Below are 72,089 nucleotides of genomic sequence, written 5' to 3'. Positions count from 1 at the left end.
CATTTACAATTGCTTCAAAGACTATAAAATATAAAATACCTGGGAATAAATTTAACCAAAGAAGTAAAAGATCTGTACTCAGAAAATTATAAGACACTGAAGAAAGAAATGAAAGAAGATACAAATAGATGGAAACACATACCATGTTCATGGATAGGAAGAATTAATATAGTTAAAATGTCCATACTGCCTAAGGCAATATACATATTCAACGCAATTCCTATCAAACTACCAACGACGTTTTTCACAGAAATAGAACATATAATCCTAAAATTTATATGGGACCATAAAAGACCCTGGATAGCCTCAGCAATCTTGAGAAAGAAGAACAAAGTGGGAGTATAACAATACCTGACATCAAATTATGCTACAAGGCTACAGTAATCAAAACAGCATGGTACTGGCATAAAAACAGACACATATATCAATGGAACAGAATAGAGAGTCCAGAAATAAATCCATGCCTATATGGCCATTTAATCTACGACAATGGAAGCAAGAATGTACAGTGGGGTAAAGACAGTCTATTCAATAAATGGTGCTGGGAAATCTGGACAGACACATACAAAAAACTGAAGCTGGACCACCTCCTTACACCATATACAAAAATAAATTCAAAATGGCTTAAAGACTTAAATGTAAGATCCGAAAACATAAAATTCCTAGAAGAAAATATAGGAAGAAACTTCACAGATATTTCCTGGAGTAAAATTTTTACTGATATTTCCCCTCGCACAAGGGAAATAAAAGAAAAAATAAACATGTGGGATTACATCAAACTAAAAAGTTTTTTCACAGCAAAGGAAACCATCAATAAAACAAAAAAGGATCCTACTGAATGGGAAAAGATATTTGCCAATGATATATCTGATAAGGGGTTAATATCACAAATTTATAAAAAAACTCACTCAACCCAACTCCAAAAAAACAAACGACCCAATTAAAAAATGGGCAGAGGACATGAAGAGACATTTTTCTAAAAAGGACATACAGATGGCAAACAGAATATGAAAAAATGTTCAAACTCACTAATCATTAGAGAAATGCAAATAAAAACCACAATGAGATACCACCTCACCCCAGTCAAAATGGCTATTATCAATAAATCAACAAACAACAAGTGCTGGCGCGGATGTGGAGAAAAGGGAACCCTTGTGCGCTGTTGGTGGGATCGCAGATTGGTGTAGCCATTATGATATGCAAGTATCTCAAAAATCTGAAAATGGAACTACCTATGATCCAGCAATTCTACTCCTAGGTATATATCCGGAGAAATCCAAAACTCTAATTCAAAAAACTTTATGCACTCCTATGTTTATTGCAGCACTATACATAATAGCCAAGACATGGAAACAACCGAAATGCCCATCGGCAGATGACTGGATTAAGAAACTGTGGTACATTTATACAATGGAGTATTACGCAGCCATAAAGAAGAAAGAAATCTTACCATTTGCAACAACATGAATAGACCTAGAGAACATTATGTTAAGTGAAATAAGTCAGACAGAGAAAGACAAATACCATATGATCTCACTTATATGTGGAATCTAAAGAAAAGAATAAGTGAATGAACTAATCAGAAACAGTTTTGGAGACATAGAGGAAAAACTGAGGGTTGCTAGATGGGAGTGGGGTAGGGATAAGGGGGAAGGTGAGGGGATTGGAAAACAGTCAGTAACCACAAGAAGGCCACGGGTTTTGAAAATTAATTTGGGGAATGTAATCAATAATGTTGTAAAGATTTTGTAGGGTATCCGATGGACACTTGTCTCATTAGGGAGACCACCTCAGGGATAATGTAGATGTCTGATCACTGCATTGTACACCTGAAGCTGAATCTGAACAATAACAAATGTCAACTACACGTTTGTATGTATATATATGTGTGTGTGTATGTATGTGTATATGTATGTACTTACAAGAAGCGGAGTACAGCATTAGGAATAGAGACAGTGGAAATGTAATGGCTCTGTGCGATGTCAGAGGGATAGTGGATGGGGGACGGGGGGTTCACACAGTGTGAGGGATATAAATGATAAACGTCTAAGTATTACTTTGTCTTGTGCACCTGAAATTAATAAAAAATTTTTTTAAAAAAAATTATGATTTTTGATGCTTACTGTTACAGTGCACAAAAATTGATAACATTTGGACACTCGGTGCTTCACACAGCATCCCAGTCACCAAAAAATATAGGAGGAAGAACCAATACATTTCTTCTATACATGTATCATTTTACTCCTAATATGCCTGGAAATACAAGAAACAAATAATACTTTTCACTAATATAAGAAGAAATACTTATCTCAACAGTATAAATGTTAAGTAGTCAAGTGGGCTGAGATTCTGCATCAGGCAATATTCTGGTTTATGGACCACCTTCTGAGCTGCGATGTTCTAAAACTTAAGACCAATAATTACCTATCACAACAATGTATGTGAGACTTCCTTCAGAATCAGCACACCTTCCTCATACTTCCTCATGTACCTTTTGGCTTATTTTCTTAAGCACATGCCAGCACATTATACCTCTTTCTTCCTTCATTTTGAATGTTTCTCCTATTCTTTTATAAGTAATTAGATGCTATATCGAGAAGGAATTAATTCACCTGTGTAAAGATGAATATGATGGTTACTTATCTTGACATTATCTTTAGTCATCTATTCAAATAGGTATCTAAAGCTAACGCCAAATATTTTTGAATTGAAAAAAAATTCAAATGATTGAAATTGGTCTTCACTGGGATCTGCTCTTTACAAAATCTCTTGCTTAGTTGGAAGCCAGCCATTTTTCTTGTTCTAAAATATATACCACTGCAAGTAGTCAAATGTCTTTATATCAGAATCTACTATCTAACACTTCTCATGTAAATTCATGTTTTTTTCTTCTTTATCCTTAATGTATATACATATATTTAAGTTGGGAACTTAATTGCTGACTGCTGCAATGAAATTTGGTCTTTTGGGGCTTAATGTTGATATTTCCATCTCACATCAATTTTTTTTTTAAATTAGTCTTCAGTGTCCTGGTACATCTTAACAATTTATCATTTTATAGAACATAAATATGTGAGCCAAAAGCATCATTTAGTAGTAAAATATATTGTTAAATAAATTTCTATTAGTAATTTTATTTCATTATCAGAAAACTCTAGTTATATATATGAAGTGAAGATACAGAAAAATATGTAACAAATATTTGAATATTTACAGGTGCCATAAAATCTCCTACAATTTTTACATGGATTTTCTTATCAAGCATCACAACAATTCATGGGTTAGACCATACTGTCCCAGTTCATAGATGAAGAAACTGGAGAAGGTTAAAGATCTTGCCAGTGGTCAGCCAGGTTGTACTCTGGGTAGAGCCAGAGTTAGTACCCTAACAGTCTGATTCCAAACCCCATATCCTACGTGCTATAATGATGCCTGGTTTGTTACTTGACAATATCAGGTGAACTCCACGTCTTGTGGGTGGGTTCTGCCAGCAGATACAGACACAAATTTTTCTAGAATAGGCGTAAATGGGGCACAGAGATAAGACATAAGAATATGCATAAATAATGCAAGACTGAATACTCTTTGTGCCAAGTGAGTAAGTACTTAGAAAATGCTAACAGAGTTCTCTGAAGAAAGTTATCAGCAGTTTTACTTAAATTCTTCATGTCAGGGATGAACTGAGCTGGACTTTGGACAAGGAGTAACCAAAAACTGGTATGGGTGGCAGGGCACAGGGTGGGAGTATCATGAATCATGAATTTCAAGAGTCAAATAATAAATCATGAGCACTTATAGTTTGTTTCCATGAAAAACATCTGTTGATCAAGCTGGATTGTAAAATCCTTAGCAATGAAGATATCTGCTTTATGTTTTTCAAAGTATCTCCAGAACACAGGAAGTTTTCAGTAAATTACCAGTAATATGTGATTCAACTCATTGGAATGGCAGAGGATTAAAAATATTCCATCTAGAAAATGTTTTCTTTTTTAATTCAGTAGTTTTAATACTCCTTATAATAAAATAAAAAATAAAATTAAAAACAAAAACAAAAACTGTCCTGTTGTCATGCCATATTGCCAGTTATTCCTCTCAGTATGCCATATTCTCCCCTCATTTTGTGGAATACATTTTGTAGAAATGTATACATATTTTTTAAAGTCTGCCTGGGACATATTAAAAAGTCACAGAGATATTGCAATAGTACGGAAATTGCTTTGATGTAAAAAAAATTTTTTTTCAGAACTTTATTAATATCATAATTTGTATTCCCTATAAGAGATTTTGTTGTTAATATGGAAGCAAACAAATAATATTACCTAATCTACAATCTTAATAAGGAAAACAAATTGCAAAAAAGATATCCTTGTAATAATATACAATGTAAATCATATTAAAGTGAACAATGCCAATTATATTCAGTAATAATTTTTGTAATTGATTACTGAATAATTATTTATAACGTTATTATTGCTGAAGACCTGTCTTGACAGAATGTTATCAATTCTAATATAACAGATCGGGTCAGATTTGCTTGGTACCTTAACTATTCTTTACTTACATATTTCGGTTTTTTTTTGTTTGTTTTTTGTTTTCTTCGTTGGCTATAAACGTTGAATACTTGCATAAATTCCAAAGTTACCTGACCTTATATTTGTTCTGGGTAGCTATGGAGATAACTTAGCGGTAGATTAGAAATATAATTTGGGGAATTAGGTAAAAGGCTTTTCTTATTTAATATTAGAAAGAAAAACAGTTATAGAAGACAAAGCATTGTATCTACCATACTTAGCTGGCGTCTTCAGCCTTTAATTTCCCTCTATCTCACACGAAGTAAGAATGTTTTGTATTTGGTCCCCAGAAGATATTGAAAAGCTGTGTCGAGTAAACCTACTTGTGGTTTCTTGTTCTGACAAGGACCAGAACAACAGCAGTGGTGTCCATCTCATCAGTTTCACTGTCAGGGAAAGCAGAGTGCCAGCACTGAGCAAGCAGTCTGCTCCGTCCTCTGTTGGCAGCAGCACTCATGGTGCTGACAGCTTTTTGGCTCACTGAACATTTTGAACATACCACACAGTGCAGACCCCGAGGGCCTAAGTGGGCTAGACCTCCAATTTCTTTCTTATTTAGCATTAAGTAGAGTCTTGTATGCATAAAATGATTTAACAAATGTTCTGTAACTGTTTAAGCTATCGCAATAAATACCGTCTTTAATGGAAAAAACAGTCCTCTAATGGTCAGCTGAGAGATGACATTTTTCCCCTAGAAATATTGTCTAAATGAAATAAGAGTGGCCCAATTAGCCTGAAGGACCCTGCAGGTACTAACAATATATGGTCAGAGTTAGGTAGAAGGATAAGGTTCATGGCTATTTTAAATAGATGACAGTTGGGATATTGAGTATTAAGGAATCTAAATACATGGCCAGTTTACTTGACTTTGAAATAAATGCTGGAGATAGATGCTGCTGTTTTCCACTCCTAGTTCTGTTTTTCACAGGGCAACTCATACAAATGTAGGCTTTTCAAAGCATTGATATGCTAAAGCCTGTTCATCTGGATTAGGGGGAAAATAACTTCATTTACTCAGGAAACCTTGACATCTAGTCTTCTTTTTTTTTTTTTTAATTAAAGTTTGTTGGGGTGACAATTGTTTGTAAAGTTACACAGATCTCAGGTGTACAATTCTGTATACATCATCTATAAGGGGGGAGTGAGGGGGTAAATGAGGGTAAAAGGGATCAAATATATGGTGATGGAAGGAGAACTGACTCTGGGTGGTGGACATCTAGTCTTAATGCTTTATTTATTTATTTTTTCTACTAGGCAAATTCAATGCTTTATTGAAGGTGATCTGAGTCAGGGGTCCTTTAATGAATAATAATCCTGTGAAATCCCACTCTTTTATGACAAAATCACTTCCGTCTATTCAATCTTGAAGTAACCGAAGATTCCTTCCGCAAGTGAGGGGCAATACATTTGAGTGACTATATTTTCTTGTTTCTGAGATTACTAATGTGTTCTTTTTCCATATCCAATAGTTGTTGATACATATCCAACTGTTTTTGTTTTACAGCCTTCTGTTTATTTTGGAATGCTGCATTTTTTAAGAAGCTTATTCAGTTTTATTTTTCTTCTTAGATTACTCTTTTATTTATGTTACCTCAGGAGTGATCACTTGTTGGGATCCTTCCATTAAATTTTTCTTATGGCAGCCTTATTTGGGGAAGGATTTTCTTGGCTAGTTGGTTGTTTCCTCTACATGCTTATTCCTCCCTGTTTGTTTGCTCTGCACTTGCTTTTCTAGGACCCCAGGGTTTTTAGATGAGAACCAGCTCTTATATTTCTGATTCTGCATTGTTTTCTTAAGAAAATATAAACAATCCATTTCTACAGTCAGTATGTCATTTGGCCCAGTTCTTGATTGAGGGGTCTTCATAGCCCTTCCTTGTCACTGCAGAAATTTTGCTCATTATAGGCTATAGATCTTAACCAGCATCAAATCTACTTCCTACCTCCATTTGCAGACCCAGTGTTCTGTTCCTTCATAGTGGGTAGAATATTATTAGAGCTGTTTCTAGTGGGAATTAAATACAAAGATGCTGTGAATTATTTCCAGTAGTGGAACCATGTAGGCTTGCCTCTTCAAGTTGCTATTCTGGGTGTTTTCATTTCATTCCTGCTCCCTCAAAAAAGGTTTTCTGCTTTTAACATGAGAACATCTTTTTAAGTATATGCTAATAATGTTTCGTCTGTCATGTTGTAACAATTTTGAGTCTGGGGATTCTGTGTGTACTATCTATAACATTTATCAGAAGACATCCCCAAAACAGTTTTTAAAAAATAATTTTATTTAACTTTGGACAGTTTTATAATAAATTTTGTCTATTACAAAATCCAAAAATCACAAGGAATACAGAACATAGTAAGTCTCAAATAAAAGAATATTTATCTGAGCATGAGTTTTCTAGATACAAGTGTGGAGAGACCTGGAAGATCATTTTTAAGATTAGTATACAGAATATTTTATGGTTTTAAGATTTTTAACCCATGGATACAAAATTAAAATATCAAAATTGGGACAAATCTATCAATCAATCAATTGATCGACAGATATAATGAGCATAGTTTAAGAAATTCTGAGACTTGAATATGTGATTCTTGGGTGTATAACCCTTATACAAAAGACATGCTCGATCCTATTAATAAAGTATAGTTGACATTATCTTGTAAAATACCTTACTTTATAAAATATCATACTCCATAAAAATATTTAAAATATCTATTAGTTTTTTATACAGAATGTTGAAGTTTTAAAAATTTAATATCACATCAAATCACTTTATTGCTTCAGTACAAAAAAAGCTTAAATTGGTAATATGAATACTCAAAATAAGCCATAGCATGAATAAAATTTCTTGTTTGTCTATTCGATTTAAAATTGCAAAAACCAAATAAGGAAATATACATGCTATTCAGAAATATGTAGAATAATTTTACTTCAATTGGAAAGAATCCATTTCTTTCAAGTATTTATCTTATTAATGTTAATAATATAACACAAGTCAAAATTTTGTGGCCAAACTCTCAAAATTTTGCATACTAGTTTTTTTTATTAGAATGTAGCAATATATATAAAACTAAATTTGAAACATTCATTTGCTGAGTCAGCAAATATTTGGGATCAGCTATTATGTAGCTAAATTTTAAATGAAACAAAGTAAGTCACACGTTTTGCTATAGTAATCACCTGTTATTTTCATCTACACTGCATCCTTTTCTTTGAGGAATTTTCTATTTCATAAAGTACCTGAAGCTGTTATGTCAACTTTCAATGAATAGGGGCTCTATCAATATTTATTAAATAATTAGGATTCATTCTTATAATGTGATTTAAATGAAATGACAAATGCAAAGAGCAAAGAATTTAAGAATATAAGAAAAAGAATATAAATTTAAACAAATGAGAAAGCCATGAAAATTATTACATTATATCTGATATTTAAAAAATAATTTTCTGGCTTATAGAGAACGCAAGAAACAAGTTGTTTCTGTATGTATAAGCCAGTAGTGAGAATTTGTCCAGTATTCAGTAAATACTTGTTGAATTTAAGTGACTATCATTCTGAGATATTCCATTTGGGGGACCCTCAGCATTCTAGTTTTGTGCTACCAGCCACCAGGTCCTCACATTTCCCTTCTTTTCTCTCCCCTTAAATTTCTGTGTTCTATTCTTAATAATGCCTTTGAAATATGTAGATAAAGACATGCACTTTGTCTTTTTTTGTTGTTGTTTTTTTGGTCACATAGCATCTGACAGCATTCCATATGTCCTTCCAAGATTGCCTCTGACAGAAGATTTCTCAGAGATCTTATGTGTCACTATTTCTCCTAGTTGCTCCCAGTTTTAACCTTTCCGTTGTCTATTTATTACAAAATGAAACATTTTTATAAAGGGGATTTGTGTTGAGATTTCCAACCATATCTTTCTTAGAGGTCTGTTCTTTTTTTCTAAAGACCAAGATTTACATATTGATAAAAAAATTAAAAATTAAAAAAAATAACTGAGTAAATTTGAAGATATGATTGGCCTTATTAAGAGATTAATGAATCAGGCAGTATCCCATCTAGTAACTAGTGGGGAACTTGAGCAGTTGTATAAAATGGGAGGTTTTTATAGGAAGGGAGCTATTAGCAAAAGAAAAGAAAGAATATTTTCAGGCCAGGACATCTTTTAGGAGCCAAGGGACCAGCAAAGATCTTATCCTACAGATTGTGTCTTCTACCTATGGGTGATGGATAGAGACCATGTGACAGATTACCTCATTGGTGTTGACCAGAAAATTCTAGTCTGGTTAATTAAGATTACATTTCTGGAGAAGGTAAAAACTGCAATTAGGTTAGGTATTAAATCTGTTTTGTATCATAGGCTTCCAGCACAAGTGACACCTTTTGGGGCCTGCAATTTTCTTTTTAAAAATATCCACATTCAGTTTAACCGCCTTGTTTTCATAATCCTAAATACTTATCTATCAGCCAAGCTGGTTCCCATCCTAAACTGAAGGGTAAAATTGGGATGGTAAGAAATAAAAGAGACTGTTGAGTTGATAATAGCCTTTTGTTGGCTACTGAAGGCTCATCTTTGAGGAGATATTTCAAAGAAGAAAGAGGAGAGCTCAAAGGTCAGATTGAATTCATTTCACTACAAGATTACATCTTTTTATAATTATTCATCTTATTCAAACAGCACTCATAATAAATACTTTCTATCCCCAAACTCTTACTAATTTATTATCCTGTCATTTCTTTCCCTTTTAGTTGCCATGCTGAAAGAAATAATTTAAAATTGCATGCAAATGTTACTAATGAAATTTAAAATATTCTGTTGGAAAATAATGTGACTCAATGAATACACTGATAGTAAAAATCCAAATCAAAAAATAATAAGAACTTTTTGTAAAATTAGATACACAAAATGATGTCAAAAGTTGGTGCTCAGAGTCAATCTGGACACTCTTACCAACCAATGTCACTACTTAGAGATTAAATATTTTAAGTATTAAGGTGCTTTAAAAACTTGCATTAAAATAAAAGAATAAATCTTATTAAGTTGAAGAAATTCAACATGCTTATAATGAACAGAATTGACTATGCATCTCCAACATCATATAGTTTGGTTTATATGTCAATCTCTAATTTATTAACTAAAAACATGACTCATTGATTTACATCAAAATGTTGGTATCTAGACTAAAAAGTCCAATATTGAGAAAATATGTCTCTAAGATAAGTTCTATATCATGCACTGAAACGATCATGAGCAGAAAAGCATAAAACACTGAATTATAATCGTAGCTCAAGAATTTCATAGCTCTGTGACCTTGGGTAACTACTTAACCTCTTTGTCTTCTGTAAAGCAAACTCACTGCACAGTTGTTGTAAAAGTTAGAGATAATGTGGCTAGCTGAGTATATGTCAGTAAAGATATAAAATTATACATTATATCATATTCATTAATATTATCATAAGAATTACTCTAACAGTATATGCTATTTCTCTATCCCTTCAATCAAAGATCAGGCATACAAATATATATGAATATATACTTTGTTCACAAAATATTTTGCAAAACTGTTACATATTCAAGACTGCAGAAAAAAGTTTTTACATTATAGGTATACTCATAAAGACAGGTCCTTAACACTAAATGTAAAATAATGAGTCTCCATCTTACCACCTAAGTTCAGACATGATAAACATATTTTTTGAGTTATCTATAATGAAGAGTAAAAAGCATATTAGAAAGTTGGTAACTAAGAAAATCCCTCTGAACAAAGTTCAGTTGATTACAAAAAGAATAAAAGTCACATAATTTTTTCTTATAGCCTTCTTCAAAATAAAGCTATGTGTAAAAATGACACTATGCAGTGTCATTTTGGGACTGTCAACTCATTTAATATGAGTAGATTAGTTTCAATCCTTTTACTTTGTTAAAAAGCAAATATCTGTATAGGACAAATTAATAGATATTTTTAATGGTGAATTGAATTCAGTTTTGCATATGTAAAAAAAGCTCTTTTTTTAGGAAGGTATCTTAGAATTAGTTCTCCTAAAATAAGTGGGCTTTTTACAAGCAGAAAATGAGTAGAAACAAGTTTTAGGTTAACTGGTCATGATAATAGCACAGATTCTCTAGACATATAGGAATTATACAAAATTACAAGTTTATTATCCTTCTATTTAGAATAAACACTCATGAATACATCAAGTCGGATGGCTCCTCTTTGTCTATAAATCCTCTGAAGATATAGTTTACACACACCACCAGTGGTAACCATAGACTACTACTTTGGCTATTTACATTTAGGATCACATATAGTCATCAGTTTAAGAAGACAACAGAAGCCTTGATCGCTTATGTGTTAGTGAGGAAAAGAAATGTTAGGGGGATATTCTAGCCTAAGTCAAGGTTAACATGCCTTGGATTCTATTGCTCGAAGGACTGCCAAGTCTAGTGGGGAATATGACCTGCTACTGTGTCATCACCTCACATCTGCTAGATCTTGACAATAACGCATTTTGGGGCTAATATCCTGACAAACAGCACTCTCTCATGACTTACATTTGGCATATCTGTGAGTACTCATGAACACTGCCAGAAAAATAAGTTATCCCTATAGAAATTCTTAGAATGAAAATTAATTATTCCCTTAGTTATGGTTATTAGGAACTGATAGGAAGTAATGAAGTAAGAGAGCTTTGGGGCAACATAAGACCATAACCATGTTGATCATATGTTGGTAAAATGTAAAGCACGATCTTATAATGTACTCTTAAAATCAAAAGAAAATATCAGAATTACAACACAAATAAGAGTCAAGGGGAAATTTTTCTCATGCATGACTGTGTTTGTAGAATGTTTATAATTAATATTGTGAATAAAAAGTGACTGCTTAGTTATTCTTCATTTAGAGATTGTATCTTTTTTAAGGAGATTCTGGTGGTATTTTGCTAATTATCTGTCATAATATGCCTACACCATGGTTCTTAAAGAGAAAGGAAGGCAGAAATTTCTCCTTCTGTCTTGTCCAGTTCAATTGCTCAAATTTTTAAATCAGGAACATAAAATCTCACTATGTTATGTGAAAAGGAGAGTAATTTACAGTTAGCTGTAAAAACAAAAACATATAAATGTCGGAATCACTTCTTTTAAAAAATCTATGATTTGAGGACCATTTAGCAAGTGAGAATTTTATAAAAATTAAAATAGATTGTACAGGAGGGAGTAATGTAGCTTAAAGTAGCTGAAAATTAGGTTGAATTTTCCCCTTCAACTTAAATACCCTTGTAATTATACTTATATTTGAGGTAATATTAAGATTTATATCATGACAATTATTTCTTGAAATCAAAATATGATTTTGTTGGTTGTATATCATTGAGTCACACCAAATGTTCTAGGTACTTCCCCATATTTCTTAGCCCTCTGAAGTTAGTGGGACCATATGAACATCTCCAGCCATGTCACGTGAGCAAACACGATATGGGTTACTTCTTGGCCTAAGAATATTAACAAACTAATAAGCAATATTACAACTATTTTTCCCAAAGCCACTGTCATTCAAAGGTTCACATGTTGCAGATGAAGTACATAAATATTGCCTTAGTCCCTTTCTGTGTGTGTTTCATTTAATATTCAAAGGTAGCCTATAGGGTAGTATTATATCCATTTTATAAATTAGGGAAATTGAGAATAAAATTTGTTGTCACTGGAAGGATGGACATAACAATTAAGAATATGTGTCTTGAGATCAGAGAGAGAAACATTCAAGTCCTATCTTTGCATTTATTTCTTATGTGACCCTAGCTAGGTTATTTAAATCTTAAAGTCTCAGATCCTTCATCTGAAAAATAAGAATTATTACAGTACCTCCTTGTAGGATTGTAGTGGGAATTAACTGACATATTATGTGCTAAGTTATTAACATGTTGTAAACACTTGGTTAGGTCAAGACACAGGGAAAGTTTTAAGATGGAGCATTTTCATATTACAGAGAATTTGATATAACCAAGTTTCCCAGCATGGTACAAAGATAAATTCCTTACATAAACAGCATTCTTTCCTTGGTTCTTCTTCTCCTTCTCCTTCTTTTTTGATGTGGACAATACCCTTTACATTTTTGTCTAAAAGTAAAACATTGAAGAATTATAGATTCAGGGTACCATAGTAAATTTTTTAGAAAACATATATTTTTAAATCCCTTTGTCAATTTAGAAAGGAACATATTTTGAGGTAGGAAGGTGGAGGTGTGAGAGAAGTTCTATTCTTAAAATTCTCTTGTTAAGATTTTAGGGAGTCTTTGAACAATATTTGTACCTAAGAATAAGAGGAGTGATAGAGGTGGTCTTTCTAAAATCACTGTCTAAGACTGCCAACTGCCTAATTAAATTTTTTAATTTTTTTGTTTATTTTCTATAGAATAAGGTTCAACATTTTTAGCATATGAGTATTTTGAATTGATCTCTATTGATTTTTCAGGCCCACTCCCATCTTGTTCTAGATAGAGTTAAATTAAACTATATTCAGTGTCTCAAATGATGCATACTCATTACATCTCCAGTCATTATATTTGCAACTTATAATAAAATTCCCATTTCAATCCTGAGGATTATTGTTTTCCAGGATGGGAATATAACCCAATTAAGAACAGAGTAGTTTTCAGGGATGAGTAAAGAAGTTGTTTCAAACGTAAACCTTCCTACTCTGTGGAGAGAAGAACAGCAGAGACAAGCAGACATGAGAAATGGAGAAAGAGCATTTGAGCATCTGGATCTAGCCATACATGAAGTCAAAAGCATCCCATTTTACTTCCCATATGACTCAGGTGACCAATATATAATTTCTTTCACTTACAACTATACTTAAACACAGATTTTCATTTCCCTAATTTTCCCAAATGTGCTTAAGGTGGAAACTAAATTTAGTGTGCATAAGAGCCTCTGAAGAAGACTATTAGTGACAGATTTAGGGCTTCACTCGCAGAATTTCTCATTTAAGCATTTTGGGAATGAACCCGGGAATATGTATTTTTTTAGCCAATATCCTAAGTGTTTCTTATACATCTTAAGGTTTTCATACTTTAAAGAAAACTAGCTGTGAGGATTAATAAATTACATAATTTGATAGCACTTGAAAAACAAACAATAATGCTTGGTGCAAATATCAGGTATCCTTTTTATGCCTGTACTATCTATGCAGTGAATATTTGCTTTCATCAATCAGATTACCAAAAATATGAAATCAGTTACTGTGTTCTTATAGAGGCATACTTCTGATCAGTAACCATTGGCTGTCTTTACCTAACATTCAACACCAGTTCACACTAACAAATGATCATTGAAATTAATGACTTCATTTTGTACTAGGTTCAAGACAGCTGTTCCAGAATCTTCTAATGTGAACTTATATTTCTCACTGCTGATGGCTGCCGTGGCCTATGCCATTATACCACCTGCTCAGCTCTCACTCACCAGCAGCTGCTGTTCTTGCTTTGGCACCATCTGCCTGGCTATCTCTGCATCCCATCTGTACTATTCCTTGGCACTGCTAAAATTACAACACAGTCACTCTCTACTCCAAAACAGATGAATCCCTGAGTCATTTCTCCTTTTAGATTTAGGGAAGCCCTTTGTGGAACATCTATAGGGCTCTCCTTAAAAATACCTTTCCTCTCCCACTTAAAAATTTCATACTATTAATGGTTCCTTAAATCTGGGGTGAGTTAGTCTTGTTTGCCACAGCAGAAATACAGAACTTCACAAATGTAATTATAATGATATGTGGTGTTCAGATGAGGCCTATCCTTAAAATAACAACAACAATGATGAAAGCAAAATATTTTTTTTAAAAATTAAAAACATTTTACTATGTACAGAAGAGAAAAAACTGAAATGTTTTGCAATTTATATGTATAAACAAATAAGGTGACTAAGCTTATTATATAGTTGATCAACATCAAATATGAGAAAAGTATTGTGCTACCATCAGTGGGAAATATAAAATTTTTAAAACATGAATTTATAACCCAGTTTAGGAAATATAAATAATATAAATGATTAAAATATAAGCTAGAATGATTATAAGTCTTCATTTAGGAGAATTAAACCCCCAAACCTGCTTCTGTGCCCTCCTTTATCTTTATAGGTAAATGAGTCCTCCCCTGCCGAATTTATACATTGATGAAACTAAACAAGAAGAGCTTTGGATTCAAAAATGCAAAATGAAACACAGGGCAAGAATAAATTACAAGGAAAAAATTGAAAGAAGGGATAAAACATGATGATCTCTATGTGCTGAAGCAGAATTCTGAATTCTAACTTTCCTCCCGTTCTTAGAATACCAGTAGCCAATTCTGTAATTATCCTTTACTCTTAAATTAGAGGGATTATTTTTTTCCTAAGAGGGAAAAAACCCTCCACTTTTTGACATTTGAGATGCTTAAAAACTATTTTTAAAAAATAGAAAATCACGGTTCTTCTAGAAATAGAACATAATTGTGTCAAATAAAAATAAATCTGTACTTAGTAAGGACAGACTTTTATTCAAAAAGATTATTTCAAGGGAGGGAAAGAGGCTACTTACTGTAAGATGGGAGAGAGACCAGAACTAAGTCGGAACTCAGCTATGCTGAAGCAGAGGGTTACAGAATTTTTAAGGGCTGGGATGAGCTACAGTAAAAATACTGGAGAAGATTGGGGGAGGTCATAAGCTATCTGTGTTTGCTAATTGGTTTCATCCAAAGAAAAAAACTCATATCTTTATGACAGGAAGTACTTTTATAACTTGGAGCCAGATACCCACCGTAATTAGGCTCTTACCTCCCACAGACACCGGAAAGTAAGGTTACTATCTCCTTTGAAATAATTAAAAATAATTCTGGTAAGACAAGGAATCTTAGTTATTTAGGCACGTTACATAGAAGGCAAAAAAATAATCTTCCTTGTAGAGAAAGGCATTAATCAATAAAACAAAGGAGCACACCCATCAGAACTGAGCAAATGTTGTAAAAATGTTAACATATGTATGTTATGGCTTCTTTTCAGACTCATCTATGACAGAATAGTCTTGTCTTTTTCTGTATGTTAATTGCTATATATGCTTTCATATTCTAGAACAAACTGATATTTAAGATAACATTATTCTATTTCTCCCTGAAAAAAAATATACACATATATTTCTGTCACTGTTATTTTTCATATAGATTTCACTAGCAAAAAAAATTTTGATAAATTTTAATCAAAATAACCTAACCTCTATTGTACAGAAGAGAAAAAAAAAGATAGATAGATGAGAATTAAGTGTCATACACAAACTTTTGAAGAGATTAACTGAACATGTAACTAGCAAGACTGAATTTTATCTGAGTACTGTGTTCCTGGAAAACAACAACAATCAAGAAATCCCCCACCCTTGCGTGTTCCCAGAAAAGGCTAACCACAAAGGACCATCCTGCTCTCACTTATTTGGAGACGACACTTCTCCCTCCTTTCTCTTGACTATCATATACTTGTGTATGACTCCTTTGTTTACCTGCCTCTATAAAACCCCAGACATCTCCTTTTCTTTAAGATGCTCCTCATCTTTCTCTCTCCCTATTGCAATAGACTGAATAAAATTATCTCCTTAATTATCCTGTGCATTTGTCTTTCACGTAGCACCATTTGCTACAGCCATGCATATCCCTTTTATGAATTATTAATAATCTCTGGAGGTAGGAAAACATTTCATATTCACACAATGAAGGTCACAGCTTTTCTTAATTGTGGACTCACGGACTCAGACATACTAACACATAGAGACCTTAGAGTTTCCATTCTACAACTTCAGTCACAGGTCACAAGTGAACAAACATAAAAACTTGCACATTCCTTCCCAGCAGATATGTAATTATTCATTTAGTTGAGCTCATAAATAGACAAATAAATAAAAACTACTAACAAACTGCATTCTCCATCATCTTTCACATAGCGGAGAACCGATTGTTATCATCCGTCAGCCAACACCACCAAATGGTCAGATGATAAAACCAAATTTTCAATTATTGCTGCTACCCACCAATGGGGAATAACTTAGTGTTTGTGCATAAACCAGAAACAAAAACAAAGCACAAAATCAGAAGAGAGGAGGGGAAAAAGCAAGTCATAAGCATTACAACTTCATTATTTGCAAGTCACTTTGTGAGCCAGTAAAAGCCGTGCCGGGGCTCACGCATCCCATGAGATACCCGTCTACGTCAGTGCAGCTCACCTAACTCTGACTGGTGAATCCATAAGCATCTTGGGATGGTCTCTAAAATAAAAGGTACACTGATGTTTGATCACTCTGGGGTCAAGTTTACCATTTGCTAAATCCTGCTGTCATATGCTGAGCTTTCAGGCTGCCTCTATAGTGCTTACATGAGTGGATAGTCATAGATCAAGACATATCTTGAGCATAAAAATAAAAGTTACCAAAGCCAACAAATGAAAAAGTAATATACAGTCAACAGAGCCAATTCAATTTGCAGGTTTTTTAAAAAGAGAAAAATGACTGCATGTTATACAAACATGCTCATTGTGTTACCTCATCCACTCATACCAGAAACAGCTATTAAATAATTTACTCAACAGACACAAATGCAGAGATTTCTAAGAGAGGGTTAAGAGGTTAAGAAGGCAAGTGGGAGAAAATAGGTAGGCAGGACCATATCCTGAGGGACGTGATTTGTTAATTAATAATATAAAATATATCATAAAAGCTATGAAGAACCACTGGGAATTCTGTGTAGGAAATGATAGTGTATAAAGGGTTTTCACAAACATTGTCATTATTGAAACATAACACATTATAGATTTTCTTCAGGATTTTCTAATGTTCGTCCTAACTGAGAAAAACTGAATGCTTAAAATAAGTCACAATCTGCTTCTAAGTCACTTTTTTCTGAAAGTTGAAGCCCATATTTTCATTTAGATTCTAGATTTTAAGTTCTAGAAGTATTAATACTAGTGCAATAGAACCCATATAGAACAGTCTCTCCGTTTTCCAGGGTTGTTGGAGGCTGATGGAAGAGAGGCATTTGGGGAAGTAGAAGGGAGTATGTCTTAAGATATTTACAGGTTAATGAGTTATCCTCTCTTACTATACAACCAGAGGGAAAAATTCGCTTTCCCACTGACTTTTAAAAACTGAGGAGCCTACTTCTTTGTCCAACTGGGTTGTGTACTGATAATGTAAAAATTTCATAAGTTATCTATTGGAGACTTAAAGAATTTTGTTTGTTTTTGCATTTTTTAATTGCTTAACATTTCCTAATTTTTCTCTTTTCCCCCTGATTTTCTAAGTGTCTTTCTCCTTTCATCTTAAGTATTTTCTTCACTCCCTATCCATTACACCTTGAAAATGGAGTTGTAGTCTTTGTCTTTCTTGTTTCTTTCTTACACTGACAATTCAAGCCTATACTAAATGCTGAATATAATGGATATCTTTCTCTACCCAGACTGCTGCTGAGTCTGAAGTTGGGAGGGATGAAATCTGCTCCCATAGGAAGATGGTGACATTTTCCATTTTAATGCAGCCCAGTGCTGGATATGAAGAGGTGCACTCTTGAGTTCATCTTAAACCATTACTTTGTGTTCTCTTCAAAATGTATACTTCACAACATCTGACCTATATATATAAATATAATATGTATATATATGTATATATGTATATATATGTATACATATATGTGTATAATATGTATATATAGATACATGTTATATATGACATAACAGATGAAAAGGAACTGCTGAGACAAAGAAACAGTACGATGTAGTGTAAAAGAAAAATTGCACCTAATATGTGCTAAAAATAGCAAAGAAAACTTTATTCAAGACTATTGCAATAAGGGTCAAGCCTATACTGAAAGAGAGAAGAGAGATTAAACTCAACTCTTGAAGAAAAAGGCATAAGGATTTTTAAATGCTGAAGAGAGTTAATGGAAAAGTACTGGATGACAGAGGGAATGGATTTGTCAACGTGAGGAGGCCATCTGTGTTGACCAATAGTTGCTTACTGACATTAGGCCCCTACCCTCCTCCTACAGCATCTGGAAGACAGAGACTCTGTTTTTCTTGATAGTTGTACTAAAACGATGGTTCCAAATTTCTTGAGAAAGATACTCGTGGGTCATAGAAGTTGTACATTTCAAGAGGCAGAGAACGAGTTTACAATTGCAAGCTTTCTAAAGTAAATGCTCTAATAAAAGGGAAGTCAGGGACTTACATAGTCAGGAAGAAGTCTGTCTAAAGTTTTGTCAAGCTGTTAAGACCATCTGGGTCAGTAGCGTAGAGAGTATTCTAGGAAATATATGTATTTAAATTTAATTTATCAAGAATCTGCAATGTGTATGCATACCAAAATCAAATTATGTTAAAATCATGTGACCAGTTACCAGAGGATGGAGGGAAGGTGGTCAAAGAAGAGAAAGAAGATCAAATATGTGGTGATAGAAAGAGAACTGAGTCTGGATGGTGAACACACAATGCAATATATAGATGATGTCTTATAGAAATGTGTACTTGAAACCGATATAATTATACTAACTAATGTCACCCCAATAAATTTAATTAAAAAGTCATGTGCCTAGTTGCTATAATAATAAAAGAAGTGATATCCATTTTCTCTCCCTCGTTTTTCAGTTTCTTTTCTTTAACAAATATTTCCTGTACAATTTTTGTTTGTTAAATGCTTTGTTTGAGAACTGCAAAGCACACACACATAAAAGGTATGTAAACTTTCAATAGCACTGGGAATTAAGAACTTGAAATGAAGACTTTTGCTCAAACTTATTAAATGCCAGGAGAAATTTTTACAAAACAATGGTCAGTTGAAAAATTGACACAAAATGGTGGGTCCATTGGCAGTAATTGGGTAGCAAAGAAACTAGGAATAATTTCTCCTACAGCATTATTTTCCCTTCATTAAAAATAGTCATAGTCATAGGGAAGTCAAAGAAGAGAATTGGTGAAATTGAGGGTCCTTATGACTTTGATTAAATTTAATTCTGAATCCTAGCTCTAGAAATTATATTTCTCTATATATACCCTTCCTAGACATAGTCTTTCTCCCTGGATAATCAGCAACCCCTTAGGCAGCAGAAGACAACAGCCCAGACCTGACCACCCATTAATACCTCATTTCTTATACTGATTCTAGCAGCTCCACTATTTCATTTTAGCTGGGAGTCCTTGCATTATGAGTTTATCACTAGAAAAACAAAACGAAATCTCAAGTTCTGGCAGCTACTGGTTTTGTGTTGCTTTTTTAATTTATTGTTATTTACAATTAAGTAATCAACTTATTCAATATTCTTAGATATTGATCAGTCAGGAATAGTAGAGTCCTTTCTCAGAGTATGAATTTTTCATTTAATAAAGAAATATCAAACACACAATTATTAGATGATATTCATATTCATCAATCTTTTAGCTTTTTAAAAGAATAATAATGTTTAACTGCAAACATGTAGTGTCCAGGTTGAGGGAAAGTCTTACCAAATAATTTTTTTCTTTAAATGTTATAACAAAATTTGGACTAGATGGAAGGAAGTCATGAAAGAGCTCTGCTTACACCTCCAACTCTAGACCTTAGAGGGTTGGAGATGAAAGTGAACAATGAAGTCACTCTTGAGAATGACAGTTGGGTCCTGCTGAAAACCTCTGGGAATGACCTCTTGACAGGTTAAGCAATAGGTACTATAAAGATTTATCTCTCAATGGTGTCATTTGGGCAGTCATAAAAGATAGATATAACGTCTTCAGAACAAAGGAGAAACTCCTTACTGTAACAGTATAGGCTGAAGCTTCTTTTTTGTCCAAGTAGGTTGTCTGCCGGTGGGTGGCAGTGGTGGAGAATTTAGTATATGTAGAATAGTAGGCATGAGGGGGTAACGCTGGAAGCTGGAATTAAACTGAAGTTGAATGTGACCCAACAACATGATTTCTATACCCAACAGGAAAATATGCACATTTATTTCTAAGAAAAAATAAATCCAAGAATTTGTAATGCTATTACCAAAAATTCTAGCGTTATTCACAATTGTCAAAAAGTAAAATACTCATCAACAGTTAAATAGATAAATTGTGTATAAAATGGATTACTATTCAAAAATGAAAATAAGTGACATACAATTATACATAGCAACATACACAACTGTCATCAAAATAATATCGAGCAAAAGAAAGCAGAAATAAAAATAAATATTGAGTGACTTGATTTATACAGAATTCAAAAGCATCCACAAATCATCTACACTTTCAGAGAAATAATTATCTTCAGGGATAGAAGTGTGCTTTAGGAAGAAGGACAAGGGAGACTTTTTACATGCTGATAATATTTTACTTCTTGACCTAGTTATGAGGCATATTCATTTCTAGGGCTCCCATAACAAATTACCATAAACTGGGTGGCTTACAACAAAGAAAAATTTTCCCTTAAAGTTCTGTGACCAGTCTGATAGCAAGGTATCATCAGGACCACCCTTAACTCTGAAGGCTCTAAGAGAGAATCCTTCCTTTCTTCTTCCACCTGGATCTGTTTTCTTCCTAACTTGTAATTAAGTTAATAATTCAAGATGTTATCATCCTGAATTACGCAGGTGGGCCGGCCTTAATGCAATGACAATTCCCTATAAGAGAGAAGAGGAGAGGACACAGACACAGAGAGGGCCATGTAAAGTCAGAGAGACCAGAGTTAAGCAGCCATATTTACAAAGATCCGTTTCCCAAATAAATTCACAATTACAATTTCCAGGGATTAGGATGAGGACATATCTTTTAAATGGTGATTTAACCCACTATGGGCATGTTATATGGGCATGTTAATTTGGTAAATATCTGTTGAACTATATATTTAGGACTTATGTTCTTTTTATGCATTCTACTACGTTAAAAAAATAACAATGGATTAATATTTCTGCTTTTTATAAGCTTTTCAATTATGCAAATCTAGTCTGATTAGGCATATATTGGACATTGCAATGGGGAGAGACTACTGGTCTCCTTATGATTTGCAACTTTTTAGTCCCAAATTGTTCTGGAATATCACAAGTAAATATATATACACATTGTGTTTAAAAGAGACATTTTAAATAAAACAGGCTCACAAAAATTAGCACTACAGAAATCAACAACAAAAATAAGAAGTAACAGGCCAAACATTATAAGATTTATGGACAGAATGATAATACTAGATGACATTTCCAAAAAAATTTTGCACTCTGACAAGGTTATTTTAATGTACTTAGCTCAGAATGGATGCTTCAGCCACGCCCCCACCCCTCTGCCCACCACCACCGCCACCACCAAACACATAATTCAAAATACATGCACTAAAAGGCTACAGTGACATGTCTTGCTTTGTGTGAGAGCAAATATAAGCACAGTTATGAGGACATAAAGAATGATGTCCAACCAAGAATTAGGACAGACAAGGAGGCTTCCTGCAGCAGAGAACCTTAATTATTAACCTATCTCAATAGGTGACACTAAGTCTAAATTGCTTATTATGTTTTCTGATCACAAAGGATACCAAACACTTTTTATGGCTTGTTGTACTATAAATTTTATAATGTAGGCACATCTGACACACAAGCAATATTGAGTGGAGTTACTAAAATCCCTTATTATCATCCGGTGTTTTACCACAGAGTTACTCTTCTGTGCAAAAGGCCTTCCTCTTCTGCTGAAGTTGTTAGTGAGTCCATTGTATGTTCTTGATGACCAATTTATGAATTAGCTAGAAATATGAACTTCACTAAAAATATGGAAGAGAGAAACGGCATTTTTATTTCTGTTTCATTTTATTTATCTGTGTTAAAACCATGTGAGGCAATGGAGAGTCGTGTTTAAAACCCTACACTAAAGTAAAAGGTCCCGTATTCCAGTTCTGCCACTAACTAAATCTGAGATTATTTCTCAGAACCACAGCCTATTCATCTGTAAAATAGACATAAGAATAGCCCCTCCTATCCAGAAATATTGTCCTTTTTTCTAACTGAATTCAAGAAGATTTATAAACGGATTAAGGATGTTCTTTCTCCTCTGATATTAGCAGAGAAAAACTGTCCCTTAGCAGACAAGGGGGTGGGCAAGTAGCATAAGCTAAAACAGGTAAAATTAAACTTTTCATTTTGTGAGATACTGAGAGAGCATCTCCGATTTTCCCCTTAAATATGTTTAGGGTTTTTTTGTTTTGCTTTTTGTTTTGTTTTGTTTGTTTGTTTTTTAATATTTTGGTACGACATAGCCTACCCTGGCAGATGTAGGCATGATTCTAATTACATGTGTAACCAGGTAGTAGGAATCAGAGGTTTCTACTATCGATTTTGATTATTGAGGTTTCTGTCCAGGTCGTGATAAGGAAATGATTTCAAAGTGATATCATGCAAAAACTGTCTTTCTGCTTGTGGTCTGAATTAAAGATGGCTCCCAAATTTATCCAAGGCCATGACTCTTCATCTGTATTGTCAATAAGTATCCTATTCTGGAGAGAGTAACTCGTGAGACTACTATAAATCCAATATCATATGGTTCACTCTTGCCCATTTGCCATCTCTACGTCCTACCAGCTTGGAATTTCTGGATCAGGAAGAATCACTGGACACATTGCCTGTGTCATGTGGGTGTCATGAGGGGTCTCTGGTCCTGCTCCCTACACTAGAATGAAGGATATGGTGAGGCCAAAAAGGAACACCAACGGAACAATGGATAGGGGGTTCATACCATTATAGTCTTGCTGGTGGCTGGGTTGGAGATACAGGAAGCAAGAGCTACATGATCCACAATCTGCCGTCTGCTTCTCTGCCAACCAACCAACCCCTTGCTAACTGCAATCCGCCCTTGCGAGCTCAGCCCCGGCAGTTATATCAGTGGCCAATGGCTAACTGGTTACAGCTGATGGCCATCTACTACCCGAGCCCGTACCCTTCCACAGGAGATCAAGAGCCTGGAAACTGCTCTCTGGGGCTCTCTGGTCCATAATCTGAGAATAGAAGTATAGTGATTTTGTCTTAAATAATTCTGTAAAGACCCAAAGACAAGAGGTGTGCTAAGAAAGATCCCGGATTAGCTTAATTTAAGGTGCAAAAACAGCTGGAAGTTTTTTCTAACATTTGTATTCAAAATCAAACGTCATTATTCTTTGCAGGTTATCATTTATGGTTTGAACTTTTCTGGCAGAACACTTCTTTCAGTAGTTATTGAAAAATGAACACGGCAAATCCAAGTAATGTTAGAACTAAAAAAAAATTATATAATTTCTTAAAGCAAGTACTGATGCCCAATGCAACAAATCATTTTTTTTAATGAACCCAGTTGATTTCAGATAACTGGAAACACTTAGAAGAATTGCAAAATTTGGGAATTGATTTGAAGCGGAAAATAATTCCTTTTATAACTCAAGGGCAGAAAATATTGTTGGATTTCACAAGGAACTGAAGTGGAGGAATTAAAATACATATGTTTGCATAATTGTCTGTATCAATAGGTTCTCTTGACTTTGGCTTCAGGTTGAGTTTGGTTAAGGTCAGAGGTATTTATTCTCTCACCTCCCTCCCTGAAGGATTTCCAAGGGCTGGCTTTGTTCCTATACCCAAGGCTACAACTCCCCATAAGACAAAACTTCCCACACAGTTCTCTCTCTCTCACTTTCCAGCTTCCAGTAACTTACCTTCTCTTCATCCATTCAGGCTTGGTATAAAAGATTTACTTACTATTGCTGGTTTCGTCATTGTCTATAGTGGTTTCCTTACACCTGTTAAACAAAAACTTTCATGGCTGAAATCTTTTCTGAAGGTATGGTTATATTGCGCCACATGCTAACCAGAATAAGGCCCAAGTCCTTGGGCGTATAGTCTGAACCATCAGCAGTAAGACTAGATGGACAAAACAACATGGCCACAGTCTTGAAGTTGATGGGCTCTTTCTGTTGTACATTATGCTTTGGGGCAGAAAGATGTAAGTTGTTTTGAAAATTTTTACATTGCCTATAGATTGAGAGAGCAAGAAAAGGTGAAGCAGGAAAATTCTAGGACAGGTGCACAGTCCATGAGGAAGAAATATTTACTACTTTGATTGGTTGTAGGCAACAGTCTGAAAAGGTTATGCAAAGCAGGATGTGGCGGTGTCTGGTGTTCGCTTACTTCTTCTCAGATAGCCACCTGGATGTTAATTCAAAGCTCCAACATACATTCAAGAATGTGAGCAGTCTTTTGTTAGTTGGTCCACACCTATTAACTGATTAATTATTCTTTTCTCTTTATTTCACTCTCTGGTCTGCTGTAACTTAATTTAGGATGTCTCAGAATGTTTTCTCTTGTCATGCCCTACCTACACCTTTGGACATTTTCTTTATTAAACTGTCTTTAAATTACTCTACTTGGGAAAGTCATCTGTTTCCTGTTGGCCCCCTGACTGATACAAACTCCAAATTAACTCTATCTAAATCTCTATGGTACTCTTTTAGAAAGATCCATATGATTGTGGCAGTTGACAGTGCTTAGGAACTTTTTTGGGAGTATGGGTACATTTTATTTACCTGTCCTTCCTTTTCCATTTAATTTTTAGGCATGATGTTTGAGCATTTTTACATCTGAGAAAGAAGGGACAGCCTATTTTTGTATTTCCAGTTTCCTACTGATATCTTCTGAAAGCTGGAGAGAAATTACAAGTCTTTCTTTAAGTTGAATTTAGGAAAAACTAGATAGAGTTAAAAGGGAATTGAGGTTAGAGGTTTATGAGAGTAACCTCCAAGATGGCACCAATAATCCTTGCCTCTTGTTGTTTATCCCCTTGTGTAATATCCTGAATTGAATCAGGAGTAGTCTCTGTGGCCAATAAAATAGTATAGTGTGTGACTTCCCAATTTTTGTCATAAAAGGTATTGCAGTTTCTTGTGCCTTTGGATCACTTGCTGGGGGTAAATAACTGCCCTGTTGCAAGAACATTCACGCATCCCTGGGGAGAGGCCAATCGGCAGAGCAACAAAAGTGTCCCAGCAACAAACAGCAAATCATAAGTATGAGTCAATTTGGAAGCAGTTAAGTCATCAGAGGGATAAAGGCCTGTAGCCTACAGGGGACTGTGTCTGACTGCAATCAATGAGACACTCTAGGCCGAAACTACTTAGTTAAGCTGTTCCCACATTCCTGATCCCCAGAAATTGTGAGAGGCCATGTTTATTGTTTTAAGCATGAAGCTTTAGGATACTTTACTATGGAAAGTAAAGAATAAAATAAAAGTAAATACAACAATATGTACTGACTTTCATTTCAGATTATGGAAGTGAAGGGGAACAGAATTCACCACCCCAAAATATGTCACTTTGGCAGGTGGATTGTTTTAAGCAGAAGGTAATTAAGGCCCAGCAGATTCAGGAAAAGCTTTTTACCTCTCCCTTAACTGCCTAAAAAAAAATTAGATAGGGGGTTTGTACCAGGAGGAGAACTAATACCAGAAATAACTTTTTATATCAGAAAGACTTATCTACATGGCAGGGCAAACATCTCTTTACCAAATATCTGTCTTCTCATCCTCCTGTGAATTGTCTTCCTCCTCTTTAAAACCTCAAACCCTTACCCATTCTCCTTAGCTCAGGACGATATAAAAGCCTCAATTGCCTGACTGAGTATGAGTCTCATATTTTTATGGGGCTTCCAAAGGTATGAAGTTTGTTTTTCTCCTGAGAATTTGTCTTATATCAACTTAATTATTAAACCAACCAAAGAACCTAGAAGGGAAGAAGGGAAAAGCTTTCTGTCCCTGCAAAAGCTATAAATTGTAGGACAAGAGGACAAAAAAATCTCCAAGTGTCATGATGTTCAGGAATTTTCTTCGAATTTGAAAAATTACTTTGGATTTATTCTGTGTGGGACAGATATTCGAATTTCATAGGGTTTAGACACTTTTTAGGTGGATGGGCCCAAGGTTCCGGGCAAGTTGAGAGTTGTTGAGGCCTTGCAACATAGAGGACTTTGCAACATCGGCACCATTTTACCGAGGGGTACAAGAAGCAATCAGCCTCAAGTGGTTGACTTGTCAAGAGTTACTGAAACCCAGGGTCCTTATAAATGTGATTAAATTTAGTTTTGAATTCCAGCTCTAGAAATCCTCTCTCTCTCTCTCTCTCTCTCTCTATATATATATATATATATATATATACATATCCCCTCCCCATGGTAGACCTAGCCTTTCCCTTGGGTAATCAGCAACCCCCAAGGCAACAGAAGACAGTAGCAGAGACCTAATGATCCCAAGGTCAGGACCTCTGGCAGGTTAAAGATAAGATCTTGACCTAAGACCTTAGTCTAAATTTTGTTTCAGCTTCTGAGCCCTAAGGTGTAATGACGCCCTGGCTATTTTCCCATGAAACCAGAAAGAGAGGGAGCAGAACAAACCTCAGAACTGTCCTCAAGGCCTGAAGAAAGGATTCATTACTCTTACCTCACCTCCAACCAATCAGCTCCCAGTTGCCCTATATAACCTATAACCTAGTACTTACCATCCGGGAGGTTGGGCTTTTGAGCATTAGCTTTCCATTCTCCTGGATGTCACCATTCGTAATAAAATAGCCAATCTTTCTCCACTGCCATTCTCAGTGTTTATTGTTTGGCTTTGCTAGTGCCAAGTGGATGAACTCTTTCTGTTTGATAACATTACTAGGTTGAATCTTGCTCTCAGGATTTGACAGCCATAATGTATGCAACTGTTTTTGTACAAGTGTCATTTTCAAATTATGTTTAACACATAGATGCTGGTTTCTTCCTTCACAGTGTTTATATGTTTGTGTTTTCTAAATTTTTTTGCAGCCAACCTCTATATAAATAATTGATTTTGTAAAAGTGTTTATTTTAAATGCATGTATTTGAACAAATATGATAGCTTACAAACACATTAGTCTCCAACTATCTCCTAAGGGTTTGCTGGGATAGTTCCAATCAAAAATATTCTATCATGTTGTTATATCATATGTTAGACCAATGTGTCTTGATTTTTGGTTTTAGAAAAAAAAAAGCCACTGCAGATCATTTCTTACTATGTTAAGAAGCTTAAACATAAAAAGAACAATGTATGAAAATAAGAGAGATGTGAACAGAAGCAGCCAACTGGCATCCATGCTTGGGGCTCGCATGCAAATCAAGTTATCCTTTGCTTTCCAACACTTCCTAATTTTTTATAAAACCATATTTGAGGCTGGATAGCAACTCTATATGAAGACATCAGTGATATAAATATGGACAGCATTGTGTTCGGTAGAGCAATGCCAGGAATTGACAGGACCAACAGATAAAACCGAAGCAATTAAGTTTCCACAAACACTTGACTTGGTGTTGAATCAACACTCTTCTTGATAAACAGCAGTGTAGCAAGACATAAATGACAAATCTTACATGTCCAATATATAAACCATGCTGGTTTAATGAAGTAACAGAATTCTTTTCCAGCTTTGTTTTTACAATGTGGGAGAAAAAAATAAGTTGCTCAGTAATTTGAGAATTTTACTTCAGAGATCATGTAAAATTCTTTTTCTGCAAAATGTTAAAGGATTTATAGGTGAGCTTTGGCAAGCTTCCAGCTTAATACCACTCCCCTCCAACAACAACAAAATTCTTACAACTAGAGGTGAGCAATTTTTGGATGACATTTAATTCTCTTTTCCCACAGACTGTTTTCCAGGCACTCATTAAGAAATCTTTGGCAAAGACAGAAAACTCTATCTCAGGAGCCTCCAATCTTTCTGTTATTTTTTTTATTCCATATCCCCCACCTCAACACATAACACAAAATAACTCATGGCTACACATTTTTTATCTTATTTTGTTTTGTTGCCTTGAAGATTTTCAATTGAACTTTCTCAGGAAAGATCTGAGAAAATTTTTTTTATTAAATAATAATGTCTTCTTTCTTCCAAAGAACAAAGGCATGGTCTACAATAGGGGAAAAAAGAATAAGAAAAGATACTAGCAAGCCATCTAGATAGAGACTTCAATATAAATGGCAATTCACTCATATATATAGACATTTCCCAAGTATTCAGAATAATAAAATAAATAAAAATCATCTCATTATACCTGGTTTCAGAGCAATTTTTCTATACTCATATGTGATTTCTGTCTGTGAGACAATTCCCTTCTTTCCTTTAAAAGTCCTATTTATTTCTCATCATCTAGCTCAAATGACATCTGGAGTATTTAATATTTTACTATTTAGTATTTAATATAAAATGATTTTAGCAATTCCAGACTTTTCAATTTCTCCCACATTACTTCTGGACAAATTTCTATCAGACTGCTCTCCCCATATTGCAGGTAGTTTTCCTTTTGAACAGGAAATTCCTTAGGAAAATGGACTCTTTATCTTTTTTTTTTTAACCCAGAATCTGAAACTGTATTTATAGTGCAGTTGCCATAAATGTACTGTATGCACTATATGCTAGATACTAGATTGCAAACATCATGACATTGTGGTTTATATGCTAGGTTAGTCTATGTATCCTCAATGCCTAGAACAGAGTATGGTCCATATTAATATCTCAATAAATATTTATCGAATAAATGCATGCATTCATGTAACAAAGCTGATAAATTGCTACTCTCTTCTGGGCCACGGGGTCACTTTCCTTTGCAGAGCTTTTGGTGTCTGATTGTGGCTCCACTGAATCATGCAGCTAATCTTTGCAGCTTGTTCCAAATGTGAACATTTGAGAACGCGGAGGTCCATTGAAGACGTTGCCTAAATTATAAACTAGAAATGAATCCACAATCATGACTTGGAATCTTCACGGGCTCTAAATTTGTTCTGATTATTATGTTTTCATACCTCTGTGTGTTCTAAATTCCTGGCTATCTTATAAGCACTGACTTCCTCATAGAACAAATCTTCCTCGAGCTGTGCTGTTTGAAGGTAAGAGCACACTATATAGCCTGATACTGGGTTCTCATCAGGACACTGAATTTTACAGACTGTGCACTTAGGTGAGTTATACAATGTCTTTAAGTGTCAGTTTACTCATTTGAAAAGTGAGATTCATAATAAATGACTATGTAAGAGCATCATTATAATGTTAAATAGGAGATTATGTGCCGTCTTAACACCACCCCTTATAATCTAAAAGTAAATTTAGCTATTTCTATGCTTTTAATGAAGGGATTAATAAACTTAAATATACTACACAAATGTAAAGCAATATTACTTATTTAGATCATTCCCATAAACGTCTTGTAGAAGGGCTTAGAAGAAACTATTTTTCATGCAGGGCTGATTACCATGTAGTTATATAGATCTTAAAGTGCCAAGGTAGGCATATTTTATTTCATGAACTAAGTGATACTTCCAACAAAACAACCAGCCAGCCATACTCAAACAGGCAGTGGCCCTGTCTTTTTTACAGCTGAAGGCAGGCTAGTTTCAAATTCTACCTTTAGGGAGTTGCCAAGCATTTCATGGATTGTCATAAATCAGGTAGCTGTATACAGGAATCTGTTTCTGTATTCCATTATATTTCCTTGGTTCATTCTTGTGCCACTAGTACTCTGTCTTAATTACTATAGCGTTATCGTAAGTCTTGATTCCTGCTGGCATAAGTCATCCAGCCTTGTTCATTTTCCATATCTCATCAATGTTGAATCAAGCTTCTAGTAGAAAATAACTTCATTACTAATGACTTTGGGATGACTGGAATTTCTTAAATAGGATGGGCACACACATGCACGCACACACACACAGACACCACACAAGCATTAACCATAAAGAAAGCTAAACTGGACATATTTAAATTAAGACCTTTTGTTTAACAAAAGATACAATTAAAGAGAGTTCAAAAACTAAGCTACAGACTAGGAAGATATGTGCAATACATACATTTGGCAAATACTTCATATCAAGAACATATAGAGAATTCCTATAAAGGATAGGAATACAGACAGGATACAGATAATAGGATACAGACAGTCAAGCTAATTATACCAGTAGGCAAAAGATTTGACAGAGACTTCACAAAAGATGGTAACAAAATGGCTGAATAACATATGGCACTGTATCCAATATCATTAGACAAATACAAATTGAAAACTGTGATGATACATTATTTCATAAACATAATGGATAGTTTTAAAAAAGACTGAGAATACCATTTATGGGTGAGGATATGAAACAGGTGGAAATATAAAAATATATATTTTTATAACTCCTTTGGAAAAATATTTGACAGTACTACTGAAGCAAAGCTTATGTATACAATTGATCCATACACATCCAAAAAGAAAGTGAAAAATAATATGTACAAAAAAATATGGATACACTGTTCATAGAAGGTTTATTCATAACAGCTCTAAACCAAAAACAAACAAAATGTTCATTAATAATAGAGTAGGTAAGTAAATTATATTGTCTGCATAGAGTACAATAGTCATTAACAAAACTAAACTTCCCATGCAACATGGATGAATCTTATAGGCATTATATTAAGTGAAAGAGGTTAGATACCAAAAATGATTTTTTAAATTTATTTATGAGAATGTTTCCAAATGGATAGAAGTAACCCAAAATTGTAGAAATCAGAATGGGAGTTCTGCGAGTTACTGACTGAAAAGAAGAATTAGGGACCTTCCTGGGTGCTGGAACTATTACATATACTTTTGATGGTTGTTACACAGGTGTACACATACTTACAATAAGTAAGTGTACACATACACATACTTACAATAAATAAGTGTACACAAATTTATTAATAAATACACCTAAGATTTATGTACCTTACTACTTATAAGGTATAACTTAGTAATTTTTTTTAATTGACAAATTCAATGAGGCAAAGAAGATAAAGAAGTTTAACAATATATTCCTTGTAGTGTCCTTCCTTCTGAATTCTTTGGTTAAGGCAAGGAAGGGACTGTTCTTCATGTAAGTGCTTTCTGAGCCGGTCATGGTCTAACAATCTAATATATGAGAATGCACATCCAAGGGCATGCCAGAAGGTAGTACTCAATTCTCCTTGGTCTTTCCTCTTACTAAATACAACTTGCAAATATCCATGTTCTGTTTATATAGTAATAAAAATATAATCTGAAACAAACACAAGGAAAATAAATTTAAATAGTGTATCATGTTTTTAGTATTATTATCTGAAAATATTTTAAGAGTTTTGGCTTAAAATTTCCTCTTGTGTATAAAATTTTGTTAAGTTGGGATTGATGGTAAAGCCAAAGAGGCAATACATCTGCTGCTTCTGTAATACCTTGGTTCAAAGAGCTGAGTTTACCTGAATATAAGCAAGTATAATCCCTAGGTTGAAATGATCTGTGTTCCTAAATTTGCAGTCCTCCAGACACTGGAGAACCATCTAGACTATTGTGGAGACTTGGCCCTGGCCCAGGCCCTGGGACTAACTAATCCTGTTGTAATTCTCCACTGAATAAGTCTCAGTTAGTGTCCCCAGCATCTCTTACCCTGGGCCCATTTATTTTTCCACCCCACAACCTCCATTCAACTTTTAAGTTATGCTCTCCTCCAATTCTAATCTCTATGTCTGCACCTTTGTTGTTTCTGCAGGATTCGCTGTTTGCCAAAATATCTGCCTATTGCCTGATGTTTTCCATCCTTTTAGCTCCACCTTCTGACTCTCTCTCTGATGATAATCCCAGAGCCCAAAAACTGTACTTCCATAATAGTTCAGGGTCGACAGTGATACCTTCATAATTACCTGGATTCAATCTTCATTTTAAAATGCTTAACATACTATTGATGATGCCCAAGTATTAACCTGTATCTTCATGTTTTGACCCAGTTACTCCAAGTGGATATTTGAACCTTAAGTAAACAAAGGTTATCCTTTTATTTTCCTTGTAGCCTCTGTTCCCTGATGAGTTTTAGGTTGAATGTACATATGCCACCTATGCATAGACCCAAAGCCAAAACTTGGGCTCAAAAATTTGAGGCTCCTGTTTTAGCACTTACACTTCAGCTTAGCTGCCCTTAACTTTGGCCAATAAAAGTTCTTTGGAAGACTCAAAATTCTAAGGAAACTCCAGTTTACACTAATTGTCCATAATCACTCCCAAGAGGTCACGATAAATTTTCTTGTGGTTGCTTTCAAGTCTTGCACAGGATATAAATTCTGGCATTAAATCATCAATACACAGTATTGTATTAAATTCCATATCATAAAACAATGATTTTTCACCCATTTATGACAGAAGAAAGATATTAAATTTGAATGTAAAATATCCAGGTTATATTTCCAATAATGTGGGTGATACTATGTTTTCAAAGGCCTCCTACAGGAATCCATTACAATTCATTTATAAAATATAGCATGCTTTCAAATTTGGATTATGAAGCCCATTGAGCAGATTGCAGCATTCTATGGAGAATAATATATTTAACTCAAAAGAGCTGATTGGATCATGCAGTCCTATGAATTTGAATGAATATGTATCTCCAACCTATTGGATTTCATCCCAAACAAAAGCAGTTGATTTTTATTCCAAACAAAGAGAACTTGTGAATTTATCAGTATCATAGATAATAGGAAAACCTAGGATAAAACACTAATATTTTAACTTCAGGATCAGTATGACTTTTATTATATCACATTCTATTAAATTAACATATTGTGTATGTATACATGTGTGAAATAGCCAATTTTTTTAACTGTACACAAATAATTCTTTTATTAAATATTTTAAAAACTTATTGTATATCACTACACTTAGAAGTAAAATTAGATTTATACCATCTTAAAAGAAAAAGTCCAAAGATTTCAATCGATTTTTAATTCTGGAGCTCAAACCTTATGGCAATTCATAAAAAAAAAAAAAAAAACCTAAAAATGGCTGGCTGTGTACTCATAATGTATTCATAATAATGTCACTTATAGAGAAAAATATTAACAGTGTAAAACAAACTTTAGCAAAAATCTTACTAGGTAAATTATAAGTTATCCACATTATCAAAATAATTAGTATATAATAACAATAGAAATTTTTGGGAAAATATCATACAATATTTTATATAAATTATGTGTTTATGTGTAAATGTAAGTACTGAATTTGTACACAAGGGAAAAAAAAGGACTTAAAAGACAAAATCTAAATTGTCAATGCCAGTTGTTTAATTGGTCTGAAACAGGTAAAATTTTGGTATTTCTTAAACTTTTTAGAAGAGCTTATTTGAGGTATAATTGAGGTACATGTTAGGGTATACGCATGAAAACATCATAACGATTAAGACAATAAGTATACACACCACCCCAAAAATTTTTCCCTCAGAAAATACAGCAACATAAGTTATTGACTGCCTCGTAACGTGGACTAACTTAAATAGCAACACTTCATTGTATGAGTGTGTATTTGTATATATACATAAATATAACTATAGTTTTATATAAATTATATAAATTACTATATGTATACTATATATAATGGGAGGTAATAAATATTAATTTGTGTGTGTATATCAATCTACTATATTTTAGAAGATCTTTTTTATTTTATTATTTCTTCAGTTAACTTGGGAATAATGATCTGCCTTACAAGATTTTTAGAGGATTAAGTAAGGGAATGAGATCATCTATTTCACCATCTATTTCACTGCATTAGTGTAATCTAAAGGTTTGAGAGTATGTGATATTTTTGAAGGGAGAAAGAGAGAAAGGGAAAGAAAGAGACGGGTATAAAACGGTAAAGGATAGAATGTTCTCAGGTATATGTTCCTTGAGAAAACTGATTTACAAAACTCCCCTGACATCAAATATGTTTGGCAGTGGGCAGGGGAAGCTTGAGAACAATGGCAAAAACACATCATGTGTATTATGCTGCCCAAATCATTTAATCTGCTCTTTGAAGGTTTTCCTTAAAATGAGAACCAAATAGTTAGCCTTTTTTACTTACCATTCAGCCGGATGGGTTCAGAAAGAATCTAGGTAGATTGTGAAAAAAAGACGCCAACCAAATCTAATAATCTATACTTCTGAATATCCTAGAGTCAGCAACCTCTATCAAATAGAAATAAAGGAGAGGGTGTGTATTAGCTCTGATTTGCTTGACTCCCAAAGACAAACTCTTAGCAGAGTGATCAGATATTACAGAGTATCTCTAAATCATGCACAGGAATTACTAGTACCAATTTCATAGCTCTTCTCTACATGCAATAGGGAATTCAAATCTAATCTTGTGTTTTTATATTAGAGTCATGTTGTTACTATAACAAAATATTACAAGCATAGTGTTTTAGACCAATACAAATGTATTATCTTACAGTTCTGGAAGTCAGAGGTCTAAATGGCTCTCACTGGGCTAAAATCAAGATGTAGCAGGGAGACACTATGGGAGAACCCATGTCCTTACTTTTCCCTACTTCCAGATGTCACCCTTATTCTTTGGCGTATGGTTGCTTCCTCTATCTTCCAAGTCAATATGGCTGGTCAAGTCTTTCTCATGATCCATCATTGACATTGCCTCCCTCTTCCACATTTAAGTACCCTTGTGATTACGTTGAGCTCACATAGATAACCTGGGATAAAGTCCTTATTTTAAAATCAGTCGATTATTATCTTTGGTCACATAATGTAATATATTTAACAACATATTTAAGGGATTAAGACATTACCTCTATTATTCTTCCAATCACAGTTCTGTCTTCTCCTCTTGATCCTGATAACTACCATATTAAACCTTGTTCTAATTCAGCAGGTCTCTTTTTTGCAGAAAATGAAAATATATGTAAAAGTGGTTAAAAAACAAGACTTATTACAAGTTATTACAAAACTTTATCCCAGGAGTTGGCAATAATCAAAAATGATATTATTTTTCAGGGATGACAATGCACCACTGCTTGTTTTTGGCTGCTGGCTTTCTGCCTGTTTTGATTATAAGAAGCTATGAGGTTGGTATGCTTCATAATTACTTCCTAGAAAAAAATAAGTGCTAATCCTATAGTAAAACTCACTTTGTTACAGGCACTGTTGTGAGTACGCTACAACCATTACTCACCTAGTTCTCATCACAGCCCTACTATTCTCAATCCTACATTACAGAGAAAAGTTAAATCACATAACAAAGTTCAGATAACTAGGAAGTGGAAGAGCCTGAAAGTAAACTTAAGTAGTTTAGCTCCATGGGCCATGGAGTTTAGCTACCATAACTACATGGGGAAAAAATACTCTTTTGTTTAGTTTACCTGGGAAAGGTAAGTATTTCATCAATACCCAAACTGAGCTACCTGATCTGTGATTAGAACAAGATTTTAACACATCAGAATCGAATTTAAAATGAAAGGTGTTAACAGCAAGCAGAGAAGTGTGAGGAGCAATTAACAATTAAATAAATATATGAGGCCTGAATCTCATTAATTATTGAAAACAAGAAGTGCAACAGTCAGAAAACAGAAACAAAACACTCAATGGGATAATAATGAGTAAGTCCCTAATATTTTATACTCAGCCAATATGTACCCCTAAATAACCTCAATGATATATAGAAAATATTATATTTTTAATGTACCCAAAATATTTTTATTATGAGCTGAAGTCAATAGCTTTGTTATAGAAAATGAGTGGTTTTTATTTTTTTATGTGCTAGAACGGAGAAGTCAAAGTGGAAAGAACTTAATATTATGAATGAAAGAAAATCCATGTGTGTCTACTGCGGTGTAGTTTGGATCACATTACTCACACCTCTTCCCCAAAAAGAAACCAGGTAGAGCTCTTATCCAAAACCCTACAATCCTCCTGTAAGCTGGAAGTAGAGACTTGAAGAAAACTTCTCCTTCCTTCCCTCTGATTCTCTGCCCACTTTACTCTCCCAATGTGGAGCGGGGATCTTCACACTTCACAGTCAGGAAAGGCTGAGCTGAAGCACAGATAGAGACCATTCCAGAAGAAAAAGAAAAACAAAAAGACAGACAGTGAAAAAGCTGTATTTGCCTTTAAAGCCTAGTTAATGCTAAGCTGGTCTAGGCCACTAAGCCCAAGTTCTGGGAGACAGCCTGATCCAGGTTACCATGTGAAAGAAGGAATCAACATCATAGTTAAAAGCCTAGATCAAAAAGTAGATCGGTAGAACCCCTCCCATTCAAGGGCACAAGAGCGTGATCCAATACTGGCTAAGAATACAAAGGAAAGATACAAAAGAATTGAAGACATTGATAAAACAACATATATACATTGTGTAGCTAGATGATTATTGGAACATTTGTATGCAATTTTATACACAGTTTGCTCACAAAATGAAGGTTTAAGGATTTTAAATGAAAACAAGAAGATAAGACAAATTAAGCCCAAATGCAAATTTATCACATAAACTTTAAACATGAATCCCACTTAAACTAAATTAAGATGTTCCAATTTGTCCAAAAATGAATGAATGAATAAACAAACAAACACTGTGATACATATAGACTGACCACCAGGCCAGTCTATAATGAACGTTATTTTAAACTTCCCTGCAATGTTAAGAGTTCACGGGGATACCAGGCATTTAACTGCACAGAAATAGTTTTTTACCGAGATACAAAGTTTTCCATCAGAATCTGGAAATTTCCATCAGATGTTATAAAATAAAGTCTTTCAAGGAAAAGTATAGGGAGTTGCAATCAAGTTGTTAAATTGATTTGATCTCATCTGATGTAATTTATGACTTATCTGGTCATTAGGTTAGGTAAGGCCTCAGATCTGAAGGGTAAATTGGCATTGCTTGGTAGAGCAAGATGAAAGAGCATACCAACTAAGAGACAGGCTAAGGCTAATATTCTGAGGTGGGATGGAAACAGGCACTTTGGACTAACTAAAAGAAAATCACTTCCTAATCCCCTCCCCTTCTCCCTCATCCCACCCTGCTCCCATCTAGCAACCGTAATTTCATATATATATATATATATATATATATATATATGTATATATATATGACTATATATATATAAACCATAATTTCATATATATATGACTATATATATATCATATATATATATATCATATATATATTATATATATATATATATAATATATATATAAAGTCACAGAATATGGAGTTCAGCATAGGGAATAAAGTCAATGGAATTGGAATAGATATGTATGATGTCAGAGGGCAATAGATGGGGGGAGGGGGGTTATCATTTCGTGAGGGGTGAAATGTCTATTACATTGTTTTGAACACCTGAAACTAATACAAAAATAAAAAATAAATAAAAATAAAATGATTGAAAATAGGGAAAAAAAAAAAAAAAGAAAATCACTGAGACAAAAGCAGAGAAGAAACAGTAGGGGAGCATGTCCTGAATAGAGCTTGGGAAGCCAGCAGAGTCGTCATAGCATTTGTTAAAGATTTAGTTCTTCTGTCTAAGACTTGGAAACTGTCAAAGACTTTTAACAGAAAGTGACTCTATTGTGTGTATATTTTGAAATGTTTACTCTGGTTGATGACTGGAGAATGAACTGTGAAAGACTGGAGAGTGAGAAGGAGGTGTAGAGGTGATACGGCGTGTGCTAATTCTGGGAGCGCAGTAGGAGGCTGTAACCACAGTCAATTCAGGGAAATGAAGTCTGAGAGGTAGGAGGAAAATGAAGAGAATGTCCCTTACACTAAGAAAAAGACTATTTCTACACTGACAGCTTAGTCAAAGGAGTCCTACTTAGCCAGTAGACCAAGTAGGATAAAGATATTAAACAATATATTGATTTTCATATTGAGCTTGTCGGTGACTCCAATAGGATTTGTTTCAAAGAAGAATACCTCAACTTTGGCACTACTGACATTTTGTATGGAATCATTCTTTATTGATATGAAGTGCATGTGATATATCAGAAAAAAAGAAGCTGCTCTCTATTGCAATTAATGCAACCTACACATTAAGGCCATTTATTTCTTTTGTCTGTGAATTATTGAATAAAAGATAAACAAATTTAAAAAACAGTCACAAATTCTGGATTGTTACTGATTTGAATCTGATTTTCTACTTACATATACAAATGCAAATATTAATGTTTTCTCATATGAATAAGACAAAGATGTAAAATCTGAGTTACAGACACTTGAGGTTTTGTACTTAATAATGAATCTCTTAGATTAGGTTTTCCCAGACACATATCTTTAAATAAGAAGTCAAGTGTAAATGGTTTATGTGAAAAGCAAAGAGCACTTCGAGAAGGTATGGTAGGGAATGAGCCAAGGAAAAGAAGTCCGTAAAAAGTATGATATCAAAACATCTTCTACTGTGATTCAGATTGCCCAATAAAAAGTGTTTCAACATGGTCCAAAGTACCGATCATACATTTAAAAACCTCAATCACAGACTATCCGGTGTGCTATTCTATAGACTTGTATAATGTCAGACTGACATTCAGAAATCCTCAACACTAACACTGGAGAAATGGAAACTAACATATTGAGACAACGTAAATTTTAAAATGCTGTCGATCATTCTTCATTCAATGTGGACTATAAATGAATATTGTGTATAGGTCTGCAAGTAATGTATTATACATGAAAAATTGCACTTAAGAGAAGTAAGACTAATTAATAATATTCTGGTAACAGGCCAAACAAGCAATAGTGACTTACGATACAGTCCGCACTGACTCACCAACTGTCCAAGGAGAAATCGTTGTTCTACATAATACCCTCAGGAGAGGAGTAATACCACCTGCCAGCAACATGCTGAAAATGGTAAGATTAATTAAACAGCAGCAATAATGATGACAATAGTACATAGTAATGGTGTTTACTGAGCTTTATTAAGTCCCATTCAAATGCAATATACTAAAAGTTTGGTCTTCACAAGCAAACCTGTGGCATAGCAGAAGAAGAAACAGAGGCCCAGAGGAAGTAAGTAAGTAAATGTCCCCAATCGTACAGTTAGTAAACAACATAGCATCAATTGCAACTCAGACAGCCTGGCTTCATTCACTGCACCCTAGGACAGTGTTTCCTGAACTTGAGTGTGCTTCAGAATCAGCGGAAGAATTTGGTACAGCGCAGGGTCCTGGGCCCCACGCTCTGAGATCCAGATGTGGGAGGTCTGGGATGGAGACCATGCCAAGTCCCCAGTCAGTATAGTCAGTAGAGCAAACTTAGTTTAACAAGTTATTGAGGCATTTCCTAGCTGTCTTCATTGGGCAGCAGCCCAGAGGCTCAGACACTCATTTGAGAATCCAGATGTTCAGATTCTCAGCCAGGTGATGCTGCCAGGTAAATAAATATTGACAAATCTATTTCCCAGTTCCCTTAAACCCCTTAAAAGGAGACAGAAATTGTCTTTTCACTATAAACCTCGTGTGTGAGCAGGCTAGATGTTGTAAAACAAAACAAATTTAGGGAGGTCTCTCAAAACAAATTTAGGGAGGTCTTGTGATGAGCCTCACAAATGTTACTCACAGAAATATCACTTAGGTTTTTGGGAAACCTTATCCTAGTTCCTTGAACCCTGGGCTGACCTAAAGTAGTGAGGGCTAGAAATAGTGCAGGCTCTGGAGGGTGATTCTAAGGGATAGCTTCCTCATGCAAATGTTGAAGGAGAGGAAGCAAGTGAATAGAAAAGATGATTTCAAAATTCATCTCTTGGTTACCTTAGAATCCAACACAATAAAAATCAATAGCTATCATAGGCATTATTGCATTGTGAGTGTTGTTGCATCTGACAGGCATATTGTGCGTACTTATTGACAGTCATTCTTCTATAACCTTCTTAGATTAATATTTAATTCAATAATTTTGTGATTAAATACTGTTATTTCCATTTTACAGATGATGAATCTGAACCTCAGAGAAACAATGCATAGGACATGGATAGGAAGGAAATAATAGAATTACAGTAGGGCTGAAGATCCCATCACAACTGCCAGGCAGAGATTTTCCAAAACAGAAGATAAGTTTCTGTGCATTGGGTTAGAACCTGATTAAATAAAGCCACTTGTTAAAACCAGAATTCTTAGCTTTGGTGCAATAACAATAAATACTCACTTGTGATTTTAATCAGGGATGTATTACAATAAACAGAGGATTTTATCAACATTAATCAGAGGTAATGTCCAAGAGAGCTTCCTCAAAGAGGTCTGAACAACAGACTATATGTAATGAACGTTGCAGGCAGTTTATAGGATAAGACAAGCAGACTGAGATGGAGATTAGCATGCAGGATGTTTATTGGGGAACAATGTTCAGATTTACACCTACCTATGGAGGTAGAGAGAGAAGCAGCAATGGGCATAGGGAGAAGTTGGGCTATGCTGTAGTTCCAACAGAGGCCTCAGCTAATCCCATGGGAAACGATACAACGAAGACAACGCTTCTGAGTTTTCCTGAGTTGGAAGGAGGTGGCCTGGCATTTCCATCTAGCTGTTGGATAGGGGTTGCCCCAGGGAAGGGATTATGCTCATGGATAGGACAATTTTTTAGTGAGGAGAGATAGTAGAGCTGTCTGTGGGCAGGACTCCCAGTGTAAGAGGAAGTAAGTGCTTCAGTGCAGAAAGGGTAGCGTGTCATCACAGCATGCACAACAAGCAATCAGCTGTAAGTTAGCCAGATCAGTTCCTGTCTTAATCAGTTGGTAACCTGGTCATAATAGGCAAGATTTTTTCACTAGTGAGGACAGTGATGGTATTCCTACTGCCAGGAGATCTTAGGCCCTAATGGGATGTGTTGTGTCATCTCTATTTCGTCAGTTAGATGTATCCATTATTAACATACAACTTTTCTTAAATGAAATAATCAAACCCTACAAAACCATGTTTTTACTTTGATCCTAAGCTAATGAGTTACTTAAATTATCTCTCAGTTTACTGAGTTCATCCACCTCAGGTGTATTTCTATGAAACTGACACAGATAACAGCATATACATATACTAGGTAAACTTTTTTGATGCCAGGAAATATACTGAAAAGCTAAGTTAGGGTGCCATCCAAAAATTATTCTAAAGAGTGGCTGAATGATTTATGGAAAATTCTACCGCAAAACACAAACTCCACAACTTTTGCTGGCAATGTGTTGGACACAGATATGGTGACAGTCTTTTAAATGGATGTACACAATATGGAGGAAAGAGTGTTAGGGAGAGTATTTGTCACAGACTCCCGTAACTAGTGATACAGACTTTCTGCCTTTCATCTGACTTGGAGATATACCAAACAAAATGTTTCAAGTCTGAATAACTGACATACACTGAGAGTTAAGAGCACATACTCTGGAGCCAGAATAACCCACATTCCAATTCTCTTTTTGCCACTTATTTGTTATGTCATATTGAAAAAGCATGCAACATCTCTGTTCCTCAATTTCCTCATTTGCAAATGAGGGTAATAATAGTATTTCCCTTGTAGAGTTGCTGTGGATAAAAATGAGAGAATTTACATACAGCATTGGTAACAGGTCCCGGTATGTAGTATTAGCTATAATTTTTTTATTGTTCATAATTTTATATGGAGATATGTGACACTGCACTTGTTTCTAATCACAGCCATGATTTATTTATTGAGCATGTAGCATAAAATTTATCACACATAACAATTATATTGCAAGAATTATCATATTGTAACTTTTGAACAAATTATTGGGTACGAATTATGGGTTACATTCTATAGATGAAGAAACTGAGAGTCAAAGAAATTAAATAATATGTCAGAGGTAAAACTACTAATAAATCATAGGAAGGATTTTTAACCCTGGTTTGTTTTACTAGAAGCATTTAGTTAGTGACTTTAATACTTCTCAGAGAGAAGCTGCATCTGGACTTTATTACCAAATTTTTATGGTGTAAATTCAAGGGCTAAAACAATGAATTGGAAATTTTGTCTTCCTCTTCCAACCAAAACATTTAAGAGTAGTATTATTATTACAATTATCTGATACAATTGAGGATATTGCTAGCCTTCGATTTTTAGAAACAATAAACTAGAATCTTATATTGGAAATGTTAAGATCATATGTTTGTATTTTACTCTTCCACTGCAGAGTTGGAGTGAAGAAGCTGCACAAAATGCCAACAAGTTGTCAAAGTATTGTAACTTGGCAGTGAGCAACGCTCTTAAGAGACGAATTACAAGTAAGTATATGTCTATATGATCCACCTTTGTGTTCAAAAGTCCTCAGGGATTGTTAAATAACATGGAAAGTGTAAATGAAGTCATCCAGTCTACATTTACATTTGCCCCATAAACGGCAGTGAATTGTGGCCCACTACATTGTTTCATTAATATTAATTTTTTACTCTGGATATTCAAATTTTCAAATTTCAGATTTTTTTCATCAGAAGAAAAGAATTAAAACTCTCAGTGTCACAGAATAACTGAGTAATACAATAATGACTGGAGAGATAGCTTGACGGTTTCCAAACTATGTAGTTATTTCAGCTACCCACAATATCAACATATCTTAAGTTTTAGAGCACTAGTGCAGTTGAGAAGTAAGTTATATTCAACTCTACTGAGCTGCCCAGAGAACAATTTTAAGTGCTCAAAAATGAGTCCAATTTATGGCATTTATATTAGTTAGATCACAGCTCGTTTCTAAGAAAACCAATAGTACTTCCTACACAAGTAGAGATTAATAATATTTATGAGATACTTGCTTATTACCAAACATTTTTAAAATACTAGTGAAGCTTCTATATTTATAGTTCATTGAGCATCATGGCCCAATATTGTTGAGCATGGAATTAGCAATGTGAGTCTTTGTCCCTTCTCCAGAAAAAGGCAGATCACTCCAAAATACCATGTTTGATCAAGAGCCCACATCACAAGTGGATGGCTAAATGAGCAAATGTTTATTTCAAGGTCCTTACATGGTGAATACTACCTTTGTGTGGCTATTTTGAAACCATGGACCCTGTTATATCAGCTTGGAAGTGGCAGAGACTATAATGTTGATTGATATGATTTCCCAGCTGACATATCATTTCCTACTGTCAACTTCTCACCAGACCAGAAGTTCATTCATCAATGAGAAAGATGTCTGCCAACAGAGATCCAACTGAGTTGGCCTCTTATAAGACATTGCTTGGATGACCAATGACAGATACATTTATAAAATAAAAATGAGGGAAGGATCTTTGTAAAATGTTTCCAAGTTTTGAGAGTATGACCCAGCCCTTTTCCCTCTTTTCAGATACTTTTTGTGGAGAAAACAAGCATTTGACAACTTATCTTACGACATGGTCAAATGTAATTGGACTCTGGTACAATGAGTCTAAATATTTCACGCATGGGGAATGGCCATCAGAGGATGACGACATCACAGTTGATCATTACACTCAGGTAACCTGTGTACTGACAAATACACACATTGGTTAAGTGACTATAAGCGTGTGCGAAAAATAGGTGACTGAGAACCAAGGAAAATCATCCTCCCACATTTTGCAAACTTACACTCAACCCACTGAGGTCCTCTTATAATTTGCAACACAAGGAAATGTGATTCCCTTAATAGATGACTTAGGGAAGATGTTTCCTTCTTTACACATTTGATTTTCTGGGAAGTAACAAAATCATAAAATATCAATATCATTTATAAATTATATTTGTAAAGAATGACAATAATAGTGCCTTATAATACAGAGAACCCCTTCTTTCTAGTTTATTTTTCTCATGGTAAAATTGTATATAACATATAATAAAAATTGTTATTTTAACCATTTTTAAATTATGTAGCATTAATGTTCAGTGGCATTAATTACATTCAAATTGTTATGCAACTATCACCACATCCATCTCCAGAATTTTTCATCTTCCTAAACTAAAACTCTGTACCCATTACACAATAACTTCCCATTCACCCCTCTCCCTTTCCTCTGGCAACCACCATTCTACTTTCTGTCTCTATAAATTTGACTACTGTAGATACCTCAATAATTGGAATTATAAAATATTTATCTTTTTCTGTCTCCCTTATTTCACTTAGCATAATATCCTCAATCCATGTTTATCAATGTTATAAAATGTGTCAGAATTTTATTCTTTTTTAAGGCTGAAAAAAATTTCATTGTATGTATACACTACCTGTTTATTGATCCATCATTAATTAGGTTGTTTCCACCTTTTGGCTATTGAGAATAATGTTGCTATAAACATTGGTATACAGATATCTGTTCAGTGATTTGTTCAGTAAATATCATTCCTTCATCTTCCAAATCATTACTCTGCACTATGCTTGTTTTCTGTTGATTAAGTAAAGTTTCCTCTAGGTTTTGATTTTTATACAATCACCAATCAGCCTTTATCATGTTATCTGATTTTCCATATAGATTTGATAAGAAGAAGAGAATGATCCAGGGTCAATGATAGCCATCAAATATGCATATGTACGTGTATTATCTAAACACATGGGTATCTTTCTGTTTCTATGACTTCCTCGTAAATATGCTCAAAGTATCCTAAAAGCAAGGGTGTGTATTTTCAATTATAGATAACACTATTCATATTGTAATCATTTGGCAAATTGTAAAATTAATAATAAAATAATCTCTATTTTGCAGCTAATTTGGGCTACTTCTTACCTCATTGGCTGTGGAGTGTCATTATGCTGCCATAGAATATTACCTCAATATCTCTATGTTTGTCACTATTGTCATGAGTAGGTATTGTACAGCTTGGTTTCTCATAGCTTTTAGAACCAGACTCCCTCATTTAATCTAGTTTCTCAAACATTATTTAAAAAATCAAATAAATATTTTATTTCAGTCAAACAGAACTTTAGAGATAAAATGTCATTTACCAATTATCTACAGCATTACACACATACACACACACACACATAGACACTTTTCTTTACATCATATTTTTCTAAATAAATCTATATATCATAAACAGAATGTTTGAATTCAGAACTATTATCACTAGTCTTGCTATGTGTTATTGATTCTTCAAGTAATATTAGTTAAGGGAAACAAGTCTGAGCTAGCTTAAGCAAAGAAACAAGGGTTCAACAGAGTACTTTTAGAATTCAAGGACAGAAATGCAGAGAAGTATCAAGAATGAACAAAAAAAGCCAGTGTTCTTGTATTTAGCTTTTTAGTGTAATTATTGGTATATGTGTTTTCTTTAGAAATTAAATTTACATGTTATCAACAGAGTGAGTAACAATTCCTAAAATAAATAATCTTGATTGCTTCAGTGAGGGGCAGGTGTACTCCTTTTTCCCCATGGAATTTAACCGCTGTCTCCCACATGTGTCACACAATAAATGATGTTCAATATGAACCGATGAAAATGATTTATCTGATACTATACTATCACCTTTACACTTTGAAGTCTCCAATGTCACTATGGATTCAATATATATAATATACTCATTTAATAACTCCAGATGAATTATTTCTGGTCTTATCATGTCTTGATTTCAGTAGTTAATAGTTAATTTCAGTAGTTAATACTTAATTCAGTAGTTAATAGATAATTTCAGTAGTTAATTTTATTATCTATGTAATTGGTGCTGAGGAAAGTAAGATCTGCTGCATCTATAATATGTTAATTGTACTAAATCTTTAAAGGGGCTGGTGGTCTGTGGTGAACTTCTGACAATACAAAAAAAAAAGTAGAATACATGAAGTTGTGGTAGAAGCATTTTCTTGGCCAAGATTCTGGCCACTTTTCTGACAAAATGCTTTACCGAATTAAGTAATAAGTTTCTCTTATAAGGTAAAATTTTAGCAATTTAAATATCAAAGAGAAAATATATATAGAATGTTCTCTCAACAAGAACATTTACTTTATTTTTTAAGTGATATTAAGTAAGAATCAGCTTTCATCCGCATTGTTTTCTTGCATACCTGCTGGTAAACCTGTCTTTCCTGAAATTTCAAATTTCTCAGAACTGGAAATTCTCATCTTCACACTCTTTCCTCCAACTCTTTAGATTTAGCCTTGCTGATGTACTTTTATTTTTTATAATATTTCATTTGTTTCTATGAAGGACACTAACATATCGAGTTTCTTATGACATAATACATGACATAATACAAGATGAAATTAAAACATCTCCACTCACTTAAAATATTTCTTAACATTGTTAAGAACCATGCCCTTTTACATGACTTATGCATATAAGTAACAAAAAGTTTCCTATTGTAAATGGCTCTAAAGCCCTTCTGCTTCTTAGAACTTGATTCTTCACAGGTCCCGGTCTTGTTAGGACTCGACTGTACAAAGAGGTGCAAACTGCCTCAAAATATTGTTAGGATACCAGAGTTGCCTGTTGTACATTCAAAAATATAAATTATCATCATTGTAAGCCTAGAAATCTTAAATCTATCTTAAAGATTATTATTGTTTTATATATATATACATATATATATACATGTATATATATATAAGGTTTTCAAAAGTAGTTCTTAAAATTGATTATAAATAGTGAGTAAATTCTTATGCATTTTCCAAACATCAATTTTATTGGACCATTTTTTAACTTATTTTTTTAAGGGGAAATGAACCTGACAAAAAGAATAAACCTTATAAGAGGGGAAATCCATGTGGAGATTGTCCAAATGACTGTGAAGATAAGCTTTGTAGTAAGTTTCACATCTTGGTTTGCTTAATGCTGATTGTTAATCTGGGAGCCACGTGCCCTTTAAATCAAACATTTTAAAATGTTGCACTTTCCTATAAATTTCATCTCAATTTCACAGGAAACTTCAACGTTACTTGATTTCCCTTCTCCCTCCCCAGAGTGACCATGAATACCATTGATTACATCTATTGGAATGAAAATTAGAATAACTAGGTCTAAACTCAAGTTTCCACCCTAAAACATAAAGAACCTAATAGAAGCACCCTAGATAAAATGTTAACCTAAGTGTAAATTTTTCTCTGTTCTGTAAAAAGTTTCTGGGCTCTCTTATTACACACTGAAATTAGACATTTCACTTTCAGGTTACCAGTGTTCTCAGATTGCTTGTTGCTCCATAACTCCCCTCCTGCTTGACCTTGTTATAGCTTGTAATTTCTTACTGAGTGATCCTTATTCTTCCATGTTCCCACTGACACATCGGAAGGTATTAGTTGATGATCACACTATTCCTTGCAATACCTTCTTATATTTCTTAAGTAAATCTTACCTAAGCTTAACTAAATGAGTTTCAATTACCTGTTTATTCCCTTAGATAGCAAAAGTTTCTTCTTGTGGAGCCTCCTGCAAACATAATTTCTCAATCCCTGAGATTAATGTTAATAAAATAAGTTTAATAAGTTTGTGGAGAAATGACAAATCCAGGTAAAATATCCTTCATCTTCAGATTTGGAATGCCAGAAGTTTTATTGTTCTTCACCAGACCAGGCATTCTGTTCTCTTTTAAAGCAAGGAAAAAAATTCTCTTTCTCAATCTCTCTCTCTCGCTCCATGTATGTATGCATACGTGTGTGTGTGTGTGTGTGTGTGTGTGTGTGTGTGTGTGTAATCTTCTCTTTCTCATTGTTCTCTGTTCTTTTTCTCTGTATTTCTCTTTCTCTCACTTTCAACTTTACTTTTTGTACCCCAGTTTTAAAAAGAAATATATTTGGAGAAAGATAAAATATGTACTAATTATCTGTGTTAGGGGATATGGAGTAGGTTTTTGTGTCTAAGAGATTAAAATGAATGTCTACAGTAGTATGACAGGGTAAAAGAAGTAAAATAAGAACAGAAAAGAGAGAAGTATTACTCAAGAAGATTTAACCTATGATGTAGAATGTACATATCTTATGTCCTTTACTCACCTATAAATGCATGAAAAGATGAGAGTTAGAGAAGAATACATATCTAAGATTGAGATACACTAGAGTGCAAACAATGTTCAAAATATAAGACCTGGATGTGCAGATATAACCAATTTAGTACAATTCAAAAAACTTTTATGAAAATAAAGTTTCTACTTATAAAATACGGGAAATTACGTAAATTAATATAATTTATACAATATATATAACTATAGGAAAAGCAGTTCTAAGAGGGAATTCATAACAGTAAATACCTATATTAACAACAAAAAAGAGCTCAAGTAAATAACTTCATTTTGTACCTCAAAGAACTACAAAAAGAAGAACAAATTAAGCTCAAATTTAGTAAAAGGAAATAACAAATATTAGAGCACAAATAAATGAAATAGACAAAAAAATAGAAGAAAATCAATAAAACTAATAACTGTTTTTTTAAGACAAACAAAATAGAAAAAAAAATATTAGCTACACTTACCAAGAAAAAAGAGAGAGGATTCAAATAAACAAAATTAGAAATAAAAGAGAAGATACTACAACTGATAGCACATAAATAAAAAGGCTCAAAAAAAAGACTATCATGAACAATTACAAGTCAACAAATTGGGAAATCTAGAAGAAATAAATAGATTCATTGGGACACACAACCTACCAAGACTGAATCATGAAAAATAGAACATCTAAACCAACTAATTGCTAGTAAGAAAATTGAATCAGAAATCAAAACTTCCCAACAAAAAGTCCAGAACCAGATGGCTTCACTGCTGAATTCTGCCAAATATTCAAAGAATCAATGGTTATACTTTTGAAACTCATCTAAAAAAATCAAAGAGGAGAGAGTATGTCCAAAGTCATTTTTGAGGCCAAAATTAGATTGCTATCAAAATCAGAGGACACTACAATAAAAAAAATAAAAAATAAAAAAATTACATGCCAATATCTCTGATAAACACAGGTACAAAAATAACAAAATATTAGTAAACCAAAGGCAACAATACATTTTTAAAAATTATACACCATAATCAAGTAAGGTTTATTCCAGGGATGCAAGGATGGTTCAATGTCCACAAATCAGCCAACATGACACACCATGATAACAAAATGAAGAATAAAAATCATATGGTCATCTCAATGGATACGGGGGGGAAAAAGGATTTGACAAAATTTAACACTCTTTTATGATAAAAGCTCTCAATAAACTGGATATGAAGGAAACTTATCTCAATATTATAAAAGCTAGATATGATAAATACACAGCAAGCGTCATATTAATCATAATGAAAAGCTGAAAGCTTTTCCACTAAGATCAGTAACAAAACAAGTATGTTTTCTTGCCAATTTTATTTAACACAGTATTGGATGTCCTAGCTAGAGTAACTAGGCAAGAAAAAGAAACCAAAGACATTCAAATCAGAAAAGTAGAAGTAAAACAGTTTTTATATGCAGATGACATGATATTTTATATTGAAAATCCTAACAACTCCACCAAAAAAAAAAACAAAAAAGCCTGTGAGAATTAATAATTGAATTTAGTAAAGTTATAGGATACAAAATCAACATACAAAAATGAGTAAGGTTCATGTATACAAATAACAAACTATCAGGGGAAAAAAATTGAGAAAACCATCCTAGTTTCAATTGTATCAAAAAGAATAAAATACCTAAGAAAAATTTTAACCAAGAAAATGAAAGATCTATATACTGAAAATTATAACCCATTGATGAAAAAAATTAAAGAAGACATAAATAAATAGAGATGTACTGAATACTCATGGATTGGAAGAATTAATATTGCTAAAATGTACACATTACCCTAAGTTATCTACAGATTCAGTACAATCCCCATCAAAATTCTACTGATATTTTTCACAGAAATAAAACAATCAATCCTAAAATTTGTATGAAACCACAAAAGACACCAAATAGCCAAACCTATCTTGAGGAAAAAAACTAAAGTTGGAAGTGTCACACTCCCTGATTTCAAACTACATTACACAGCTTTAGTAATCAAACCAACATGGTATTAGCATAAAAACAGACACAAAGAACAATGGAACAAAAGAAAGAGCCCAGAAATAAACCAATACAAATATGGTCAATTAATTTACAACAAAGGACCCTACTACATACAAAAGTAAAGGAGAGTTTGTTCAATAAGTGATGTTGGAAAAACTAGAAAGTCATATGAAAAAGAATGGAACAAGACTATTATCTTACACCATATACTAAATTAACTCAAGGTAGATTAAAAAGAAGGTGGTCAAGATGGAGGAGTATGCAAATGCTGTGCTTACCTCCTTTCAAAACCACATTAAAATTACAATTAAACTACAGAATAACCATCATTGAGCATCACCTGAAGACTAGGTGAACTGAAGCCCTATGCTAAGATATATATAGAAGAAGTCACCTCAAGACTGGTAGGAGGAATGGAGATGCAGAAAGGGCTGGTCCCGCACCTGCATATAACCATTAAAAATCAGGAGGTATATCTCTGCTCCGGAAGACCACACCCCCAGAGGAGCAAGGGGTCCCAGCCCCACACCAGGTTCCCCAGCCCAGGGTTCTAGTCCTGGGAGGAAAAGTCGCTATAACTTCTGGTTGTGACAACCAGCAGAGATTGTGGCTGAGTAAGATGAAGGGTAGCTGCAGTCCCAGAGGTTCCTCTTAAAGGGCCTGTGTATGAACTTACTCTCTGATGGGCCCATTCACTCTGAGCTCCAGCAATGTGCAGCAGCTCGGAAGGCACCAGGGACATACGAGGAGGAATTGAGTTGCCTGGATTCAGGGCAAGGGCTGAAGGGACAGCTTTCACTCAGACAGAGAAGCCATTATTTCTTTGTTGAGCCCTCCTACCTCCTGGCATGCAGACACAGGCAAGTGCCATATTTGTGTCTCCTTCAACCTGGCTAATGTTGTTCACCACATCCTGGTGATTTCCTGAGACCCTGCCTTATACAAATTTTGGGTACACCCAAGCCATTTCCAGTGACTTCTCCATAAAAACCATCTGCTTTGGCTCATGCTGCAGATTTTCCTAAAATCTTTCAAGGGTTTACAAAACCCAAACAAGTAGCATCTGGCTCTGGTATGTTCCATACCTCTGGATGAGCAGACCTTAGCCTGACACTAGCAACAGCTGGCCTTTGTTCACATCTTGGCCTCTTGAGGCATCTCCAAGTACAGCGAAGGAGGTGGCCATCTGTGGATTGCTCTGTGGCTCATATCAGGTGGCCCTAGGAAGGGCACAGGCTATGGCTGAATTTGGCCTACAGCAAGTCCCATCCCAAGAGACCCTAGGGTTGGCAAACCCACTGGCAAGCTTCAGACCAAGCTGGAGCATGACTTACTGCCTCCACAAACAACACACCCAAAGGTACTAGAGCCCTGCTAAAACAGATTGTGCTCTGTAGGGTTAGCCCCTGCACCACAACTTCTTCACTGTAGTCATGGCCAGTCCTCACAATGAATGAGCCTGAGGGTCAATCCCTCCTATTGATGTGCAAATAGCAAACAAGGCTGAACTACAACAGGAGGATGCACACAGTCCACACAAAAGACACACCTGGAGCATCCTGCTCTGGTGACCAGGGACAAGGGACACGGGACCACTGGCCTACTACATAAGGCCAGTCCACTAAGTCCAGGAGTTATAGCAGCCCTACCTAATACATAGAAACAAAAGGAAAAGGGAGGCAGCAAAATAGGGAGACAAAGAAATATGTCCCAAATAAAAGAACAGAACAAACTTACAGAAAAAGAACTAAACAAAATGGAGACAAGCAATCTACCAGATGCAGAGTTCCAAACACTGGTTATAAGGATGCTCAATGATCTCAGGGAGAACTTCAACAAATATATAGGAAGCATGAAAATGGAGATAGAAAACATAAAAAAAGACCCAGTCAGAAATAAAGAATACAATAACTGAAATGAAGACTACATTGAAAAGAATCAAAAGTAGATGAGATAAAGAATAGAGGATTGAATCAGCGATTTAGAATATAAGGTAGCAGAAAACACCAAATCAGAACAGCAAAAAGAAAAAAGAATCTAAAATAATGAGGACAGGTTAAGGGGCCTCTGGGACAACATCGAGTGTACCAACATTGACATAATAAGGATACCAGAAGGAAAAGAGAGAGAGCAAAGAGTCGAAAATTTATTTGAAGGAATAATGATGGAAAATTTCCCTAACCTGGCAAAGTGATTGGATATTCAAGCCCAGGAAGCACAGAGTCTCAAATAAGATGAACACGAATAGGCCCACACCCAGACACATCATAATTAAAATACCTAAAGTTAAAGACAAAGAAAGAATCTTAAAAGCAGCAAGAGAAAAGCAGTTAGTTACCTAAAAGGGAGCTCACATAAGGCTGTCAGCTGATTTCTCAACAGAAAGTTTGCAGACCAGAAGGGATTGGCAAGAAATATTCCAAGTGATGAAAGCAGAGACCTACAACCGAGATTACTCTACCCAGCAAAGCTGTCATTTAGAATTGAAAGACAGATAAAGATAAATAGTTCATCACTAAGAAACCAGGTACAAGGTATCTTAGAGAGATTTCTTTAAGATGAAAAGACAAAAAATAAAAAACATGAGTAATAAAATGGCAATAACTACATATCTATCAACAATTATTTTAAATGTAAATGGATTAAGTGCTCCAATAAAGACATAGGGTGGCTGAATGAATGAGAAAACAAGACCCATACATATGCTGCCTACCACAGACTCACTTCAGATCGAAAGACACACACAAACTGAAAGTAAAAGGATGGAAAAAGATATTTCACGAAAATGGAAATAAAACATATTTCATGAAAATGGAAATAAAACAGACAAAAAAACTAAAGTAGTAATACTTATACCAAACAACATAGACTTTAAATCAGAGGTTATAACAAGAGAAAAAGAAGGACCTAGTAATGCCACTACTTGGTATTTATCCAAAGAAACCCAAAACGCTACTTCAAGGGGACATGTGCATCCATATATTCATTGCAGCATTATTTATAATAGCCAAGATTTGAAGGCAGCCTGGGTGTCCCTGAATGGATGAATGGATAAAGAAGAGGTGGTACACATGTGCATCTGGAATATTATTCAGCCATAAAATAAAGAATGAAATCTGCCATCTGCAACAATATGGGCAGACCTAAAGAGTATCATGCTGACTGTAGTAAGTCAGACAGAGAAAGACAAATGTCATATGATTTAAGTTATAAGTGAAATCTAAAGAACAAAATAAACAAACAAATGAAACAGAAACAAACTCATATGTAGAGATAACATTTTGATGGTTGCCAGATAGGAGGCAGTTGAGGATGGGTGAAAAAGGGGAAAGGAATTAAGGACAAATTGGTTGTTACAAAGTAGTCATGGGGATGTAGGACATAGCATAAGGAATAGAGTCAATAATATTGTAGTAACTATGTATGATGTCAGATGGGTGGTAGATTTATTGGGATGATAGGTGGGTGGGGTCTGGGGAAAAAGTGAAGGGATTAAGAAATACAAGTTGGTAGTTACAAAATAATCATGAAGATGTAAAGTAAAGCATAGTGAATATGGTCAACAGTATGGCAATAACTATGCATAGTGCCGGGTGGGTACTAGACTAGTCAGGGGCATCACTTCTTAAATTATATAAACATCTAACCACTGTGTTGTACTCCTGAAATTAATATAAAATAATACCGAATGTCAAATGTAATTGAAAAATTAAAAGAGGGGGGAAATTTGAAGGGGGATAAGAGTTTCAAATTTCCAGGTATAAAACAAATAAATTTTGGGGATGTGATATACAGCATAGGGAATATAGTCAATAATATTGTGATAGCATAGTACAGTGTCAGATGGTTGCTGGACTTACCATGGTAATCACTTCTTTAGGTGATTAATGTTGAATAACTATGGTGTACAACTGAAACTAATATAATATTGTGTTAGCTATATTTTAATAAAAGTCTTTTAAAAATAGATAAGAAACTTGAATGTAAAACTTGAAACCATAAAACTCCTAGAACAAAACATGAGGCAATCTCCTCAATGTTGGTATTGGCAATTATTTTTTGGATTTGATACCAAAAGCAAAGATAAAAAAAGCAAAAATAAACAAGTGGAACCACATTAAACTAAAAAGCTTGTGCATAGCAAAGGAAGCCATCAACAAAATGAAAATGCAACCTCCAAAATGGGAAAAAATATTTGCAAATCATATATCTGATAAGGGATTAATATCAAAAGTATATAAAGAACTAATACAAGGCAACAGCCAAAAATCCAAGTAATCCGATTTAAATATGGGCACAGGAATTAAATAAACATTTATTCCAAAGAAGATACTGGTATGGCCAACAGGCACATGAAAAGACACTCAACATCTTTAATCATCAGGGAAATGCAAATCCAACCCACAATGAATTATTACCTCCCACCTGGTAGAATGTCTAGTATCAAAAAGACAAAAGATAACAAGTGTTAGTGAGAATGTAGAGAAAAAAATCCATCGCATATCATATTTCTCCAAAATACTATATAGAAGACAGTGGGATAATGATGGATAACTTATTTAAAGAAATATTGATATACATATGTGCCTGTTCATAGACTAGAGTCCACTGCATTGTTACTTAACGTGATCTCTGGGTAAAGAGATTATTTGAGATATTTTACTATCCTATGTATGGATTTTATGTAATTTTTACATTGGCTGTTTATTAATTTTATTCATTAAAAAGAACAATTATAGATGACTCACACTTCCTGATTTCAAAACTTACTACAAAGCTACAGTAATCAAAACAGTGTGGTACTGATTTAAAGACAGACTTGTGCCAATGGAATCCAATAGAGAGTCCAGAAATAAACCCTGGCATATATAGCTGGATATTAATTTTAATAATCCAAAGCAACGCCTTAGGTATTAAAAGATAGAGCATCATCTAAGCAGACTACAATTAACAAAAGTTTTATCACTTTATAACTTATAATGATAATTTCAAAATGACATTGTAATTGATAAAGATGATTCATCTCCAATCTGCTTTGATATGTCCTACCAAAAAAAAAATTGTGATTAAAGAAACCTGTTAAACATCAGACCAGTCTTTCATCTTCTTTCTTTTATTAACTGACTTTTATTTATTAAAAATAAATGATTTATTTATTTAAATCATTACATGTTTTCCATTCTAATTTGATTAGCTCATAATAATCTAAACTAATTAGCTGTTGTTAATAAATTTTATGTTTATGTCTTTAAGGAGCTGATCTCTTTCCTCAGGACTGTGACCTTTAGAGACTAATATTGTGTAAACATGCTTTTCCCTTTCAGCTAACCCATGCATCTACTATGATGAATTCTATGACTGTGAGACACAAAAGAAGGCACTTGGATGCAAACACCCATCACTTCAACTATGCAAAGCTAGTTGTCTCTGTGACACTGAGATAAAATAACCTCTGTTATTTACAGGTATAATGTGCTGCTGGGAAAACATCTGCTGGATTGTATTTTTTACCTTACTTTGCTTCAGTAGCTTCTGATTAATTTCATTTGGTTAATTATATGTGAGGTCCTAAATTTCACTAATCATATATGGGCATCAATGCCACCCACTCCAGTCCTGATACATCCTGAAGTAACATTGTTTGAAACTTTCTTACTGTTGGAGTGAAAGGTCCTGTTCACCACCTGCCTCATATTTAAATCGTGTGATGCATAGTTCTTAGGTTGACATAATTGAGCTCATGGCAGAACTGGGTCCCTGAACAATAACCTGTGCTAGAGGAGGGTTTTTCTGTGTTTAACTCCTTCCCCTGCATTCCCATGTCTCCAAACACCCTGATGTTGGTCTTCTCTGCATAACCTACATGAATTAATAATTCTTCACTTCTTAATTTTACTTCTATTTTAAATCAATCATTAAAATAATCCACAAAGCACCCAACGAGTCCAGTCTCATTAATTGCAAGGTAAGTATAGCTTAATTGCAAGTGGTTTAAATGTCTTATTGTTTCATTGCTGTATCTATACACATTTGTAAAGCAGGAAAAAAAAGAAACAGTGTCCTTAATTTAACAAAATATGTATTCAGTACTGATTATATACAAGGTACAATCCATATAGTATAGAGCATATTGTCTCCCTCATTTCAAATGAGGATATAAATATTAGTGAACCTGAATGTTAAGGAAATTGGTGAAGTGTATGGCTACACAGAGAGCCTAGTAGCTGGTATTTTGTTTCCAGTCTCAGGATTATTTTTTGTTTGGGTGTTTTTGTTTTTGTTTTTTGCTTGTTTTTGTTTTTTCATAAATGTGTTCTTCCTTTCTAGAAGTTTATATAAAAGAAAATTCCCTAGATTTTTGTCATTTGTCATATCACGTGTAAGAAACTGATAGCAGAAACCAAGTTTTACTTCAAGGATGAGAATTGTTGGTGTGAGCGACCCCAAATAAACTTCCTGTACTAAATATCTCCAAGGAAATGCGAAACAAATTACAGTGCAACTTTTTGAAAGCTTCCCAACATTACCCCCATGACGGGAGCTTATCGGGAATGTCCATGATCACAGCAGTACACTTACTCATAGAAGGAAATCTCATGCTATGTTCCAGGGTCACTCAGGATGAGTTCAAAATTGGACTCTGGAGCCCCAAAACACTGTTCTGTGAGAAACAGATTTGTGTATGTGTGTGTGTGTGTGTGTGTGTGTGTGTGTGTGTGTGTATACATATACTAATGAAGGTCCAGAAGACCTGGGAAGCAAAGGTAGTAAAGAGCTCCACTGAGGACAATTCTGATTAGGTTGTTGGGTTCTCCGGAGAGAGTAAATGGGCACAAAAATGGATCTAAATTACAGGGAAACTTGAAGGAAAGGCAAACTGAATCATTTGGATGTGATGCCACGGGCAACAATAACACACCTTTGATTCTCAATTATAGGAGCGCTACATTAAAACCCAGGTTCTATGCAGATTTATATGGAAGCATGTATAATAGAGTGATTCAAGATGTGCAGACGGACAACTGGCCCGCATTAGGGATCATTGTGGATTTTCAAAATGTATTCAAGGCTTAAGCAGTTGGATCAGCATTGTTATGACTTGTTTTCTCTACCATGGAAGAGCACTACTGTTCCCTCACTGCTGAAGGTACAGAAATTTCAGGACAGTTCTGGGATCATACACCCTGAACCACTGAATTACAATGGGGATGTGGTGTTTCCCTTACTCAGATCAGCCTGTAATGTTCGAATCTTTTTATGGCGAGAAACCGATAAAGGCGTGCAGAAATTTCACTAGGGCGAATCCAATTGCCTCATGTAGAAATGGAATAGAGGATTTATCAAAAAGGTGTAGTCTTTAAGTAAAGCCCAATTATCTCTGAGAAGCAAGAAAACTATTTCACTTCTGCAAATCTCTACTGCATTTAGGTTTCTGGCTTAAGGTTGTGAATTGTAGAATGATTATCTCAATGGATAGGAACTATCTTCAGGTATTTAGAATTTTGCAAAATGTATAGTAAACATTAAGTTATTTATACGATATCACAAACTATACAACAGCCTTCTGAGGTGAAATTTGTTATCAGAATTCTACATATGAGGACTCTGAGGTTCTAAAATTTTTCATGACTTCCTCATGGTCACACAACAAGGAAGACATAGAGATCTTGCATTAAGGCCATTTTCTTCCAAACTTCAGATGGAATAAAACAGTGAATCACCAGATGAGGCAATAACAAAAAGTTAATAGAAGATTTTACAGATTCTCATGTAGAAAAAAGAGACAAGAAAATTAGATTTTGAAAATTTTTCTTTCTCATTCATTCCGGTCATTTTATAAACAGAATTTTGTACTTTTTAAACAAGACATCGTATTGAGTAAATATACTATAAAGACATCATATATATAGTAAATAGACTATAAAATTACTGTGAATCTTTATTATTTTCTTCAAAAAAGTGGGTACCCTGCTGTGATATTGTATTTATAATAAGAAATACATATTTGGTCATTGTCCCCTTCCTGGTACAGAGGTCCCAAAACTATTGGAATTTCCTCAGTGCTGAGAGTGATAGAGATGTTTCTTGTTATGTTAATGAGACAACTTCTGGACTGAATCTAAGGATGGGGGCTGGTCACCGGGGTAACCCAACCCTGTGACTAGAGGGTTAAAACTTTCGGTCCCACCCCTTGACCTCTGAAGAGGGAAGAGGGCTGGAATTCATCAATCTTGACTATGAAATGAGGCCTCCATAAAAGCCCAAAAGAACTGGATTTGAAAAGCTTCCAGATTGATGAGTAAATGGAGATTTGGGGAGAGTGGTGCCTTCAGAAAGGGCATGAAAGCTCTGCATGCATCCTTTCCCCATCCCTTTTCCTATGCATCTCTTTTATCTGGCTGTTCTTGAGTTGTATTCTTTTATAATAAACTGCTAATCTAGTAAATAGAATGTTTCTCTGAGTAAAACGTTCTGTGAAACGCTCTCGCAAATTAATCGAAGGAGGGGGTCACTGGAACCTCTGATTTAGTGTGTTGGTTAGAAGCCCAGCTGTTAACTCAGGTGTTAACCTGAGCTTCTGACTGCTGCTATAGTGGGCGTGGGGACAGTCTTGTGAGACTGAACCCTTAACCTGCGGAATCTGAAGCTATTTCCTTGTAGATAGTGTCAGAATTGAGTTGAATTGTAAGACACTGAGCTGGAGTCAGAGGATTACTCGGTGGTGGGGAGGAACCCCCCGCCCCCATCCACCATACTGGAAGCAGGTGCAGAACCTGTACGTGCCAATTGTATTTGTAGACTACTCATATGGAATTTTCAGTTTCTATACTCTCTGAAGACTGCAGCTGTACTAAGAGGAACCTCCCACAGTGTATGATCATTTGCAAATCAAGCCCTTCCTTTACAGAAATTTGTAAAACACTGAAGCTAAATACCAACTTTATTGATGATACCATTAGTATAAACATGGACACAAGTCTATTGGTGAAGATAATACCAAGTGACAGGATATCACTGAAAAACAACAAAGGACTTCTTCCTTGCAGTCAAAGCCAAGATAATACTTTCAGCAAACAATATAGAATAATATCTGTTTTATATGCAAACCGTATTGTTGTGACATATACAGATACTTTTGATATTTTCAAAACATGGACGTAGGTATCAACTCACTATTATTGATTGTACAATAATATTCATCTTTCAGGTTTTCTCCTCCATTAATTTTTCTCATCCATTTGTGAGAAGTGACTCAACCTTTCTTATTAAAACCTTCTCTTCACAATATGGGCCGATAAAAATTCCTGTATCCGGGGCCTCATTTGGCTTGAATTTTTCCCTAAGAAAATTTCTTGTATTAAAATTTTTTTATATTAAAAACTTTGGAAAAATAATTTGGGTGAGGTAAAGATCTATTATTATTCACTTACATAAGCCAATTTATCCAGTATAATCTACCATATAAACTCTTCTATTTTCCCACTTATTTTTGCTGTCAAGTCTATCATAAACCAAGTGTCTGTATACACTGAGTTTGTTTATACACTGAGTTTGCTTCTGGATTTTCTCTTCTACCCTATTGATCTATTTAAATCACTCTGCACCTTATTTCAATGATTCCAATATAAAGGGTTAATATTTGTTTAAATCTGATGATAGATTGAGTGGCTCTTCTTTTATAGTCTTTTAAAAATATTTCTCAAATTATTATTTTTCATTAAAAATGATAGTCTGTTTCTTAAATTCATTTCTTCACTGAGAGAGAGAGAGAGAGAGAGAGAGAGAGAGAGAGAGAGAGAGAGAGAGAGAGAGAGAGAGAGAGAGAGAGAGAGAGAGAGGGGAAACTTTACTGGATTGTGATGGCCATTACATTCAATTTACAGATTTCTTGAGGAGAATTTGCTTCTTTCATTGTCAAGCCCTACCACCCATGAACATAGCACATTGAATCATTTTTTACAGATTTCTATTTAAAGCTATTAAATAGAGTTTTAAAGTCTTCTTCATAATGATCAGGAGTTTCACTTTCACTAATTTCTCATTTTTTTCCAATATGTTAAGAATTATATGGAAATATTTGACCTAAATGAGAGATCTGACATACTGATAGAGAATATCAAAAACTTGTAACAAATATTACATATAAAGAAATCAAAATATGTTTGTCATTAATGCAAGTGTTCCAAATATGGCTGGAAGTACTCAAGAAAATAGTTTAATAAGAATTAAAAGAAAGGTAAAAGCTGTGACACTTATCTTTTTATGTTCAAATAAAAACTATGATTATCTATGCTACTTGTATGTTTTTCTATTGAAATTTACATTTGAATTCATTAGATATTTCAGTAAGAAAGCCAGATAAAAAATCAGGCAATCAAAAAAGATGGCTATTCAATACATAAGTAATATATGCTAAGAAATATTATAAAAATATTATAATTATAAAAAATAATAATAAAATTCTAAGAACTGTGATTTTTGCTTACTTAAGCAACAGTTTTCCTAAGATTTTTTTTTTCTTTTACTTCTCATTCATTGCTCACTGATTTATTCAGAAAACATAATTTTTCCTGGTAGAAGAAATCTACCTGAGTTTTTTTTTTTTAAAGATGGCCTATGTTAAGATTAATGGTTTGACTTTAATACTAAAATACCTTTATTTCACTATCTCATTTAAATTCCACGTGCAAGATAAAAATTTTTTATTAGAATAATTTTCCTTAAATATTTTAATTATATTTTCCTCTATATCCCATGTTTATTTAGAAAAGTTAGATCTCCGTTTCTATTTTTTCCTTGCATGAGATTTGCTTTTTGTTTCTGGAAACTAAACATTTCTCCTGCTTGTGATTTTGTCTAAATTCACTATGCCATTTCTAGGTGGTGTGTGTGTGTGTGTGTGTGTGTGTGTGTGTGTGTGTGTGTGCGCGCTACACGTGGCTATTTCGCATGGTATATCATACACTCTTCATCTGAAATCTTGTATTTTTCTTTTATTACATGATTATCATTCCCTCCAATATTTTATCACATTTATTTATGCTTTTTCTCCTGTGACATCTCTCTAATGAATCTTGACAATTCTTTTAGTTCCCGTATATCTTGAACTTGTTCTCATTCTCTCTAACTGTTGGTCCCTTTCTAATGCATTCTCTATCAGTGTTTCTTCTTACTAATTTATTCTTTACCTATTTTTGTATCTCATTTACTATACAGTCCTCACTTTTGTGTTTTTCATTTCAACTTTTTTTCCTTTCTAGTATCTCCAAGTAGTTTTGATTTATAATTAGTTAACAATCATTTAAAATTCCATTATGTTTCATTCCCTAAGGACATTAGTTATGTACTTAATTTTCAAATAGTCCTGCATATGTTGTTCCATTGTTGCCTTTCTCTAATAATCCTGGAGATACTCAGATGTATTGATTATTTCCTACACACATGCCTGTTAGTTTGGTTCGTTAAGTCTGCAAAGATCAGACAAGGCTTTGTCCTCACTTTATTTTTGGTGGAGTTGGAAAAAGACATCAGTTTTGAGGGGCTTTATATTGCATTCGATTGCCTGCTCCCTCTCTCTGTCCAAACAAGTGGGCATTTCTTGTCCTCAACATCTCTGCTGCTCTAGCTCATAATTTCTCTTCTTCCTAGCTGCTGAGTCCCTTTTAATTAATTTCCAAGGGCAAATGGCTGCCAGCACTAAGTATATTTGTTGTCGTAGGTTCTTGTCTCCCCACTCTAACCTGCCTCCAGCATTTTCCCAACATTATAATTGGCACAGAAAGGGCAACAGTATTTAGAACCTATCTCTAGGACACATTTCTATGATTATGGTACAAATTTCTTTTCTTCATATTATTATTTTTTCCTTCATATTATTTTTAACAGTCTCTTTTGTTTGATGCCTCACTTTGCTGAGTTCTGAGACCAAAGTTCCAAGCCTCGTCAGCAATCATTTCATCAATGTTCACACTTCTTCCAACTGCTACCGCAGTTAAGCCCATCTTTTCTCAGTCACTGGTTTGACCTCAATAGGACACAAGGGAGGGAGAAAAAAAAGCAAGTAAATCTTATATTCGAGCCCATTTCCTCTCCTTGGACTTTGAACACCTTCTACTGAAACTATGTCTTTCTGCCCACCAAAAAACCAAAACAAAAGGATTCAACTATCTTAGGTTCCATCGACATTACATTGATTTTATAATTACGAAAAGGAGCTCTCTTAAAATTCCTGCCTCGTTTCTGTCATCTCTAGAGCTCAATGATAGAGAACAAACATCTATTGTTTAGGCCGCTATTCTATTATAAGAAATTTTGTGCTGTCTCACCATTTTTGGAGTGTATATATTCTTAAGGGTTATCTATATTAAGATGCTCAGAATCAATTACCCTTGTCCCCTTAGTGGTTTATCTAATTACTCTTCTCAGCTCCTCTACTTAATACTGAAGACACAAAGACACACATTCACTTTCTTTGTTTTTCCTTTACCTTAACCTCATACAGATGACAACTCTCTCCTCTCCCACTTTGCCCACCTCTATGGCAGTATTATATTCAACATATTATAATGGATGAATTCGCATTGTACATCACAATGGAAATTGTTTGAAGACATGAAAAATTAGTCAATTGGGAGTAGTTTTTTTAATGATGAAACATGTTTTACATTTTGTAGATTCCTAGAGGATGTAGAATAATTGTAATAAAAGATGGATAAGTTTTGTTTTATAAAAACTTAGTGGTTAGTAGCCCTAGTCACATTATTTTGTTTCTTGTGGAATTATTAACTCTGCAATAATAAAATTTCATATAAAAAACCGAGACTGCTAGGTGTGTATACTAGAAGACAATTACTCAGGCATGTAGAACTCACTTTCAAGTTTTGATTAATAAATGCATTACTTCGTATTACAATAAAAACAATCTTAAAGCTACATTGCAAAAAAAATCTTAGTAACTGAAATATCATTTAAAAAACAACTGTTACTGTGAATTTGAACTCTTTAGCTCCTAGTCACAGGTTTAATAAAATTGTGGTTAAAGGGATAACTTTTGAAACACTTCATTAAAAGAAACATTTTAGAACACAATTTCATTGCTATTTCTGGAGACGGCAGCTATAATTTAAACTCTTAATGAAACAATAAATGACACTGGGAAAATCAGCTGTTCACATGTAAAAAAATGAAATTTGACCCCTACCTTCTACCACTTACAAAAAATTAACTCAAAGTGGATTAAACACTTAAATGTAGTACCTGAAAGTATAAAACACCTAGAAGAATACATAGGGGGAAAGCTTCTTGACATGAGTCTTGGCAATGATTATTTTGGACATGACACCTTTTTATTCACAAGCAACAAAATACAAAAATAAACAAGTAGGACTACATCAAGCTAAAAAGATTCTGTACAACAAAAGAAATGATCAACAAAATGAAAGGCTACACACGGAATGGGGAAAAACATGTGCAAATTATATATTTAATGAGGTGTTAATATCCAAAATATATAAAGAACTACACAATCCAATAGCAAAAAGAATCTAATTAAAAAATGGGCAGAGGATCTGAATAGGCATTTTTCAAAAGAGGACATACAGATGGGCAACAGGTACGTGAAAAGATGCTCAACATCAGTAATCATCAAGGAAATGCAAGTCACAAACAAAACGAGATACCATCTCACACCTGTTAGCATGGCTATCATCAAATGAGACAAGAAGTGTTGGCGAGAATGTAGAGAAAAGGGAACCCTCTAGCACTGTTGATGGCAATGTAAATTGGTACAGCCAGTACGGAAAACAGTAAGGAGGATGCTCAAAAAATTAAAGTAGAACTATCATATGATCTAACAACTCCACTTCTGGGTATTTATCCATAGAAAACAAACACACTCACTCGAAAAGATATATGTACCCTGTATTCATTGCAGCGTTATTTGCAATAGCCAAGACATAGAAATAACCTATGTCCATTCACAGCTGAATGGATAAAGAAAATGTGATATATTTATACAGTGGAATAAAAAGTAAAAATAGCCATAAAAAATAAAGATATCCTGCTGTTTTTGACAACATGGAGGGATCTGGAGGCATCATGCTAAGGAAATAAGGCAGAAAGAGGAAGACAAATATGTACTGTATGGTCACACTTGTATGTGGAATCTAAACAAACAAACAAACAAAAATGAAACTTATGGAAAAAGAGATCAATGGCTACCAGACGTGTGGAATGGGGTGTGAGGGGATTAGATGAAGGTGGTCAAAAGATGCAAACTTCAAATTATAAGATAAATATGCCCTGGGGGTATAATATACAACATGATGACCATAGCTAACACTGCTCTTTGGTGTATTTGAGAATTGCTGGGAACGTGGGTCCTAAAAGTTTCCATCATAAGGAAAAAAAGAGTTTGTAACTATATGAGGAGATTGAGACAAACTACTCTTATTGTGGTGATCATTCTGCAATAGATGTATGTCAAGTCGTTATGTGGTACACCTTAAACTTATGCAGAATTATATGTAAATTGTGTCTCAATAAAGCTGGGGAAAAAATCTATCATTTACGATCCCCACATCTACCAGTACTGGGATGTGGGGTGGCCTAGAGAAGAGTTTATGGCCATGAAGAGGGCAATTTTTAGAGGGAACTGTAGTCAGGAGGCATCTGTTTAGAGGCATCTGTAGTCAGGATTTCCAGCTACAAGGGAAATAAATCTTTCAGTGCAGAAAGGGATGAGGTAAGGCATCACAGCAGGCATGGGTGCAATCATCTTTGAGCTAGCCAGATAAATTCCAGTTCTAAACGTGTTGTAACCTGGTTGTAACAGGCAAGATTTTTTTCCTAGTGAGTGCAATAGTATTCCCTTTGCCAGGACATCTATGCCCTGATTGGGTGTGTTCTGTCAATTCTATTTCCGCAGTTACTTGTTGTTTTGATAGAAATATGTCTTTTTGGTATAAAGTAATTAAAATCTGCAAAACCATGTTTTTTTTACCCTCTGTTCCAAGCTAAGTTACCTAGTATCACAAGGTTTAGAAAATTCGTTCACATGAAAGGGTAATTCTAGAAAATGACCACAAGATGGCAGCATATACATACATATAGAATAGTTCAACATTGGAAGCCAAGGAAAATAAAAACATTGATATTCTAAAATTATTATGAAGAGTAGCTAAATGATTTACATAAAAGCTTATAGTGAAAAACAAAGCAAAACAAAACAATAACACTTTGCTGGCAATATGTTGCAGTCCTTTAAGTGGATGTATACAATGAGAAGATGAGAGGTTCTGCCTTTCATATTATTTATAGGACTGCTGTTGCTGACATTTACCTGATAACATATCTGTATCTGATAACATATCTGTACCTCAGTTTCCTCATTTGCAGATGGAGATAATAATAGTACTCCATTGTAGAGTTGATGCGAGGATAAAATAAGGAAAAATATACACAGAATTAGTAACATCCTGGCGCGTTTTTTCTCTATTAATTTTTATTATTCACAATTTTTAATTGAGATGCCTGATACTATACTTGCTTCTAATCAAAGCTGTCATTTATTAATTGTGCATGCAGTACAAGATTTAGCATTTCACAACTGTATTGCATGGAGTATCATTTAAACTTCGGAACAAACTTTGGCTGTGAATCACGGGTAATATTTATAAATGCAGAAATTGAGAGATTAAATAGGGAGATTAAAAAACACGTCCCAGGTAAAACTGCTAATGAATAGCTAGGATGGATTTCCAACCTTGGTTTTATTTACTGGAAGTATTTCCTTCAACTCTTTACCACATCTGAAAGAGCAGCTACATCTGAACGTTATTACCAAATTTTGATGTTGTGAATTCAGCGGCTGATATGTTATATTGAAATGTTTTTCTTCCTCTTCCAACCAGAACATTTAAGAATAATTTGATTATTTAATTATTTTTATCCTAGACAATTGAGGATATTGCTTGCCTTGGAGTTTGAGAAAAAATAAACTAGAATTTCATTGTGGACATTTTAATAAAACCATGTGTTGGGTTCTTACTATTCCACTGTAGAATTGGGGTGAATATGCTGCAAAAAATGCCAGAATGTTCTCAAAGCAATGTGAACTCATGGAGGACAGCACAGAGGAAAGGCAAATTACAAGTAGGTGCTTGTCTGTATAATCCAATTTTGTGCTCAAAACAACCAAAGTGTCCTTTGATAGGTGATTGGATAAAGAAGATGTGGTACATATACACAATGGAATACTACTCTGCCATAAGAATGAATGAAATAGTGCCATTTGCGACAACATGGATGGATCTTGAGATTATTATGCTAAGTAAAATAAGTTAGACAGAAAAAGTCAAGAAGCATATGATTTCACCGATATGTGGTATATAAAACTGAAAACAACGAAAGAACAGGACAAACAAATGAAGAAACAAAAGCTCATAGACACAGGCAATAGTTTATGGTTACCAGAGGATAAGGGGAAAAGGGGGTGGTAGATGTGGGTAAAGGGGATCAAATATATATTAATGGAAGGAGAACTGACTCTGGGTGGTGAACACACAATGGGATTTATAGATGACGTATTGCAGAATTGTACACCAGAAGCCTATGTAACTTTACTAACAATTGTCACCCCAATAAACTTTAATTAAAAAAAATCACCAGGAATTACTAAATATCCTGGCAATGATGAATTAAGTCATCTAGTCTGCACAAAATATATTTCCATTTACTTGTGTTTTCATCAATTTCTTTCATTAATGTTTTAGTTTTTAGTGTACAGATTTTTCACCTCCTTGATTAAATTTATAACTGGGTATTTTATTCTTTTAGATGCAATTATAAATTTTGTTCTTAATTTTTTTCTGGTAGTTTATTGTTAGTGCGCAAAAACAGAACTGATGTGTATTTATTGATTTCGTAGTCTGTGACTTTATTGAATTCATTTATAAGTTCTAACAGGGTTGTTTTTTTTTTTTTTTTTGGTAGAGGCTTTAGGGTTTTCTACATACAGAGAAAATGGTACTTCTTTCTTTACAATTTGAATGCCTCTTTTTTTTTTTTCTTGCCTAATTTCTCTGGTTAGGACTTCCAGTATTATGTTTAATAAAAATGTCGAGAATGGGCATCCTTGATTTGTCCTGATCTTAGATAAAAAGCATTCAGCTGTTCACTGCTGAGGATGGTGTTAGTTGTGGGATTGTAATATATACCCTTTGTTATAGAGATGTATGTTCCTTCTATTGTTGAATACTGGTTTGTTTAGAATTGTGTTGTGAAAGAATGTTGCATTTTGTCAAATACTTTTTCTGCATCTATTGAGATGATCATGTGATTTTTATCTGTCAGGTTAATATTGTGTATCATATATATTAATTTTCAAATGTTGAACCATGTTTACATCCCTGAATGAATAACCCTTGACCATAGTGTATGAGCCTTTTAATGTACTGTTGAACTTGTTTTGCTAATAATTTAAGGATGAGGATTTTTGCATCTATATTTATCAGGGATAATGGACTATATTTTCTTTTTGTGTGTGTTCTTGTCTTCAGTATCATGGTGATGCTGGTCTCCCACTGGTCTCCCAGTGTTCCCTCTTTTTTCATTTCTGAAAGAGTTTGGAAAGATTGATATTAATTCCACTTTAAATGTTTTGGTAGAAATTGCAAGTGAAGCCATCTAGACTTGGAGTTTTCATTGTTGGGAGGTTTTTGATCACTACTTCAGTCGCCTTACTCATAGTTGGTCTGTTAAGATTTTCTGTTTCTTTACAATTCAGTCTAGGTTGGTTGTATATTTTTAGGATCTTTTTCTATATCTTTTAGGTTGTCTAATTTGATGGACTTTAATTAATCCTTTGTATTTGTGTGATATTGGTTGTAATGCCCCCTTTTCCATTTAAAAATTATTTATTTGAGTCTTCTTCCTTTATTACCTTTGTAAATCTAGCTAAAGGTTTTACCACTTTACCTCTTCAAAATACCACCTGTTAGTTTCATTGATCTTTTCGTTGTTGTGTAGTCTCTATTTTATTAATTTCTATGCTGGTACTTTTTCTTTCCTTCTGCTAATTTTGGACTCTTTATTAGTGAATTTAAAACATAAGGGCAGTAATTAAAATGTGAGAAGAGAAAATCAAGCAGTCAGTTGAAAAGTCAGTAATCTAAGTCAAGCAGAGTTTTCTAAAAAAGGAAAACACGTGGGAGGGGGGGCTTGACTCTTTAGCTAGCTGGCAATGTGTGTATTCCAGACAAATGCCTTTGAAGTGGATGTCTCAGCAATCAAGAGCTTAAATACAGGCACTTACATTATACATTATAATCAAAATTTATACATTTTAATCAAAAAGTTAATTGTCAGGTGTTCACACTACAGTTACAAATCAAACGTGTTAATATTTGAAAAAAAATATTTAAAAAATATTAAGTATACAGTCAATGGCATTAAGTACGTTCACATTTTGGGGCAATTATCACCACCGTAAATCTCCAGATGTATTTTCATCTTTCAAATATGAAACTCTGTATCTATTAAACAATAACTGCATAATTGGTCTTCCTCCCAATCCCTGGTGACCACCATTGTACTTTGTCTCTGTTTATTTGGTGACTCTAGAGACTTCAAATAAGTAAAATTATACAATATACATACAATACACATGTAGTATATGTTGTATATATATTATATATATAGTATATATTGTAAAAAATAAATATATTTTTTGTAATTGATTAATTTCACGTAGCAAAATAGCCTCAAGATTCACCCATGTTGTAGCATGTGTCAAAATTTCCTTCCTTTTTAAGACTGAATAATATTTCATTGTATATAATATTACATTTCTGTATCCATTCATCTGTCAATGGGCACTTGGTTTGCTTGCACCTTTTGGTTTGTGCGTAATACTGCTAATGAACTTGACTTATACAAATGTCTATTTGAGCCCCTGTTTTAATTCTTTTTTGGTATATACCCCAAAGTGGAACTGCTGGATCATAAGGTAATTCTATTTTGTATTTTTGAGGAACTGCCATACTGTTATTTTCACAAGATGCACCATTTTACATTTCCTTTAACAGTGCACAAAGGATTCAACTTATCCACATCTACAGAGGGTGCCAAAAAAATGTAGACACATTTTAAGAAAGGAAAAAAAACTGTATTAAAATGGTAATAGTCAATATATGCCGATAACAAAAGATTAATGCAAGTCACATTTGACTTCTGCAATTACAAGAGGTGCTCAAAGTAGTTACCATCAGCATAATTTTAATACATTTTTTCCTTTCTTAAAATGTGTATACATATTTTTGGATATATATATGTATATGTATATATACATATATACATTTTATATATATATAATTATATATATACGTATATATATATATATATATATATAATTTTAATATATACACCCTAGATATTGATTCCTTGTCACTATAGTAATTGGAAAATATTTTCTCCCATTCCATGTTTTTTTTAAATCCATTGTGTGTTTTGATACACAAAAGTTTTTAGTTTTGATGTAGTCCAGTTTATCTACTTTTTGTATTGTATTGCCTGTGCTTTTGGTTTCATAGCCAAGAACTAATTGCCAAATCCAATGTGACAAAACCATTCCCCTATGCTTTCTTTTAATTATGTGTATGCTAGATACTGAGTTCCACCAGGTCTATTATGGAAAATGTGCATTTGTTAGAAAGAATGAGAGGAGAAACCTGCCCCATACAATATCTGTAGACCTATGTAGAGCAGTAGTTTAGATGAAGGCTTACATTTGTTAGCTGCAAAACATTAAAAGCCCTATGATGTTAAGAGAGATTGACAACAAAGATAGCCTTTCTCTGTGAGGAGCATCAAGATACATTATCAAAAGGAGTCACAACAAACCACTCTGAACAAAAAACAGGAAACACAGAAAAAGGACAGACTTTCTTACACTAGCTATGTAAGAGAAAATCCATCAAGGTTTATGTAAGGGCCAGGAGAAGCTGGAACAATTACATATATTGAAAACATTCCCTTTTCCAACCTCTTACATATGTCATTATTGAATTCAGACTAAACATCTATGACACAGAGGGTAGTGCTATTGTATCACATTTACAGATGAGAAAGTGAAATTTCAAGACATAAAGCAAACTGATAAGTAAAACCTTACCAACAAATGAGATTTGAACTTCAGTCATTTTGCCTCAAAAGACAATTCAGTACTCTATACAATGTCTGCTTCTCTGACCTGGAAGAAAACTTGCATCCGTGCTTCGGTTTTATCTAAGCAATGTCTTCCAATAAACTGGAACAAGAGCTCTTGATGCTTTCCCCTTAACATCTCTGCACATCTCACTGTCTCGTTGTAAAGCTGAGATCTTCCCACTTTACAATAAAAAATGATGAGATGTGTGGGGACAGAGCCAGGAGCGCAGTTTCCAGGCTCTCAGCCTCACGTGGAAAGGTGCTGGCTCAGGTAGTAAATGGCCATCAACTGTGATTGGATGGCCATCAGCTGTGGCTAGTTGGCCATTAGCTGTAACCAGTGAGCCACTGGCCACTAATATAACTGCCGTGGCTATGCTACCAGCAAATGGGGGCTGGCAAGAAGATGGTGGCTGAGCCTGCAAGCGGTGCAGTGAGGGTTGCGAACAGTGTGGCTCCTGCTTCCTGTGTCTCCAACCCAAGCACCAGCGAGAATATAGTGGTGTGACTCCCCTACCTATGGCTCCGTGGGTGTTCCTTTTTGGCCTCACCATATCCTGTGTTCTTACGTGGGGAACGGGACCAGAGACCCCGCAGGCCACCCCACATGACAAGGTGTCTCCAGATGGAGGTGAGGGTAAGGCAAATTTGTTACAGTATTGGCAAAAGAACTTTCTAAGTGGCAGAACATGGTTAGTGAAAAAAGAACAAGCAAAAGAAAGCTGTAAAATAGAGAAAATTCAGAATGAGCTAGAAGGCTAGGTTATGTTGAGGAACAGTCAAAGACTGTGACTGGCAACCTGGACAAACAGAGAGAGAGATCTTAGACCTGGTGATTTAGAGGTATGGAATTTGGGGGTAATCATAATATTTGGGGTGACACCATGAGAGCGGGAGAGGGGAGGGTTAGAAGAGAAGGTTTGAAACAAGAGTTCAAGGGTATCATGCAGGTTGTCATGAGGGGTATCCCGCTCCCCACAAGATATGGTGAGGCCAAAAAGGAACACCCACGGAGCCATACATAGGAGAGTCATATCACCGTATTCTCACTGGTGGCATCCGCCTCTCTGCAACCCACAATCCACAATCCGCCTTTGCTAGCCCCCATTTTCTGCTAGTGTAGCCACAGCAATTATACTAGTGGCCAATGGCTCACTGGCTACAGCTGACGGCCAACTAGCCACAGCTGCTGGCCATCCAGTCACAGCTGATGGCCATGTACTACCCGAGCCAGCACCTTTCCACGTGAGGCCGAGAGCCTGGAAACTGCACTCCTGGCTCTGTCCCCACAAAGGGCCTGAGATATCGGAAGGTTAGAGTCAATCAAGTGGATGTTTAAAGTCCTTCAAGTTGACTACAGAAATCAGGATAAACAGGTTAAATTTGTTTCAGGAGACCCAATTTTTGTGAAAGAGAAGAACTGACATGAAAGTCATTATAGGAGAGTAAATGTTGGGTTGATTGGTGAGAGAGCTAAATATCACGAGTTTCATTGGGGCAGGATTTTTCAGAGGAACAAGAAGAGTACAATCTGGAAACAGTAAGGGGGATGCTTGTGGGTCCCCAACCTCTTATAAAGTCTAGACCACAACCACCTGAAGTATAACAGGAAAACAGTACCTCATGA

At 34.5% G+C, this 72,089-nt stretch overlaps 1 protein-coding gene across 2 annotated transcripts; it reads left to right on the top strand.

Moving 5' to 3' along the window:
- The first annotated feature begins 35,387 nt into the window (after positions 1-35,387).
- On the top strand, positions 35,388-55,706 carry CRISP1 (cysteine rich secretory protein 1). Of its 2 annotated transcripts, none has more exons than XM_033103617.1 (7): positions 35,388-35,456; positions 39,104-39,232; positions 42,513-42,603; positions 43,665-43,813; positions 45,031-45,128; positions 46,973-47,061; positions 55,582-55,706. In XM_033103617.1, the coding sequence occupies exons 1-7, from the start codon at positions 35,388-35,390 to the stop codon at positions 55,704-55,706; spliced, it is 750 nt and encodes a 249-aa protein (XP_032959508.1). The 2 variants fall into 2 exon arrangements, with proteins under 2 accessions (XP_032959508.1, XP_032959509.1); XM_033103618.1 differs by having other exon boundaries at positions 35,388-35,460; positions 39,114-39,232.
- The last annotated feature ends 16,383 nt before the right edge of the window (positions 55,707-72,089 follow it).

This window comes from Rhinolophus ferrumequinum, chromosome 3, assembly GCF_004115265.2.
Source record: "Rhinolophus ferrumequinum isolate MPI-CBG mRhiFer1 chromosome 3, mRhiFer1_v1.p, whole genome shotgun sequence".
Classification (NCBI taxonomy): Eukaryota; Metazoa; Chordata; class Mammalia; order Chiroptera; family Rhinolophidae; genus Rhinolophus; species Rhinolophus ferrumequinum.
Note: the sequence above shows the minus strand (reverse complement) of the source record. Positions and strands in the feature narration are given on the sequence as shown.

What these genes read in the sequence shown, in the direction of transcription:
- CRISP1 (XM_033103617.1), top strand. Translation starts at nt 35,388, where the DNA reads ATGACAATGCACCACTGCTTGTTTTTGGCTGCTGGCTTTCTGCCTGTT. An exon ending in TCTTAAGAGACGAATTACAA is followed by an intron (nt 42,604 to 43,664) that starts GTAAGTATATGT and finishes CCCTCTTTTCAG; the next exon opens with ATACTTTTTGTGGAGAAAAC. An exon ending in GTTTGTCACTATTGTCATGA is followed by an intron (nt 45,129 to 46,972) that starts GTAGGTATTGTA and finishes TATTTTTTTAAG; the next exon opens with GGGAAATGAACCTGACAAAA.